General features: G+C 38.1%; 1 protein-coding gene across 1 annotated transcript; it reads left to right on the top strand.

The window, feature by feature from the left end:
- The first annotated feature begins 19,885 nt into the window (after positions 1–19,885).
- LOC125153142 (origin recognition complex subunit 6-like) lies at positions 19,886–62,192 on the top strand. The gene is made up of 4 exons (XM_047836051.1): positions 19,886–19,917; positions 60,365–60,477; positions 60,943–61,011; positions 61,622–62,192. The coding sequence occupies exons 1-4, from the start codon at positions 19,901–19,903 to the stop codon at positions 61,747–61,749; spliced, it is 327 nt and encodes a 108-aa protein (XP_047692007.1). The 5' UTR covers positions 19,886–19,900; the 3' UTR covers positions 61,750–62,192.
- Positions 62,193–72,089: the final 9,897 nt, after the last annotated feature.

The raw sequence follows: 72,089 nt of genomic DNA, 5'->3' as shown, positions 1-72,089 counted from the left end.
TATGCAGCTTATGGGTGGTGGCATGGAGTGGAAGTGGTATATGTGTGGATTGTCAAGTGTCTTATGGTTTGCATGGTGTGTGATTGGTGTGAGTTTGTGTGGTATAAGCGTGGCCTATGTGCAGTGAATTTGGGTTGCCATTCTGTGTTGTATAGGTGTGTTATGTCTGTGATGTGTGGGTGTATGACATCCACATTGCGTATCTGTGTGATGTATGGGGTATATGTGTCATGTATCTGATTGTGCTTGCAGTATATGTAGGCATATTGTATTTCTTATGTGTGGTATATATATGTTGTATATGTAGTATGTGTGTGTGTGTGAGTGTGGTGTATGTGCATCATGTGTGTTATATGTGTTATGTGTAAGTAATGTGTGAGCAGTATGTGTGGTGTGTTATTGATGTGTGGAGTATGTGTGCTGTGTGTAATGTGTGTCCCATATCTGTTGTTTTTGTTGTGTGTGGTTTGTGTGTGTGGCATATGTGTGATACTGTGTTGTGTGTCTCTGTGAGGTACATGTGTTGTATATGTGTGGACTAGGTGTGGTGTATGTGTGTAATGTGTGTGTGTTATATGTGGGGGTGAAATTATGTTGTATATGTGGTGCATGTAGTGTATATTTAACATGTGGTTTGATATAAATATGGTTTGTGGTATAACTATGGTGCATGTGAGGCATATATCCGTTTGTTATATGTGTAATGCTGGTGCAGTTTGTATGTGCAGCAATTATGACTAATGGTTTTTATGAATTCTGGATGTGGTATATGTGTGGTGTGCGGGCTATGTTTGCTGTCTGTAGCATGTATGGTTTGTGTCATATGTGATATATGTATGGGTTGTGTTTGTGCAATATGTGTGCTCGTGTTGTGGCTTATAAGTGCTAAGTGTTTGATGTGAGGTTTGTGTGAGTGTGTGTGTGTGTCATAGGTGTGGTTAACATGTGATGTATGTGTGGTTTATGTATAGTGTGTTTACAATGTGTGTGTCGAGATTATGTGTGGTATGCTTTTGCTGTAACTGGAATTTGTAGTGTATCTGGAGATTTTTCTGATGTGTGGACATTGGTGTGTATGGCATATATGTGGGAGCTGTGTGGTGTGTGTCTGGTATTTGAGTGTGAGATATAGGTCTTGCATGCGTGTAGATCAGGTGTGATTACTGTGTAGTATGTTGTGGTGTGCATTGGTGAGTGCAGTGCAATTGTGGTGAATATGCTAGGTGTGAACCATGTATATTTGTCATGAGTGTGGGGTATGTGTGTGCTGTATGTGGTTCATCCCTTGTATATATGTGGTGTAAATCTTTCTGTTATACCTGTGTTGTTTGTGTGGTGTGTTTTTGTTATTGTGTGGTGTATTTGTGGTGCACACTTCATGTGTGTGTGGTGAATGTACGTTGTGGTGAATTTTATGTTGGGTGCTTTTGGTTTATAAGTGATGTGTATGTGGTGCATGTAGTGTGTGAGTGTTTGGTATGTGGGTGGTTGATGTGTGTTGAATATGTTTTGTGTGTGGTATATACAATGGTTGTTGAAGTGTTTAAGCGATGTGTATGTGGTGGTTTATGTGATGTGAAAAGTGTGTCATGTGTGTGGTGAGTGTGTATTTAAGTGTTTTCGTGTGTTGAGGGAACTGTGTTGTGAGTAATATGTGCATGTGATATGTGTGGTATATGTGAGATGTGTGTACAATGTGGTGTTTGTGTTACATGTGTGTACTTAGTGTATGGTTTATTGTTGTGTGTATGTTGTATGGTGCATGTGAACTGTTTAATGTATATTTGTTTTTTGTGTCACATGTGTATGTGTGGTTGTTTTTTGTGATGTATGTGTTCATGTTTGCATGTGTGGTGTGTCTCAGGTATATGTAATGTGTCTGTGGTTTGTGTTGGTGTGTCTATGCTGTGTGTGTATTTTATTTGTTGTTTATGGGTGGTGTACATGTTGTGTAGATGTAGTGTGTATTTGTACTGTGTAAACTGTGTTTCTGGGTGGTGTATGTGTGTTTTTTGTGTGTGGCACATATGTGGAATATGTGTTGTATCTGCAAGGTGTTTCTGATAAGTGTGTGGGGTGTGATATTTGTGTGTGCAGTGTATCTGTGGTATGAATGTGGCATATTATAGCATATGATGTGTGCCATATCAGCGATTATTGGTGAGATTTATACTGTTTTTATACGGTATATATGTTGTGTGTGTAGTCTATGTGCTCTGTGTGTAGTGTGCTTCTACGTGGTAAGGCTGTATGTGCAGTGTGTGTGGCATATGAGTGCTTTGTGTATACATTGTTATATGTGTAATAATGATTGCTGTAGGTGTGGTGTGTGTATTGTGGTATATATTTAACATGTGCGCTGTGACATTGTGGTGAATAAGTGTTGTGGGGTATATGTTGGGGGTCTTGTATGCGATAACAGTGAAATATGAGTGTTACATGTGTGGTGGATATGAAGTATGTGTAGAATGTGTGGTGAAATTGTGAGTTACATGTTGTGTGTGTTATATCTATTTGTGGTTGTATGAAGTAAGTATATATGGTGTGCATGTATTGATGTGTAAGTATGGTGTATGTGTGGCATGTGAGCAGTGTATGTTTGTGTGAATTTTGCACAGATTTTCTGTGTGTGGTGTATGTAAGGAAAATAAGTAGAGTCTGGTATGCATGTATGGAATACGTGTTGTGTGTGTTGTGCATGTGCTGAGCATGTGTGAAATATATGTATTGTGTATTTGTGGGAAAGTATGGAGTGCATGTCTGTGTGATGTATGTTTTCCTGTGAGTGGTGTTTGTGTGGTGTGTTTGTGTGTGTGTGTGTGTGTATTGAATATGTACACTGCATATGCAGTGTATGTGTAGGGTTTTTGCTTTCTGTGTAATTTGTGTGTGTGTGGTATATCTGTGGTGTGAGGGTGGTGTACGTGTAGATCATAGGGTTATGTATTAGTCATTTTGTGTTACACATGTGTGTGTTATACGTGGGTGTGTAGTGTATTTTTCGAATGTAGGTCACATTGTGTGTGTTGCTATTTTATGTGTGGGGCAGTACATGTGTTGTGTATGTGTTTTGTGTTGTGTACTCTAAGTGTCTTTGAATAGTATATGGGTGGTGTGTGTGGCACATGGGTGGTGTAGCAATGCAGTATGTATTGATTTGCATGTGGTAGATGTGTGTGGTATAGTTTTCCCGTGGAAGTGTGGTACGTGCATTTGTGGTATGTGGTATATGTATTGTGTGTGTGTGTTTTCTGTGTGGTGTGGGTGTCTGTTCACAGTATATGTTTGAGGAGTATGGTGTACGTTTGGTGTTTATGTACGTGTGGTGTGTGTCTCATGTGAATGTGATGTGTGTCTCTGTGTATAATGTATGCTTAGGTGTGGGATACATGGGATGTATATGCGCTGTATGGGGTGCCTCTGGTATGGACAGGGTGTGTGTTTGGTAAATTTGTGGGGTCTTCATGTGTTGTATGTGCGTATCTGTGGAGTGTGTGTGTGTGGAACAGTGATGGTGTGTTTTGCTGTATGTGTGGTGTGTCTGTGAGCATTGTGTGTGTGGCATGTGTAGTGTATGTGTGTGGATCTATGTAAACATGGGGTTATTGTGTGGTGAATGTGTGTTATCTGTGTGTGGTAAGTGTATTTGAAGTGTGGTGTGTAAGTGCATTTGAGGTGTGTGAAGTTTGTGTGTGTGTGTGTGTGTGGCCTATGTGTGCTTGCTGTACATGTGATGAAGGGGGGATATGTGCTGCATGTGCGGTATATTTATGGTGTGCTGTCCTCTATACGCAGCTTCTGTGGTATATTTGTGGTGTGCACTGAGTGTAGGCAGACTGTGGGGTGTGTATGTGTGTGGAATGTGCACAGTATAAGGGTTCTCTTTGTGTTGGGTGTGTGTGGAAGGTGTATGAGTGAAATATAGGTGTGGAGTATATGTAGAGTGTGTGTTGTGTTGAAGTAAATGTATGATATGTGCAGTCTGTGGTATGTTTGTGGTAAATTTATTGTGTGTGTGTACATGTGGAGTGCTCTGTATGTGTGATTACTGTGTGATGTATGTGTGGTGTGACTGTGTGATACCTCTTGCTTGGTTTATGTGTGGTATGTGGGTGTATTTGATGTGTGAGTTCTGTGTGTGGTATCTGTTTGGACTGGTTGTGATATAAGCATTTTTGTGTGTTTTGTATGTATGATATGTGTGGTATATGTGTGTTGTGTGTGCAGTCATGATACTTATGGGGTATGTGTGGAGTGTGTGTGGTGTGTCAGGGCTATATAGGTGGTTTATGTGTTCATGTGTCCTGTGTGTATGGTATAGGAGTTGTGATTATGGTATATCTCTGGTGTGTTTGTTCTCCATGGGTAGTTTGTGTTTCTGTGGTATTTGTGTGGCACATGTATGGTGTGTCTGGTGTTTGTTTTGTATACGGTGTGGTATACGTGTGGTGTATGTGTGTGTGTCATATGTAGTGTGTGTGGCTAATTGTGGTGTTGACGTTCATTACACATATTAGATGTTGTGAAGGGTATATGACATGTGTGGAGTGTGTTTGGCATATAAGTGTGTTATATATCTTGTGAGTGTGTGCCATATAAGTGGTATGTGTGTTGTGTATGTGCAATGTGTGTTATATTTCCAGTGTGTATATGTTATGACTGGTGAGCTTAGGGTATATACAGGAGTATGGGTGTGTTTCTCGTTTATATATGGTATGCCTGTGTGTGTGCTGTATGTGTGTTGTGTATTAGTGATAGTGTGTGTAATATATGTGTGGTGTATGTGTGATGTATTTTTTGATGTGTAAAGTTTGTGTGGCATGTGTGTGTGGTATGTGTGTGGTATACAGTTAAAGTAGGTGAGGTAGATGTCTGGTGTGTGTGTGGCATATGTGTGTATCTGTGTGACATGTGTATGGTTGAGGTAGTGCATGTGGGTTGTGTGTACATGGTATATATGGAGTGTCCTTGGTGTGCATGGGTGCTGTGCATGTGTATATTTTTGGTGCATGTGTGGTGTGGTGTCTATATTGTGGGCGTGTGTAATTTATGTGTTTGGTGTGTTTCTTTTGCATGTACTTTGTGTTTTTAGTGTGACATGGTGCGCTGTGATTGACACACACAGAATTCTGTGTCTTTTTATGTGTAGTATAAACGTGGTGTGGGTGTTGTGAGTATGTGGGTACACATGCACATAAGTATGTATACTTTATGTGCACTGTGTGATATATGTGTGATCTCTGTGTGGTGTTTGTATATTTTCTTTGTGAGGTGTGCAATATATGTTTGTGGTAGTATGCAGCATATGGGTGTTGGGATGGATTGGAAGTGGGGTACGAGTGATGATAATGATATGTTTCTTGTGTGTTTGTTCTCCATATGAATTGTGTGTTTCTGTGGTATTTGTGTGACACACATTTTGTGTGTGCGGTGTTTCTGTTTTGTTTATGGGTGTGGTATATGTGTGGTGTGTGTGTATTTGTGTGTATCATATGTATTTGTGGCTAATTGTGATGTTGATGTTTGTTATGCATATTTGCTGGTGTGAAGGGTGTATGATATATGTGTAGTGTGCACTTGGTGTGTATGTGTGTTATATATCTCGTGAGTGTGTGGCATAAAAGTGGTATGCGTGTTGTGTATGTGCTATGCGTGGTATATTTCTGGTGTGTTTATGTTCTGATTGGTGAATGTGTGGCTTATTGAGGAGTATGTGTGTGGTATACATTGGTGTATTTCTGGTTTATGTGTGGTGAATATGAGTGCTGAATATGAGTGAGAGTGTGTGTAATATACGTGTGGCGTATATGTGATGTATATTTGATTTCTGAAGTGTGTGACATGTATGTCTGGTGTGTGTGTGGTATATATTTGAAGTACGTGAGGTAGATGTCTGGTGTGGGTGTGGTGTATGTGTATATCTGTGTGACTTATGTATGGTTTGGGCAGTGTATGTTGATTGTGTGTGTGTGGTATATATGGAATGCCCTTGGTCTGTGTGGTCTGAATGCGTATATTTGTGTTTGCAAACACGTCCAATTAGACAAAACAAGATGTTAGTTGAAAAATTGTTTTACCACCATGTTCTTTCACAGACTTAAGTGAATGTAAATTTCATTATGCTTCTCGGCCTAGGATTTCAAACACTTTTATCTTAGAAAAACAAGATGTTTGTTCAAAGATGGTTTCTCCCCAGTGTGGTTTCACAGATATGAGTGTTTTGCACTTGCAGTTTCCTGAAAAGTTTTATAAACACTTGTCTTAAACTGTGTTCAAAGATGGTTTCTGTATAGCATTCTAGCACAGAATTCTGTGTATGGCATTTTGCTCTACTTCCCAGCATAGGTTTTAGAAGTTTTCTAAATTAGTGAAACAAGATGTGTGTTGAGCTGTGGTTTCTCCAAGGTGTCGTTTCATGGAGTTGACTTGGCACTTTCATTCTACTGCCAGGCCAAGGTTTTCAAACACTTCTTACCTACTGAAACAAGATGTGATTTGAAAGACTGCTTCTTGTGAGGTGATATCTGAGTGTGGTTTTGATTTGTATTTCCCTGATAAGGAGCGACATTGAGCATCTTTTCATGGGCCTGTTGGCCATCCAGATGTCTTCTTTAGAGAAGTGTCTATTCATGTTTTCTGCCCATTTCTTCACTGGGTTATTTGTTTCTCGGGTGTGGAGTTTGGTGAGGTCTTTATAGATTTTGGATACTAGCCCTTTGTCCGATAGGTCATTTGCGAATATCTTTTCCCATTCCGTTGGTTGCCTTTTAGTTTTGTTTGGTTGTTTCCTTTGCTGTGCATAAGCTTTTTATCTTCATAAGGTTCCAGTAGTTCATTTTTGCTTTTAATTCCCTTGCCTTTGGGGGGTGGGAGGGAGGGGAGGGTGGGTGATGGGTATTGAGGAGGGCACCTTTTGATATGAGCACTGGGTGTTGTTTAGAAACCAATTTGACAATAAATTTCATATATTGAAAAATAAATAAATAAATAAAAACTTAAAAAAAATAAACAAACATTAAAAAAAAAAGAAAGACGGCTTCTCCACAGTGTATTTTTTCACAGAGGTGATTATATAAAACTTTCCTAATAGAGTCCTGCATACGTTTTCTAAACCTTCTGACTTAGTTAAAGTTAACTAACAAGGTTATAGTTGAGAGATATTTTCTGCAGTTTGTTTCACAGAGTACAGTGTATGGCTTTCTCATTCTACCTCTAGGCCTATGGTTACAAGTACTTCTCTCTTAGTGAAACAAGATGTTTTTAGTGGAAACATGGTTTCTCCTCAGTGTCTTTTCACAGAGTTCAGTATATGGCACTTATGGTTCCCTGCAAATGTTTCCAAACCCTTCTAACTTAGTGAGTGAAACAAGATGTTACTACGGTTTTTTCACAGAGGTTGAGTGAATGGACTTTTCATTAAACTTCTACAACTAGGTTTTCAAACACTGGTAACTTAGTGAAACAAGATGTTCAAAGAAAATTTCTCAACAGGGTCTTCTCCCAGAGTTTAGCTTATGGCACTTTTCACAGACTTCCCTGCAAGGTTTCAAACACCTCGAACTTAGGGAAAGATGTTTGTGGAAAGATGTTTCCTTAAAAGTGTTGCTTCACAGAGTGAGTATATGGTTTTGTCCTACTAGCCCTGCATGGGTTTTCAAACGTTTCTAACTTACTGACACAAGATGATGGTCAAAAGAGTTTCTCCACAGCTTTGTTCCATAGACATGAGTATATGGCACTTTCTTTATAATTCCCTCATAGGTTTTCAAAGAATTCTAAATTAGTGACACAAGATGGTGATTGAAAGATATTTTCCCAACAGCGTTGTTTCACAGATAGGTGAAGTGTTTGAAAACCTATGGGGGGAACTATAGGGAAAGTGCCATACACTCAACTCTGTGAGACAACACATTGGAGAAACCATCATTGAAGAAACATCTTGTTTCACTAAGTTACAAGTGCTTCACCACCTAGACCTACAAACATACTGAAAGTTAAATATACTGAACTCTGTGAAAATCACTGCTGATGACCAATCTTTCCACTGACAATTTGTTTCACATAGTTAAACATGTTTAAAAACCTATGCAGGACCTATAAGGAAAGTGCCATACATGCATCTCTGTGAAACAACACTGTGGAGAGCCCTGTCTAATGAACCTGTTTCACAAGTATGAAATGTTTGAAAACCTATGCAGGGAGATGTCTGAACCAGAATTTAGAATCACGATAAGAATATTAGCTGGAGTCAAAAAAGATTAGAATCCCTTTCTGCGGAGATAAAGGAAGTAAAAGCGAGTCAGGATGAAATAAAAAATGCTATCACTGAGCTGCTATCTCCAATGGATGCCACAGCAGCAAGGATGGATGAAGCAGAATAGAGAATAAGTGATATAGAGGAAAAATTATAGTTATAATGAAGCAGAAAAAAAGGAGATTAAGGCAAAAGAGCACAATTTAAGAATTAGAGAAATCAACGACTCATTTTATAAGGAACAACATCAGAATCATAGGGGTCCCAGAAGAGGAAGAGAGAGAAATAGGGGTAGAAGGGTTATGTGAACAAATCATAGCAGACAACTTTCCTAACCTGGGGAAAGGCACAGACATCAAAATCCAGGAAGCACAGAGGACTCCCACTATATTCAACAAAAACCGACCATCAGCAAGACATATCATAGTCAAATTCACAAAATACTCAGGCAAGGAGGGATTCATGAAAGCAACAAGGGAAAAAAAAGTCCTTAACCTACAAAGGAAGACAGATCAGGTTTGCACCGGAAACTTGGCAGGCCAGAAAGGAATGGCAGGATATATTCAATGTGCTAACTAACTTAGAAAAATATGCAGCCAAGGATTCTAAGGGGGAATCTCTGAGGGGAGAAAAGATTGAAAAAAAAAAGACAAATAAATAAAGGCCAAAAGCAACAAAGACTAGTAAGGGCCAGAGAATGCCACAGGAGGCTCCAACTCTATATGCATTATAATGGCATTAAATTCATATCTTTCAGTACTCATTCTAAACATCAATGGACTCAGTGCTCCAATCAAAAGACACAGGGTAACAGAATGGATAAGAAAACAAGATCCATCTGTATGGTGTTTACAAGAGACCCACTTTAGACACAAAGACACCTTCAGATTGAAAATAAGGGGATGGAGAATCATCTATCATGCTAATGGTCAACAAAAGAAAGCCAGAATAGCCATACTTATATCAGACAATCTAGACTTTAAAATAAAGACTGTATCAAGAGATACAGAAGGGCATTATATCATACTTGAGGGGTCTAGCCACCAAGAAGACCTAACAATTGTAAACATTTATGCACCAAATGTGGAGGTACCCAAATATATAAATCAATAAATCAAAAACATAAATAAACTCATCAATAGTAATACCATAATAGTAGGAGACTTTAACCCCCCACTTACAGCAATGGACAGATCATCTAATTAAAAAATCAACAAGGAAACAATGGCTGTGAATGACACACTGGACCAGATGGAGTTAACAAATATATTCAGAAAATTTCATCCTAAAGCAGTAGAATATACATTCTTCTCCAGTGCACATGGAATGTTCTCCAGAATAGACCATATACCAGGACACCAATCAGCCCTAAGTACAAAAAGATCAAGATCTACCGTGCATATTTTCAGACCACAACACTATGAAACTTGAAATCAACCACAAGAAAAAATTTGAAAAGGTAACAAATACTTGGAGACTGAAGAACATCCTACTAAAGAATGAATGGGCCAACCAAGCAGTTAAAGAGGAAATTAAAAAGTATTTGGAAGTCAATGAAAACGATAACACCACAACCCAAAGCCTCTGGGATGCAGCAAAGGTGGTCATAAGAGGAAAGTGTATAGCAATCTAGGCCTTCCTAAAGAAGGAAGAAAGATCTCAGACACACAACCTAACCTTACGCCTTAAGGAGCTGGAAAAAGAACAGCAAATAAAACCCCAAACCAGCAGAATACAGGAAATAATAAAGATTAGAGCAGAAATCAATGCTATTGAAACAAAACAAACAAACATACAAACAAACAACCAGTAGAACAGATCAATGAAACCAGAAGCTGGTTCTTTGAAAGAATTAACAAAATTGATAAACCACTAGCCAGTTTGATCAAAAAGAAAAAGGAAAGGACCTAAATAAATAAAATCAAGAATGAAAGAGGATAGATCACAGCCAACAGTGCAGAAATGAAAACAATAATGAGAGAATATTATGATCAATTATATATGAACAAAATGAACAATCTGGAAGAAGTGGACAAATTCCTAGAAACATATACACACCAAACCTGAAACAGGTAGAAATAGAAAATTTGTACAGACCCATAACCAGTAAAGCAATCAAATTCCTAATCAAAAATCTCCCCCCAAACAAGTTCAGGGCCAGATGGCTTGCCAGGGGAATTCTACCAAACATTTAAAGAAGAGTTAACACCTATTCTCTTGAAGCTGTTCCAAAAAATAGAAATGGAAGCAAAATTTCCAAACTTTCTATGAAGCCAGCATTATCTTGACCCCAAAACCAGAGACCCCACTAAGTAGAACTATAGACCAATCTCCCTGATGAACATGGAGGCAAAAATCCTCAACAAGACATTAGCCAACCAAAACCAACAATACATTAAAAAAATTATTCACCACGACCAAGGAGAATTTATACCTGGGATGCAGGGCTGGTTCAATATCTGCAAAACAAGCAATGTGATTCATCACATCAATAAAAGAAAGGACAAGAACAATAGATGCAGAGAAAGCATTTGACAAAATACAGCATCCTTTCTTGATAAAAACCCTCAAGAGAGTAAGGATAGAAGGAGCATACCTCAAGATCATCAAGATCATAAAAGCCATATACGAAAGACCCAACACTAATATCATCCTCAATGGGGAAAACTGACAGCTTTCCCCCTAACGTCAGGAAAAAGACAGGGATGTCCACTCTCACCACTGTTATTCAACATAGTATTCGAAGTCTTAGCCTCACCAATCAGACAACACAAAGAAATAAAAGGCATCCACATTGGCCAGGAGGAGGTCAAACTTTCACTCTTCACAGATGACATGGTACTCTATATGGAAAACCCAAAAGATTCCACCAAAAAACTAGAATTGATACATGAATTCAGCAAAGTTGCAGGATATCAAATAAATGTACAGAAATTTGTTGCATTACTGTACATCAACAATGAAGTGACAGAAAGAGAAATCAAGGAATTGATCCCATTTACAATTGCACCAAAACCCATAAAATACCCAGGATTAAATCTAAGCAAAGAGGTGAAAAATATATACACTGACAATTACAGAAAGCTTATGAAAAATTAAAGAAGACACACAAAAATGGAAAAAGATTCCATGCTCCTGGATAGGAAGAAGAAATATTAAAATGTCAATACTAACTAAAGTAATCTACATATTCAATCAATCCCTATCAAAGTAATACCAGCATTCTTCACCAAGCTAGAACAAATAATCCTAAAATTTGTATGGAACCAGAAAAAACCCTGCATAGCCAAAGCAATCTTGAAAAAGAAAACCAAAGCAGGAGGCATCACAATCCTGGACTTCAAGCTATACTACAAAGCTGTAATCATCAAGACAGTATGGTACTGGCACAAAAACAGACACTCAGATTAATGGAATAGAATAGAGAACCCAGAAATGGACCCACAAATGTATGGCCAACTAATCTTTGACAAAGCAGGAAAGAATATCCAATGGAATAAAGGCAGTCACTTCAGCAAGCGGTGCTGGGAAAACTGGACAGCGACATGCAGAAGAATGAACCTGGACCACTTTCTTACACCACACACAAAAATAAAGTCAAAATGGATGAAAGACCTCAATGTAAGCTAGGAAGCTATCAAAATCCTCGAGGAGAAAGCAGGCAAAAACCTCTTTGACCTCAGCCGCAGCAACTTCTTACTCAACACGTCTCCAGAGGCAAGGGAAACAAAAGCAAAAACAAACTACTGGGACCTCATCAAAATAAAAAGTTTCTGCACTATGAAGGAAATGATCAGCAAAACTAAAAGGCAACTGACGGAATTGGAGAAGATATTTGCAAACGATATATCAGATACCGGGTTAGTATCTAAGATCTATAAGGAACTTATCAAACTCAACACCCAATGTGGTACCTGGGTGGCTCTCTTGTTTAAGCAGCTGACTTCAGCTTAGGTCATGATATCATGGCCTGTGGGTTCGAGCCCTGCATTGGGCTCTGTGCTGGCAGCTCAGAGTCTGGAGCCTGCTTTGGATTCTGTGTCTCCCTCTCTCTATGCTCCCCTTGCTTGTGCTCTATCTCTCTCTGTATCTCAAAAATAAATAAATGTTAAAAAATTAAAAAAAACCAAAAACCTCAACACCCAAGAAACAAATAATCCAGTGAAGAAATGGGCAAAAGACATGAATAGATACTTCTCCAAAGAAGACATCCAGATGGCCAACTGACATATGAAAAAATGCTCAATATCACTCATCATCAGGGAAATACAAATCAAAACTGCAATGAGATAATACCCCACACCTGTCAGAATGGCTAACATTAACAACTCAGGCAACAACAGGTGTTGGCGAGGATGTGGAGAAAGAGGATCTCTTTTGCATTGTTGGTGGGAATGCTAACTGGTGCAGCCACTCTGGAAAACAGTATGGAGGTTCCTCAAAAAACTAAAAATAGAACCACCCTATTATCCAGCAATTTCACTACTATGTATTTATCCAAGAGATACAGGTATGCTGTGTCGTAGGGACACACGTACCCCAATGTTTATAGCAGCACTATCAACAATAGCCAAAGTATGGATAGAGCCCAAATTTCCATCGATGGATGAATGGATAAAGAAAATGTGGTGTATATATACAATGCAGTATTACTCATCAATCAAAAAGAATGAAATCTTGCCATTTGCAACTACGTGGATGGAACTAGAGGGTATTATGCTAAGTGAAATTGGTCAGAGAAAGACAAATATCTTATGACTTCACTCATATGAGGACTTTAAGAGACAAAACAGATGAATATAATGGAAAGGAAACAAAAATAATACAAAAACAGGGAGGGGTACAAAATAGAAGAGACTCATAAATATGGAGAACAAACAGAGGGTTACTGGAGGGGTTGTGGGGGGGGGATGGGCTAAATGGGTAAGGGGCATTAAGGAATCGATTCCTGAAATGATTGTTGCACTATATGCTAACAATTTGGATGTAAATTGAAAAAAATAAAATGAAACAAAAAAACCTATGCAGGAAACTCTAAGTAAGGATAGTGCCATATACTCTGTAAAACAAACTTTGGGGAATCCATCTATGACTTAAAATTTTGTAACCCAAAGTTTGAAAAGATTCCAAAGCTATGCTGGAAACTGTAAGGAAAGTACCTTATACTCAAATCTATGAAACAACACGGTGGAGAAACAATCTTTAAACTAATTTCTTGTTTCACTAAGCTAGAACTGTAGGAAAACCTAGGCCTACAGGTTAAAGAAAGGACCCTAAACTAAACGCTGGGAAATAAAACCATGGAAGAGCTATCTTTCAACGATCATCTACCAGTAAGTTAGAAGTGTTAGAAAACCTAGACAAGACTTATAAGGGAAGTACCATATACCACCTCTTTGAATAAAAACAGTGGAGAAAATATCTTTCATCTAACATCAAGTTTGACTAAGATCGAAGTTATGGAAGACATTTGTAGGGAACTATTAAGAAAGTGCTGTATACTCACCTGTGTGAAAAAAACATGTGAGAAATCATCTTTCAAGTAATGCCTTGTTTCACTATGTTAGAAGTGTTTGAAACGTATGCAGGTAACTGTAAGGAAAGTGCCATATACTCAAGTCTGTGAAACAACACTGTGGAGAAACAATCTTTCAAATAACTTGTTTCACTAAGTTAGAAGTGTTTGAAAACATAGGCCTGGGATTATAATGAAAGTGGAGAATTATAACAGTGGAGAGCTCTGGGAAACAACACTGAGGAGAAACCATTTTGAAACAGCTTGTTTCCCTAAGTTAGAAGTGTTTGAAAACTTATGTAAGGAACAAGAAGGAAAGTGACCTAAGCTCAAATTTGTGAACCAACATAGTGGAGAAGATATCTCTCAACTCACACCACGTTTTGCAAAGTTAGATGTGTCTGAAAACCTATCTGAGGAACTATAAAGTGACATATACTCATCTCTGTGTGTGGGGGGGAGAAATCACTGTGAAGAAAAAAACTTTCAATGAACATTTAGTTCACCTAAGTTAGAAATGGTTGAAAACATATGTGGGGTACTATATAGCAAGTCCTATATAATCATCTCTTGAAACAAAACTGTGGAGAAATGATCTTTGTAGGATTTTCTTGTGTCACTATGTTACAGTTGCTTGCAAACCTATGCAGGGAATGATAAAGTGACGATATTCAACTCTGGGAATAAACAAAGCACAAGAACCAGCTATCAGCTACTTGTTTCACTATGTTAGAAAACCTTTGTGGGACAGTATAAGGAAATTGGTATATACTGAACTCTGCCAAACAACATGGAGGAGAAACCATATTTCAACTAATATCTTGTTTCACTACTTCAGAAGTGTTTAAATACCTTAGCCTACAAATATAACAGAAGTGGCAGGTACTGAACTCCATGAGAAACACTGAAGAAAAGTTGTCTTTCAACTATCATCCTAGATCACTAAGGTGGAAGTGTTTGAAAACATATGCGGGCAGTATAAGGAAAGTAACATGTACCCAAACTCTGAATCAATACAGCTGGAAAAAATATCTTTCAACTGACATATTGTTTCACTATGACAGAAGTGATTGAAGACATATGCATGGAACTATAAGGACGTGCTGTGTATTCATCTCTATCAAAGAATGCTGTGGAGAAAACATCTCTCAACTAATATCTTGTTTCAGTAGGTTAGAACTGTTTGAAAACTTATGTGGGTAACTCTAATAAAAGTTCCATATACTCAACCCTATGAAACAAAACTGGAGAAACCATCCTTCAACTAACATCTTTTTTCACTAAATTAGAAATGTGAGGAAAACTAAGCAGGGAACTACAAGGGAGGTGTTGTATACTGAAATCTGTAAAACCACCCAATAATCTTTCAAGTAACACCCTGTCTCACTCAGAAGTGTTTGAAAACTAAGGTGGGTAACAGTAAGGAAAGTGCCGTATACTCAGCTCTGTGGAATAACAATGTTGAAGAAACCACCGTGCAAGTAACATTTGAATCAGTATGTGGGAGGTATTTGAAAACGTATAGGAGGAACTACAAGGAAATTGCCATGTACTCAACTCTGTGAAACAACATTGTGGAAGAATTCATCTTCCAGTGAACATATTTTTTCATTAAGTTAGAAGTGTATGAAAACCTGGGGGGGGGGACTAGAAGAAAATTGTCATATGCTAAACTCCATGACACAGCCCTGTCATGAAAATATCTTTCAACTACCATCTTGTTTCACTACAGGTAGCAGTTCTTGAAAACCTAGACATATAAGAATAACCTAAGTGACATATACTCCACTCTGAAAAAAAACACAGTGGAGAAACCATCCTTCAGTTAGCATCTTGTTTCACTGTTAGAAGTGTTTGAAAATCTACGAGGAACTATAAAGAAAAAGTGGTATACACTGAATCCTGTGAAACAAAATTGTGGTGAAACAATTTCTTTTTTTTAAATGTTTATTTATTTACTTATTTTTTTAAATAAGAAATTTATTGTCAAATTGGTTTCCATACAACACCCAGTGCTCATCCCAACAGGTACCCTCCTCAATACCCATCACCCACCATCCCTTCCGTCCCACCCCCCATCAACCCTCAGTTTGTTCTCAGTTTTTAAGAGTCTCTTATGTTTTGGCTCCCTCCCTCTCTAACCTTTTTTTTTCCTTCCCCTCTCCCATGGTCTTCTGTTGTTTCTCAGGATCCACATAGGAGTGAAAACATATGGTATCTATCCTTCTCTGTATGACTTATTTCACTTAGCATAACACCTCCAGTTCCATCCACGTTGCTACAAAAGGTCAACCTTTCAACTAACATCTTGTATCAGTAAGACAGAGGTCTAAAAATCTACAGGGAACTATAAGAAAAAGTGCTATATACTTCAATCTGAAGCAACACCGTGGAGAAACCATTGTTCAAGTAATGTCTTGTTTCACTAAGAAAGAAGTGTTTGAAAAGTTTTGCAGGTAACTAACAAAAAGCCATAAAGTCAACTTCATGAAACAGTGTGTAGAAAATATATTTTAACTAACATCTTGCTTCACAGAGTTAGAACTGTTGGGATAGGCATAGAGTTATAATGAAAGTGCTCTATAGTCAAGTTTGTAAAACAACACTGTAGAGAACACATCCTTCAACTCACATCTTGTTTCACTAAATTAGAAGTGAGTGGAAACCTGTGCAGGGACCTTTAATGATGGTGCAATATACTAAACTTGGGGAAGCAACACTGTGGAGAAACCGTCTTTCAACTACAATCTTGTATCACCATGTTAGACGTCTTTGACAATCTATGCAGGGAACTATGCAAGAAACTATATACTTCAATCTGAAACACCACTGTGGAGAAACCGTCATTCAACTAATACCTTGTTTCACTTAGTAAGAAGTGTTTGAAAACTCATGCGGGTAACTCTAGTTGAAAGATGGTTTCGTCACAGTGTTGTTTCACAGAGATGAGTATGTGACACTATCCTTATAGTTCTCTGTCCACATAGGTAAGTTTTCAATCACTTCTAAGTTAGTGAAACAAGAAGTAATTTGAAAGATCATTTCTCCTCAAAGGTGTTTCACTGAGTTGAGTGTATGGCCCTTTCCTTATACTTCCCTGCATATGTTTTCAAACTATTCTTAGTGATACAAGATGTTCATTTAAAGATGGTTTCCACACAAGTTTGTTTTACAGAATTCCCTTACAGAAGGGAAATACCACAGACTCAACTCTGTGGAAAAGCCATGTGGAGAAACCATGTTCCAAGTAAAATCTTTCAGTAAGTTGAAGGTGTTTGAAAAGCTATGCGGGGTACTATAAGGCAAGTGCCATATTCTTGACATTGTGACACAACACTGTGGAGAAAGCATCTTTCAATGCACATTTTGTTTCTTAGTGTTGAAAGATGGTTTCTATACACTGTCATTTCACAGTTGAGTATTTGGCACTTCCATTAAAGTTACCCACATGATTTTTCAAATACTTCTAACGTAGCAAAACAAGCTGTTAGTTGAAAAATGGTTTCTCCACAATTTTGTTTCCAAGAGTTGAGTATAAGGCACTTTCATTATACTTCCAGTTTTTCCAACACTTCTAACTTAGTAACACAAGATACTAATTGATAGATGGTTTTACCACAGTGTTGTTTCACAGAATTGAGTGTATGGGACTTTCGTTACAGTTACCTGCATAAGTTTGCAAATGCTTCTATGTTAGTGAAAAAAGCTGTTAGTTAAAAAATGACTTCTCTGCCATGTAGTTTCAAAGAGTTGGTTGGGTATAGCACACTCTTGTTACTTTCTAGGTCTAGGTTTTCAAGCACTTCTAACTTAATGAAAGAAGTAGTTGAAAAATGGTTACTCCACAGTGTTTTTCAAAGAGATGAGTATATGACACTTTCTTTACAATTCTCCACATAGGTATTCAAGCACTTCTAACTTAATGAAACAAAAAGGAGATTGAAAGACGGCATCGCACTTTTTTTATACTTCACATATGTTTTCAAATTCCTCTTAACTTAGTGACATAAGATGTTAGTTGAAAGATGGTTTCACCACAGTGCTATTTTACAGAGATGAGTATGTGGCACTATCCTTATAGTTCTCCACATAGGTTTATCAAGCACTTCTAAGTTAGTGAAACAAGAAGTTGAAAGATTTCTCTTCAGTGTTGTTCCACAGAGTTGAGTGGATGGCACTTTCATTATACTTCCCCACATATGTTTCCAAACTCTTCTTAGTGATGCAAGATGTTTGTTTAAAGATGATTTCCACACATTTGTTTTACAGAATTGAGTATAAACCACTTTCTTATGCTTCCCCACATAGGTTGTCAAACACTTCTAATTTAGTGATCCAAGATGGTAGTTGAATGATGATATCTCCATAGTGCTCTGTCACAGAGTTGAGCCTATGGCTCAACTTATTTTCCCTCATATTTCTTCACATATATTTCAAATGTTCCCTCCTACTGAAACAATGTTACTTGAAAAATGGTTTCACCACATGGTTTCCCCCCATAGTTGAGTCATGGTACATTCCTAAGTATTACTCGAATAAGTTTTCAAAGACTTCTAAGTGAAACAAGATATTAGTTACATGACGGTTTCTCCACAGTGTGATTTCACAGTGAAGATTAAGGCTCTTTCCTTCTGGTTCCCAGCATAAATTTCTAAGACTTCTAAATTAGTGACACAAGATGTTAGTTGAAAGTTTCTCCACGGTGTTGTTTTACAGTTCAGTCAGTATATGACACCTTCCATGTTGTTCCCTGCATAGGTTTCCACACAATGCTAATTCAGTGAAACAAGAGGTTCATTGAAGGATGGTTTCTCCACAGTGTTGTTTCACAAAGTTGACTGTATGGCTCTTTATACTTCTACACCTTGCTTTTCCAACACTTCTAACATAGTGAAACAACAGGTTAGTTAAATGATTGTTTCTACACACTGTTGTTTCTACACACTATTGTTTCAGAGTTGAGAATATGGGACTTTCCTTATGGCTGCCTGTATAAGTTTTCAAATACTTCTAACTTAATAAATCGAGATGGTGCTAGAGAGATGTTTTATCTACAGTGTTGACTCAAAGAGTTGAACATGGGTCTGAACAGAAATCAGGCTGCACTTTCAGGGGAGGGCATGTTTTTTCCACCCACTCAAAGCTGGAATAGGCTCTTGGGTCACATTCCCCTCCCTGTACAGGACTCAGCTATTGAGATCCGACTCTGGCCATAGGCCTGTGACTTGGCAACTGAGATCCCCAGAGATTTCACCTGAGATTTCACGAGATTTGCCCTAGGGTCTTGCCAGCTGTCCAAACAGAAGCCAGGCTGCATTTCTGGGGAACAGGGGTGTCCCCACCAGCCCAAGGCCCAAAAGGGCCTGCCGGGCCTTGTTCGCCTCTGTGCTCCAGGCTCAACTGGGCAATTCTGGATCTGCCTGTGGTGCCCATGAGATGGCACCCAAGATCTCACAACATTTGCCCCTGAGTCCCGCCAAGCTTGTCACAAAGAGTGTCAGCCTGCACTTGAAGGGAGTGGGTGTGTTCCCTAGCCTCTCGAGGCTGGAAAAGGCTCTCTGGGGCTGGTTCGTCTCCATGAACTAGACTCACCTAGAGAGATCCAGCCCTGGGCCAGTGCCCGCCAGGCGGCGCTGGAGGTATTGTGGGTTTTGGCTTGAGACCTCCTGAGATTTTTCCAGTGGGCCCCAGGAGCTGTGAAAACATGGAAGCCAAGACACATCTCAGTGGCATGGGTGTGTTCCACACAATCCCAAATCTGGGAAACACTTTCTGGGCCATCTTGTCTCCATGAACAGGGCTAGGTCGGATGAGTTCCGGCTCTGAACAGGTAGCACCCTCCCTCCCCCCCCCCCCCCCCCCCGCCAAGGTGCAAGATCTCGTGGGACATGGCCCAATACTTCACGAGATTTGCATTGGGGTCCTGCTGCCAGGTATGTTGAAAAAGACAGGAGGCTGCATTTCAGGGTCCGGGGTGTGTCCCCCTCCACCAATGTTCCTCCCCCACCCTTCCCAATACTGGAAAATGACTCCCTAGCCCTATTGTCTCTGTCTCAGCTAGGGAATATTGGCTCTGTTCGCGCGCCCGGGAGATGACGCCCGAGATGGTGTAAAATGTGGCCTGATATTTCATGAGATTCAGCCCCAGGTACGTGCCACAGTGTGTCAAAACAGAGGCCAGGCTGTGCTTCAGGAGAGACAGTGTACTTCCCAGCATCCCAGATCAGGATCGGTCCTTCCGGATGGGGAGGTGGGGGGTCTAGGGCGGGGAGGCGCTGAAAGTGTGCCCAGGAGATGGCGCCCAATGCCACGAGATTCAGCCTGAGATCTTGTGATATTTGCCGTTGGGTCCTGCCGGGTGGCTCCGAATGGAAGCCAGGCTGCCTTTGGAGGGGGGGGAACGGAGGTTTGTCCCACCGTCCTCAGATGGAAAGGGTCTTTCGGGCCCCTGGTCACCTCCATGAAGGAGGTACGGCAAGGGTATCCCAACTCTACCTAGGTGCCTGTGAGGTGATGCCCCAGATCTCGTGAGATTTGGCCCACATTCTCGTGAGACTTGCTGGTGGATCCCAGGAGGGATCTCAAAAACGAAGCCAGGACATGTTTGGGGGGCACGGGGCTGTTCACCCCCACACCGGAACCTAGAAAATGCATTCTGAGACCTTTTACCTCCATGATCAAATCCCTGCTCTGTTTTGGGGGCTCTTGCTGGTCTCCCCAATGAAGGTGCCCAGATTTTGCAAGACATGGCATGATATCTCAGGAGATTGGACCTGGGTCCTGCCAGTTGCATCCAAATGGAAGTCAGGCTGCTGCATTTCAGGGATCGGGTTTGTCTCCCACTGTCTGGAATCTGGAAAATTTTCCGTGGGCTTTGTTTGCCGTCATGAACGAGACCCCTGGCTCCCAAGTACCAGCTCTGTGGTGCTGCCAGTGAAATGACCCCCCCCCCTCGCTTCAGTCTCAGGAGATATGCCCCTGGGTCCTGCCCGGTGTGGCCAAGGCAAGTCAGCCTGCACTTCAGGGGAAGATGTGGTTTCCCTACCCAATCGAAGCTGGAAAATGCTCTTAGGGCCATGTTCATATCTGTGTACAGGACTGGACTATGGTGATCCTGTGGTAGGGTTCCCTCCCTAAGGAAAGAAAAAAAACACACCTCAAGGCAACCTTGCTATTCTCTACTTTACAGCATCCCTCACAACCTTGTAACATGAGAGTACTTAATCAGAATACATATTTGTGTGTTCCATATATGGAAGACAAAGAAATAAAAAATATATAAAAAACTATGCCATGTGGCATTCAAGGCTCAGTTCTTTGGGTACGAACCCAACTAAGTGGTGCTGGCAGGAATAAAGTTGCTTCCTGGAAAGAAAAGCCTCAGTGTCATGACTCTCTCTGTGAGAATCCTGCTACATTACTTGGGGGCTCTCATCTGGGATTCTGAGATGGTGCATTTCCACCTCCTTTGCCACTGGGGATGTGAACCCCGGGAGAGGAACTGGGAGAGGAACAGTGAGAGAGCACTGGGAGAGGAAGCTCAACTAGCACCAGCAGACTGCTTGATCTGCAGGAGACTAGCCCTCCTGGTTCCCCAGGGCGAGGACCTGGTGCGCACTAATGGAACATGTGAGGCCCAGGAACCTGCTCAGGGAGCACCCGTCAGACTGGTAAGAACCCAGGTTCATTTTGGTAGACATGCCTGTAATAAGCAGAAGAGGAGTGTGATCACCTCCTAGAGTTGCACTAATAATTCCACAAAGGAAGAGGAATGAAGCTGCAACCCTAAGGCATTGGGCACTGGGTGGCAGGTTGGAGTCACCGTATGACTGTGTATGGCGGCTTGTCTCTCCTTCATTTTCTGGGAAAATGACTATGATAATTAGAGCCAACTGTCTCTGGTTATTCTACCTCAGAACAGGGACTTTAAGGAATATTCCTAGGCAGCTGCCAAAAGTTCTTTTGTTTTGAGGAAATTCCCTGTCTTTTTCAGACTGACATTGACTGCCTAATTCCACTGGCAGAAAACAAAACAAAAGTAACCTGGAGTCTGCTCCTCTGTCTGAGCTGACAAGATTTAAAACTAAGAATTCTTTTTCTCTGCTTTCTGCTGGCACCTCCCTTCTTCTGCCATTCCTTCCCTCCCTCTTGTTTCTGCACCACCTGGGGGGCAGCCTGCATAACTGGCTCCTCAGTGCCACAGGCACCATCAGCTCCTCCTCCCACCCTAGCTGTTGAGGAGTGAAGACCACCTGACATCAGATTTCCTCATCAACATTCCAGTTGGTGGAACAAATTGTCTTATGTGGACTCAGGTAAAATGTATTCAGTGTTTAAGCTAATTTAAGTTAGTAGGTTTGAGACAGACAATGTTTATCAACACTAAAAAAAATTATTCTACTTAGATTTGCTGAAGGTCAAATAAGCTTATGTTATCTTTGTTCCAATTTATTAACAAAAGGATGACTTAAGGTGATGGTTAATTTTGTCTGTCTTAAAGTTTTCATGGGTAATTGTTAAGATAGCTTCAAAGTCTTTGGTAGCCTAAAGTGTTAAAGTTTTGCTTGCATGATAAATTGAGATTGAATTCATTGGATATCTAATGAGATAAGAGGCTAAAGCACTAATTACTAGATGTAGTTTTGTGCTTCTGACTTGTTGCAGAAAAAAGACTAAGGATATTTGGAACTGTTGAAAAACATGCTTTGTGCTTAATGGATTCATAAGTTTGCCATCTAAAAAAAAATTCTGTTGTAACATAGAGTTCACAATTTGTTACTACTTAGTTTTCACTGGAGACTAAGGTTTCTAAGAGTTAAAATTCTGCCACATGTAATTAAAACTGATAAAAAAAGTAAGAAAAGCAACTCTGTAGTAGAAAAGTAGGAGATATAAAATAAAAATATAAGAAATGAAAAAATATTTTCGCTTAAGGTAAAAGAAAGTAATTTTGTCCTAAATGAGACTTGTTATTTGGAGAAAAATGGCTTGGGACAAAATCTAAATAAATGCAAAGAAAAATTGTAGAAGTTTCATGAAGAAAAATCTTTAAAAAGAAATTTTACGTGTGGTCAGGATGGACTAAGGTTAAAATAAATGGATTTTGAAAGTACACAGGGTTAAGATTAAAATTCCTCCTTCTTTGATCCAAAGGGTGGGAAAATGATGGCAATACCCTTCGTGCTAGCCTCCAAATCCTCCACATTTGTGTTGTTCCTGTTTAGCAGAGGAATGGATGCCTCTGCCATATGAGGGATGGAAAATATATGAAGGGCTTTTATTAAGATACATGGGAATATTTTACTAATGTTAGCCCATTGTATGCCAAAAATGGATATCCACATGGCTGCAACATATTTTTGTGTGCATTGTTGCAAAAGGCAGGGGAATAGACCTTGACTTTGGCTCTTTAACCCCCTCCCTCAATGGCCAATGAATAATATGTAAGTTATTGTTAGACCAAAAGAAAATTAATGCATACTATGACAACCAAGAAAATATTGTTTGGTCATAGTCCATACCCCCTAGGTCCTACAGGTGGGAAACTGAGGGGTTAAAAAGAAAAAGAAAAAAAAACACAAGAAAGACCAGGCTAGCTCTTGGAGGTAGAGTCAAGCCTAAGAATGACTACTCCCAGCACCTCCCAAGACTGACAGGGCTTTTGGCTGCCAGTTGCATAGCCAGCCAAAATGAGGGGCCAGGAAATGAGGTTTCTCCTGGCCAGCTATAGGAAATTGAGATAAGGGGCAACTTTCTTCCTTTTTCCTATATATGGGTAATTTCCCAATCAAGGCCATTACTCCACTGGAATGCATTATGATTCATTTTCTTTTGCACAAAGGTTTGGCCTCTATACAGATTGGTAGAGGGAAACTGGTGGCCAGAGGAAAATATCAATAACAATACTATCTTACAATTGGACGTGTTTTGCAAATGTGAAGGAAAATGGGGAGAATTCCCCTATGTTCATTGTTTTTTGGGCCTTAAAAAAATCAAGATATGTGTAAGTAATGTAAGGTGGATCCTAATTTAATGACAATGCTTTCTAAAGTCTAGCAATCAGGAGGGGAAACAATTAAGGTCCCCTTACCTGTATCCAAAACAGACCAAGAGAAGGAGGAAAGGAAGTCTTCCACCGCCTCCTCCTCAGGTCTTCAATCTATATATAAAAAAATGATAATACAATTCTGCTCCCTGTTACCCACCCTGTAAAGTAACAGGAATGTTTCCCTTACAAAAAGCTAGAACCCCAGAAAAAAAAAAAAAAACCTTTACATTATAAAGTTTAAGACAAATAAAAGGAGATCTAGGTAAATTTTCTGATCAGATAAGTATGTGAAGGTTTTTGGAATATTACACATGTTTTTGAGTTGACCTGGAATGATATAATGCTTTTGTTAATTCAGACTCTTAATGAGACAGATGTTTTGGAAAAAAAAAAAAAAAGAAATCTAAGATTTAGCCCTTACATTATGCTAAATAAACCACTATTTTACAAACACAAAATGGGAGCCCAATGGCCTTCCTGAAATGGTTGAGGGAGGCTCTCATTAAATATATGGCTATCTCCCCCTGACACCCCTAAGGCTGAGATGATTTTTTTTTTCTGAAATTTATTGACAAATTTCAGAAAAAAAAAAACTGAGTTGTTTCCATACAACACCCAGTGCTCATCCCAAAAGGTGCCCTCCTCAATACCCATCACCCACCCTCTCCTCCCTCCCACCCCCCCATCAACCCTCAGTTTGTTCTCAGTTTTTAACAGTCTCTTATGCTTTGGCTCTCTCCCATTCTAACCTCTTTTTTTTTTTTTTCCTTCCCCTCCCCCATGGGTTCCTGTTAAGTTTCTCAGGATCCACATAAGAGTGAAACCATATGGTATCTGTCTTTCTCTGTATGGCTTATTTCACTTAGCATCACACTCTCCAGTTCCATCCACGTTGCTACAAAAGGCCATATTTCATTTTTTCTCATTGCCACGTAATATTCCATTGTGTATATAAACCACAATTTCTTTATCCATTCATCAGTTGATGGACATTTAGGCTCTTTCCATAATTTGGCTATTGTTGAGAGTGCTGCTATGAACATTGGGGTACAAGTGGCCCTATGCATCAGTGCTCCTGTATCCCTTGGATAAATTCCTAGAAGTGCTATTGCTGGGTCATAGGGTAGGTCTATTTTTAATTTTCTGAAGAACCTCCACACTGCTTTCCAGAGCGGCTGCACCAATTTGCATTCCCACCAACAGTGCAAGAGGGTTCCCGTTTCTCCACATCCTCTCCAGCATCTATAGTCTCCTGATTTGTTCATTTTGGCCACTCTGACTGGCGTGAGGTGATACCTGAGTGTGGTTTTGATTTGTATTTCCCTGATAAGGAGCGACGCTGAACATCTTTTCATGTGCCTGTTGGCCATCCGGATGTCTTCTTTAGAGAAGTGTCTATTCATGTTTTCTGCCCATTTCTTCCCTGGGTTATTTGTTTTTTGGGTGTGGAGTTTGGTGAGCTCTTTATAGATTTTGGATACTAGCCCTTTGTCCGATATGTCATTTGCGAATATCTTTTCCCATTCCGTTGGTTGCCTTTTAGTTTTGTTGGTTGTTTCCTTTGCTGTGCAGAAGCTTTTTATCTTCATAAGGTCCCAGTAATTCACTTTTGCTTTTAATTCCCTTGCCTTTGGGGATGTGTCGAGTAAGAGATTGCTACGGCTGAGGTCAGAGAGGTCTTTTCCTGCTTTCTCCTCTAAGGTTTTGATGGTTTCCTGTCTCACATTTAGGTCCTTTATCCATTTTGAGTTTATTTTTGTGAATGGTGTGAGAAAGTGGTCTAGTTTCAACCTTCTGCATGTTGCTGTCCAGTTCTCCCAGCACCATTTGTTAAAGAGGCTGTCTTTTTTCCATTGGATGTTCTTTCCTGCTTTGTCAAAGATGAGTTGGCCATACGTTTGTGGGTCTAGTTCTGGGGTTTCTATTCTATTCCATTGGTCTATGTGTCTGTTTTTGTGCCAATACCATGCTGTCTTGATGATGACAGCTTTGTAGTAGAGGCTAAAGTCTGGGATTGTGATGCCTCCTGCTTTGGTCTTCTTCAAAATTCCTTTGGCTATTCGGGGCCTTTTGTGGTTCCATATGAATTTTAGGATTGCTTGTTCTAGTTTCGAGAAGAATGCTGGTGCAATTTTGATTGGGATTGTTGAGATGATTTTAAAGGACAAATTTGTCACTCAATCAACCCTAGATATTCAAAGAAAATGCAAAAATTGGCTGTTGACCTTGAAGGGACCCTGGAGGAGCTCTTACGAGCTGCCAGTTGGGTATATTAAAAAGAAAACGGAAAAAGAAGTTTAAAAAAAAAAAAAGAAACCTGAGGTCTTAGTTGTGGCCTTACGTAATATGTTAGACTGGACTTCCGGAGATCCTGGCACCAAGTGCCATTTATATGGCTGTTCAGATCACTAAAATGAGAACGTCTTCAGAGGGGACAACCTAAATGAAAATTCCATAATCCATGCCCCTTGTATGGAAACAATCCCTGCAGATCTGAATGCCCTCTGTGAGGGCTCAGATAACCAATGTCCTTGGAAGGGATTAACCAGGGCCTGGGCCTCTTCATGGTGGCTCCCCTAAACCAACTGTCTATCAGAAACCCAGAACCTCGGGTAACTCTAAATATAGAAGGAAAACTTGTTGATTTCCTTCTTAACACCAGAGCTACCTTTCCTGTCCCCCTTTCCACTCCAGGCCAACTATCCAAACACAGCATGATGATTAGAGGCATCTTCAAAAAACTTCTAACTGAATTTTTCTCTCAGCCCCTGGGATGTATATGGGGAAATCTAATTTTTTCTCATTCTTTACTGATAATGTCAGAGAGCCTCACTCCCCTGCTAGAAAGGGGTATTATAACTAAATCAAAGACTATGGTGCTACTAACTCCATGAGAGATAAACAATTATGTGAATTTTGACAATTATTAGATATTATAGGCTGTAGATACCAGGATTCAAGAAAATAGTTTGCTGCTATATCAGTTATTAAAGGAGACTCAGTCCCACCTACTCTCCTCCCCCAAAATAAACTGGGGTCTGACTTCTAGACACTGTCTCCAGCCCTTTGGAATGGTTACAGACAGAGCAGGGCAATTACTATTACCAAGCTCACAGAGCTATAAGATGATTAAAACACAACATCAGGCCTTTCATTTAGGGATGGACAAAACTTATCAAATGGTCCAAACGATATTTACTAGAAAAAAATTTGTCAAGGACAGTTCTGCAAGTAGTATCAGGCTGTAAAGTATGTCTTAAAAACAATCCTTTCAACCACAAACTTGCTCTCTCAGACAATCAAGGAACTGGAGATCATCCAGGAAAGACTAACAATTAAGTCTCACTCAGATGCCAAAGTCAAAAAAAAAATTCCAACATCTGTTTGTATGGGTTAATACTTTTACTAATTAGGTAAAGGCCTTCCTTACAAGAAAGAAAAGGCACAAAAATAATAATTCTGCTTTATAAAATAATATCTAAAAATTTACAAATTAATAATGGTAAATGGCTGCCTTGACTCTTTCTCCAGTAGAACTCCTGACTCTTAAAAAAGTTTTACATATCAAAATAAAAGAGACAGTCTGCTTATATTCAGCAAAACTCTAAATAACACCTCACAATCATTAGGTGCTTAAAAAGTTTTTATTTAAATTAAGTTAGAGCCAAACTCTTGAAAATAGAGCCACCGTTGATTACTTACTGCTTCTGCTTCTCCATCACCTGGGTTTTGAGAGGTTCCCTGACATGTTGTTTACAAAGTCAGGGTCTCTCCTAGATTATTTGACAGGTTTGAAAACTGTAGACAGTATCTTAAGATGCTTATTAGTCACTATAATCTTTTCTTTGTGTTTTTCTCTTTATGTCTACTAATGTTTATGCTGCCTCATGCCTGCCAACCTTCCTGTAACATCATGCTGTGAGCCACTCGACTGACCCTTGGGTAGACTCTAACTGCTGTTACCCTACACTGTCCCTTATAAGCTTGAAGAAGCCAGAGTGGTCATGGTTCCTGTTCCCTAACAGCAGTTACAGGCCCAATTCCAGGGGAGAAATAAATAGGGAAAGGGCTAACATTAGGCAGGGAGAGATAAGGGACCTTCAGGGAGGCAGACTGCAGCTGCAAGTGGGAGGCTGAAGAAGCTGTTGGGGTTCTCTCCTTATGAAATCCTTTATGGGCACCCTCCCCGCCATTATCAAGGGTATAAGGGGGGATCTTAATGAGATAGACAATCTAACCCTAAAACAACAGATGCGGGCGCTTGACTTTACCCTAACCATCTTACACCACTGGGCCAGGGAATGATTCCTTGTGAATCTGACCACAGACATTCACCCCTTTAAAACAGGAGATGCAATATGAACAAAGGAATAAAACGTCCACCTCCTAAAACCCCTCTGGAGAGGCCCCTTCACTGTCATTTTGTCCACACCCACTGCAGTAAAGATAGCCAAAGTGGATCCCTGGATTCACTACAGCAGAGTGAAGCCAGAATCTTGAAACTGGGAGTGCATTCCTGATCCATCAATGCTCCACAAGCTGACCATACAAAAAATCACTCTGCAACTCCAGACCCCAGGAGACTCCAGCCCTGCCTTAGTCACTCCAGAAGCTGACTAACCTACGCATGGCAAAAGCTTGAGGAATTGAAAGTCCAGTGAAACAAAGGACTGTCCTTATTTTCTATATGTTTCCTTACTGTGATGCACTGTCACACCTTGTTTCTCACTATTATTGTGATTCTTGCTCTACTCTTTGCCATAGGATTGGCTGAGGCCATCCCAGCCAGCTAAAAATGTGATAAGAGGTTTCTGTTAACACTCACCTTCCTTTTGTGGATAGTATACCTCCTTGGTACCAACATGGGGAAACAATGGCCATAAGAGACTAAAAAATTAGATACCTACAAACCTTATAGTAAAACAAAATACCCCAGTCCTACTATCAGGGTTTGGCTTCTCAAAAGCTCAATTATTGGAAAAAACCTGTCTTGCCTAGTGGGAAAAAAGTCATCGTCGCCTCTGTTAAAAACCTAACATGCCTAGGCCTAAGATTTTATAATGCAACTGCTGGAAAAATCCAATGGTGGGGGATCCCAGATCACCTTGATCTGGATCCCCATCCCTTGTCTAACTTCTCTCATCTCTGAGAGGCCTGAGACAATGTCAACACAGCCATCAAATTGTGGGTGGACTATGCTAGATATGTGGAAGGACAGCCTATATAGTACTTCCCTCATTCTGGTCAGGGTCATATATGCTGAAAACTATTCGTCCATCTTTCTTCCTGCTCCCACTTGCCAGAAGAAGACATTTGGGAGTCCAAATGTATGGGGACAGGGAGAATCAAAGAAAGCAGTGTGCCCTACAAATTAACAATTAAAAAGATAATAAATGGCCTCCCAAGCCAATATTATGGCACTGCCACCTGGCCAGAGGATGGGTATTGGGACTACTACACTCCCATTTACATGCTACACTGCATAATTAGACTACTATCAGTTGTAAAAATTATAACCAATGAAACTTCCAGAGCTCTTAACTTACTAGCCAAACAAACCAAAATGTGCAATGCCATCTATCGATGCCTTAGATTACATGCTTGCTTCTGAGAGAGGTGTTTGTGAAAATTTAACCTGAGCAACTGCTGCCTACAGATACATGATGAGGAAAAAGTCATCGAGGAGATCACAGATCAAATAAAAAAGGTTGTTCATGTCCCAGTCCAGACCTGGAATGGTTGAAACGCCAGGGAGTTATTTGGAAGACAGTTTTCAATTCTTGGGGGATTCCAAACCCTCATGGAGATTATGTTCCTAATTTTAGGAGGGTGTTTAATCTTACCTTACTTAGCTCCCCTGGTTTTATGGTCTGCCTCCAGTCTCATTGAGGCCATAATTTTAAAAAAGACAGTCACTCATGTAATGAAGTTATAAAATTATAAACCTCTAAACCAAGATAATGCTCTTTGATCCTAAATAGAGGCGTCCAAGCATCAAAGGGGGGAATATGGTAGGGTCCTCTCCCCAAGGAAAGAAAAAAAAAACACCTCAAGGCAATCTTGCTATTCTCATACTTGACAACATTCCTCATGACCTTGTAACATGAGACCACTTAATCAGAATACATGTTTGTGTGTTACCATATGGGAGACAAAGAAGTAAAAAATATATAAAAAACTATGCCACATGGTGTTCAGGGCTCTGTTCTTTGGGTACAAACCTAACTGAGCAGTGCTGGCAAGAATAAAGTTGCTTTCTGGAAAGAAAAGCTACTCGGTGTCACTACTCTCTCTGCAAGAATCCTGCTATAATCAGGCTCTGGTCTTTTCTCCACAAGTTAGTGCCTGAGATCTCCAGATATTTGGCCTGACATCTCATGGGATTTGCCTTTGGGTGCTGCCAATTGTGTCAAAACAGAACCTATTCATTGTTTAAAATGGGGGGATTGAAGCCTTGTGATATGTATTGCTGTCTTGCTACTCTTTTAAAATCTGGTAGTATTATTTAATATATTTAGGTGCTCCAATTGGATGCATATGTATTTGCAATGCAATTTCTTGATCAATTGATCTCTTTATCATTACATTCCTTGAGTAGATATCTAGGGTTGCAATTGCTGGATCATAGTGTGGTTTAACTTTTTGAGAAACTTCCATACCATTTTCCAGAGTGGCTGCATCTGTCTGCATTCCGACCAACAGTGCATGAGGGTTCCCTTTTCTCTGCATCCTTGCCAAAACCTTTAGTTTCTTGTGTTAATTTTCACCATTATTACAGGTGTGAAGTACTATCTAAAAAGTGATTTGTGCAACTTTTCATGTGTCTGTTCATCATCTGTATGTGTTCTTTTGGAAAAAAAAAGTCTACTCATGGCTTCTGCCCATATTTTTAATTGGATTATTTGTTTTTGGGTGTTGAATGATAAGTTCTTTATATATTTTGGATACTAACCCCTTATCAGATATGTTATTTGCAAATCTCTCCTTCCATTCCATAGGTTACCATTTCATTTTAATGATTGTTTCCTTCATTGTGCAGAAGATTTTGTTCTGGTGAAATTTGAATAGTTAATATTTTTTTTGTTTTCCTTGCCTCTGGAGACATATCTAAGAAGTTGAAACAGCCAAGGTCAAAGAGGTTACTGCCTACATTCTTCTCTAGGATTTTGATGGTTTCCAATTTCACATTGAGGTATTTGATCCATTTGGAATTGATTTTTATGTATGGTCTAATAAAGTGGCCTAGTTTTATTATTTTGCATGTTGCTGTCCAGTTTTCCTAACACCGTTGGTTGAAGAGACAATTCCCCTTGTGTATTCTTTCCTGCTTTGTCAAAGATTAATTGGCCATATTTCTGTGGGTCCACTTCTGGGTTTTTTACTCTGTTCCATTGATCTATATGTCAACATTTGTGCTAGTACCACCATACTGTTTTGATCACTGCAGCTTTGTAATATGCTGGAATTCCAGAATTGTGATGCCTGCAGCTTTGCTTTATTTTTCAAGGTTGCTTTGGCTATCCAGAGTCTTGTGTAGTTCCAAAGAAATTTTGGGTTTTGTTTTTTCTAGCTCTGTGGAAAATGCTAGTGGCATTTTGATAGAGTCATTAAATGTGTAGATTGTTTTTGGTAGTGTAGACATTTTAACAATATTTTTTCTTCCAATCCATGAGCATGGAATGTTTTTCCATTTCTTTCAGTCATTTTCAATTTATTTCATACGTATTCTGTAGCTTTCAGAGTACAGATATTTTACCTCTTTGGTTAGGTTTATTTCTAGTTCTCTTACAGTTTTTGAACAATTATAATGTGATCAATTCTTTGATTTCACTTTCTGCTGCTTCATTATTAGTGGATAGGAATGAAACAGATTTCTGTATGTTGATTTTGTAGTGTGCGACTGTGGTGAATTAGTGTTTTCACTTCTAGCAATTTCTTGGTAGAGTTTTTCAGGATTTCTGATTAGAGTATTATGTCATCTGCAAATAGTGAAAATTTTACTTCTTTCTTGCAAAATTGGATGAGTGTTTTGTTGTTGGTGTCTTATTGCTGAGGCCAAGCCTTCCAGTACTATGTTAAGTAACAATACTGAGAGTGGACATACCTGTGTTGTTCCAGATCATAGAGAAAAAGGTCAATTTTCTCCCATTGAAGATGATGTTAGCTGTGGGTCTTTTGTATATGGCCTTTATGATGTTGAGGTATGTTCTCTCTATCCCTACTTTGGTGAGGGTTTTTTATCAAGAATGCATGCTACTTTGTGAAACACTTTTTCTGTCAGTTGAGAGAATCATATGGTTCTTATCTTTTCTTTTGTTAATGTGGTGTGTCACAGTGATGGGTTTGAAAATATTGAGCCATGCTTGCAGACCAGGAATAAGTGTCACTTGATGTGGTGAATGATTCTTCTAATGTACTCATGGATTTTATTTTCCAGTATTTTATTGAGAATTTTTACATTCATATTCATCAGGATTATTGGCCTGGAATTCCCTTTTTTAATGGGGTCTTTGTCTGGTTTTGGAATCAAGGTAATACTGGCCTCATAGAATGAGTTTAGAAGTCATCCCTCCATTTCTATTTTTTTGGAACAGCTTGAGAAGAGTGGGTATTAACTCTTTTTTAAATGTTTGGTAGAATTCCCTTGGGAAGCCATCTGGTCCTGAATTTTGTTTTTTTGGGAGATTTTTGATTACTGATTCAATATCTTTGCTGGTTATTGGTCTGTTCAAGTTTTCTATTTCTTCCTGTTTCTATTTTGCTGGTTTATATGTTTCTAGGAATTTTTCCATTTCTTTCAGATTGCCCAGTTTGTTGGCATATAATTTTACATAATATTCTCTTATAATTGTTCGTATTTGTCCTCTCCCATTCATCATTTCATTTATTAGGATTATTTATCTTTTCTTTTTGCAAAGTGTTTATTGATTTTATTAATTCTTACAAAGAACCAGCTCCTGGTTTCGTTGATCTGTTCTACTGTTGTTTTTGTTCTCTATATCATTTATTTCTGCCCCAATATTTATTATTTCCCTTCTTCTGATGATTTAGGCTTCATTTGTTGTGCTTTGTCTTGCTGCTTTACATGTAATTTTAGATTGCATATTTGAGATTTTTCTTGCTTCTTGAGGTAAGTCTGTATTCCTATATACTTCCCTCTTATAACTGATTTTGTGGCATCACCAAGTTTTGGGACCATGGTGTTCTCATTATCATTTGTTTCTATGTAATTTTTATTTCTTCTTTAATATTCTCATTGACCCATTCATTCTTTAGTAGCATGTTCTTTACCCGCCATGTGTTTGTGGTCTTTCAAAATTTTTTATTGTGGCAGACTTCAAGTTAATATTGTTGTGTTTGGAAAATATGCATAGTGTGATCTCAATCTTTTGGACTTTTTGAGACCTGATTTGGGACCTAGTATGAGATCTATTCTGGACAATGTTTCATGGGCCCTCAAAATGAATATTTATTCTGCTGCTTTAGGATGAAATATCAGAATATATCTGTTTACTCCACCTGGTCCAATGTGTCATTTAAAGCCATTGTTTCCTTGTTGATTTTCTACTTAGATAATCTGTCCATTGGTGTAAGTGGCGTGTTAGAGACAGCTACTATATTGTGTTATTATCAATTAGATCCTTTACATTTTTTATTCATTGATTTATATATTAAGGTGCTCTCAAGCTGGTGACATAAATATTCATAATTGTTAAATCTTCTTGTTGAACTGAACCCTTTTATTATGATAAGAGATAAGTGCTCTTCTTCATCTCTTGTTACAGTCCTTGGTTTAAAATCTAGGTTGCCTGCTATACATATTGCTACTCAAGCTTTCTTCTGACTTTCATTTGAATGTAAATATTTCTCCATTCCCTTACATTTAATCTGCCTTTGTATTTAGGTCTAAAAGTAGTGTCTTGTAGACAGCATATGGATAGGTCTTGGTTTTTTACCCATTTTGACACAGTATGTCTTTTGATTGGGATATTTAGTGCATTTACATTCAAAGCAATGATTGATAGATATGTATTTAATGCCATTTTATTACTTGCTTTGTCATTGTTTCTGGAGATTTTCCCTGTTCCTTTCCAGTCCTTTCACTTTTTGTCTTTCATCCCCCCCCTCAAAGAGTCGCCTTTAATATTTCTTGCAGGGCTGGTTTAGTAGTTATAAACTTCTTTACGTTTTTTTGTTTTTTGTTTTTTTGTGTGTATGTGTTTGTGTTTGTTTTTGTTTTTGTCTGGGAAACTCTTTATCACTCCTCCTATTCTGAATGACAGCCTTGCTGGATAGAATATTCTTGGCTACAGATTTTCACCATGTATAACATTGAATATATCATTCCACTCACTGCTGGCTTGCCAAGTTTCTGTGGAGAGATATGCAGCTAGCCATATGGGTCTTCCCTTGTGAGTTAGGACTCCTTTTGTCTTGCTGCTTTTAGAACTTCTTTTATTACTAGGTCTTGCTAATTTAGCTACAATATGGTTTGATGTTGGCCTGCTTTTGTTGATTTTTATGAGAGTTCTCTGTGCCTCCTGATTTATATATCTGTTTCATTCCCACAGATTAGGGAAGTTTTCAGCTACTATTTCCTCAAATCAACCTTCTACCTCCTTTTCCCTCTATTCTTTTGGTACTGCTATTATATGAATATCGTTATATTTGATGGAGTCACTGAGTTTCCTAAGTGTCTTCTCTTGCACCATAATTCTTCTTTCTCTCTTTGGTACAGCTTCATTCTTTTTCTCTAAAAAATTAATATTGTTTATTTATTTTTGAGAAAGAGACAGAGACAGAGACAGTGGGAAATACAGAATCTGAAGTAGGTTCCAGGCTCTGAGCTGTCAGTACAGAGCCCAACACGGGACTTGAACTCATGAATCATGAGATCATGACCTGAGCTGAAGTTAGACACTTAACTGACTGAGCCACCCAAGTCCCCTATTTTTCATTTTCTGTCTTCTATATCACTTGCTCATTCCTCTGCTTTTTTCCTACTTGTGGTCATTACATCCAGATGGTTTCAAATCTCAGTTACTGCATTTTTCATTTCTGATTGCTTTTTAACTCTTTTATATCCATGATAATCTCCCTGATGTCTTCCATGCATTTCTCAAGCAGCTGGGTGTCATTTTTAATTATTTCAGCCTCTCTGTGCCTTTTGATTGGTGTGTATAATCTATTTACATTTTATAAAAAGGGGGCGCATGGGTGGCTCAGTTGGCTAAGTGTCCAACTTTGGCTTAGGTCATGACCTCACCTTTCCCAAGTTCAAGCCCCACGTTGGGCTCTGTGCTGACAGCTCAGAATCTGGAGCCTATTTCAGATTATGTGTCTCCTTCTTTCACTCTCTGCCCCTCCAGTGCTAGTGCTCTGTCTCTTTCTCAAAAGTAAATAAACATTAAAAAAAGAACTATTGGGAGTGCCTGAGTCGAATATTCATGTTTTAAGTATCATTTACTGTCAAATTGGCTTACATACAACACCCAGTGCTCATCCCAACAAGTGCCCTCTATAATGCCCATCACCCATTTCCCTCTCCCCCACCGCCCATCAACCCTCAGTTTGTCCTCTGTATTTAAGAGTATCTTGTGGTTTCTCTCCCTCCCTCTCTGTGTGTAACTATTTTCCCCCCTTCCATTCCCCCATGGTTTTCTAAATTTCTCAAGATCCATATATGAGTGAAAACAAATGATATTTGTACTTCTCTAACTGACTTACTTCACTCAACATAATAACTTCCAGTTCCATCCACCTTGCTGCAAATGACATGATTTCATTCTTTCTCATTGCCAAGTAGTATTCCATTGTATATATAAACCACATCTTTTTTTTAATTTTAATTTTTTAAAATTTGCATCCAAATTAGTTAGCATATAGTGAAACAATGATTTCAGGAGTAGATTCCTTAATGCCCCTTACCCATTTAGCCCATCCCCCCTCCCACAACCCCTCCAGCATCCCTCAGTTTGTTCTCCATATTTATGAGTCTCTTCTGTTTTATCCCCCTCCCTGTTTTTATATTATTTTTGTTTTCCTTCCCTTATGTTCATCTGTTTTGTCTTTTAAAGTCCTGATATGAGTAAAGTCATATGATTTTTGTCTTTCTCTGACTGACTAATTTCACTTAGCATAATACCCTTCAGTTCCATCCACGTAGTTGCAAATGGCAAGATTTCATTCTTTTTGATTGCTGAGTAATACTCAATTGTACACATATATATCACATATTCTTTATCCATTCATCCATCGATGGACATTTGGGCTCTTTCCATACTTTGGCTATTGTTGATAGTGCTGCTATAAACATGGGGGTGCATGTGCTCCTTTGAAATAGCACACCTGTATCCCGTGGATAAATGCCTAGGAGTGCAATTGCTGGGTCATAGGGTATTTCAATTTTTAGTTTTTTGAGAAACCTCCATACTGTTTTCCAGAGTGGCTGCACCAGCTTGCATTGCCACCAACAGTGCAAAAGAGATCCTCTTCTTCCGCATCCTCGCCAACATCTGTTGTTGCTTGAGTTGTTAATGTTAGCCATTCTGACAGGTGTAAGGTGGTATCTCATTGTGGTTCTGATTTGTATTTCCCTGATGATGAGTGATGTTGAGCAGTTTTTCATGTGTCGGGTGGCCATCTGAATTTCTTCCTTGGAGAAGTGTCTATTCATGCCTTTCACCCAATTCTTCACTGGATTATTTGTTTTCTGGGTGTTGAGTTTGATAAGTTCTTTATAGATTTTGGATACTAACCCTTTATCTGATATGTTGTTTGCAAATATCTGCTCCCATTGTATCGGTTGCCTTTTAGTTTTGCTGATTGTTTCTTTCACTGTGCAGAAGCTTTTTATTTTGATGAGGTCCCAGTAGTTCATTTTTGCTTTTGTTTCTCTTGCCTCCGGAGATGTGTTGAGTAAGAAGTTGCTGTGGCCAAGATCAAAGAGATTTTTGCCTGCTTTCTCCTCAAGGATTTTGATGGCTTCCTGTCTTGAATTGAGGTCTTTCATCCATTTTGAGTTTATTTTTGTGTGTGGTGTAAAAAGTGGTCCAAGTTCATTCTTCTGCATGTCGCTGTCCAATTCTTCCAGCACCACTTGCTGAAGAGACTGTCTTTATTCCATTGGATATTCTTTCCTGCTTTGTCAAAGATTAGTTGGCCATACATTTGTGGGTCCATTTCTGGGTTCTTTATTCTGTTCCATTGATTTGGGTGTCTGTTCTTGTGTCAGTACCATACTGTCTTGATGATTACAACTTTGTAGTACAGTGTGAAGTCTGGGATTGTGATGCCTCCTGCTTTGGTTTTCTTTTTCAAGATTGCTTTGGCAATTCGGGGTCTTTTGTGGTTCCGTACAAATTTTAGGATTATTTGTTCTACCTCTCTGAAGAATGCTGGTGTTACTTTGATAGGGATTGCATTGAATATGTAGATTACCTTGGGTAGTATCGACACTTTAACAATATGTGTTAAAGTATAAAGTATCTTCCTATCCAGGAGCATGGAATCTTTTTCCATTTTTGTGTCTTCAATTTCTTTCATAAGGTTTCTAAAGTTTTCAGTGTATAGATGTTTCACTTCTTCGGTTAGGTTTATTCTTAGGTATTTTATGATTTTTTTGTGCAACTGTAAATGGGATCGATTCCTTGATTTCTCTTTCTGTCGCTTCATTGTTGGGGTAAAGGAATTTAACTGATTTCTGTGTGTTGACTTTATATCCTGCAACTTTGCTGAATTCATGAATCAATTCTAGCAGTTTTTGAGTGGAATCTTTTGGGTTTTCCATATAGAGTATCATGTCATCTGCCCAGAGTGAAAGTTTGACCTCCTTCTGGCTAATTTGGATGCCTTTTATTTCTTTGTGTTGTCTGATTGGTGAGGCTAAGACTTCCAATGCTATGTTGAATAATAGTGGTGAGAGTGGACATCCCTGTCTTGTTCCTCATCTTAGGGGGAAACTCTCAGTTTTTCCCCATTGAGGATGATATTAGCGTTGGGTTGTTCATATATGGCTTTTATGATCTCGAGGTATGATCCTTCTATCCCTACTTTCTTGAGGGTTTTTATCAAGAAAGGATGCCGTATTTTGTCAAATGCTTTCTCTGCATCTATTGAGAAGATCATATGGTTCGTGTCCTTTCTTTTATTGATGTGATGAATCACGCTAATTGTTTTGCGGATATTGAACCAGCCCTGCATCCCAGGTATAAATCCCGCTTGGTCATGGTGAATAATTTTTTAAAATGTATTGTTGGTTCTGGTTGGCTAATATCTTGTTGAGGATTTTTGCATCCATGTTCATCAGGGAGATTGGTCTATAGTTCTCCTTTTTAGTGGGGTCTCTGTCCAGTTTTGGAATCAAGGTAATGCTGGTTTCATAGAAAGAGTTTGGAAGTATTCCTTCCATTTCTATTTTTGGAACAGTTTCAAGAGAATAGGTGTTAACTCTTCCTTAAATGTTTGGTAGAATTCCCCTGGAAAGCAATCTGGCCCTGGACTCTTGTTTTTGCAGATTTTTTATTACTAACTTGATTTCCTTACTGGTCATGGGTCTGTTCAAATTTCCTGTTTCAGTTTTGGTTGTGTAAGTATTTCTAGGAACTTGTCCAATTCTTCCAGATTACCCATTTTATTGGCATATAATTGCTCATAATATTCTCTTATTATTGTTTTTATTTCTGCAGTGTTGGTTGTGATCTCTCCTTTTTCATTCTTGATTTTATTTGAGTCCTTTCCTTTTTCTTCTTGATCAAACTGGCTAGTGGTTTATCACTTTTGTTAATTCTTTCAAAGAACCAGCTTCTGGTTTCATTGATCTGTTCTACTGGTTTTTTTGTTTGTTTCTTTTCGATAACATTGATTTCTGCTGTAATCTTTATTATTTCCTGTATTCTGCTGGTTTGGGGTTTTATTTGCTGTTCTTTTTCCAGCCCCCTGAGGTGTAAGTTTAGGTTTTGTATCTGAGATCTTTCTTCTTTAGGAAGGCCTGGATTGCTATATACTTTCCTCTTCGACTGCCTTTGCTGTGTCCCAGAAGTTTTGGGTTGTGGTGTTATTTTAATTGACTTCCATACACTTTTTAATTTCCTCTTTAACTGCTTGGTTATCTCATTCATTCTTTAGTAGGATGCTCTTCAGTCTCCAAGTATTTGTTACCTTTCAAAATTTTTTTCTTGTGGTTGATTTCGAGTTTCATAGCGTTGTGATCTGAAAATATGCATGGTATGGTCTCAATCTTTTTGTACTTGCTGAGGACTGATTTGTTTCCCAGTATATGGTCTATTCTGGAGAACGTTCCATGTGCACTGGAGAACATTTTTTTTTCTTTTTTTTAAAAATTTTTTTTTCAACGTTTATTTATTTTTGGGACAGAGAGAGACAGAGCATGAACGGGGGAGGGGCAGAGAGAGAGGGAGACACAGAATCGGAAACAGGCTCCAGGCTCCGAGCCATCAGCCCAGAGCCTGACGCGGGGCTCGAACTCCCGGACCATGAGATCGTGACCTGGCTGAAGTTGGATGCTTAACCGACTGCGCCACCCAGGCGCCCCCCCTTTTTTTTTTAATTTTGTTTTTCAACGTTTATTTATTTTTGGGACAGAGAGAGACAGAGCATGAACGGGGGAGGGTGGAGAACATCTTTATCTCTTCATCAGTTGATGGACATTTAGGCTCTTTCCATAATTTGGCTAATGTTCAAAGTGCTGCTATAAACATTGGGGTACATGTGCCCCTATGCATCAGTACTCCTGTATCCTTTGGATAGATTCCTAGCAGTGCTATTGTTGGGTCATAGGGTAGATCTATTTTTGATTTTTTGAGGAACATCCACCTTGTTCTCCAGAGTGGATGCACCAGTTTGCATTCCCACCAACAGTGCAAGGAGTTCCCATTTATTCACATCCTCTCCAGCATCTAAAGTTTCCTGATTTGTTCATTTTAGCCACTCTGACCACTGTGAGGTGGTATCTCATTGTAGTTTTGATTTGTATTTCTCTGATAAGGAGTGACGTTGAGCATCTTTTCATGTGCCTGTTGGCCATCTGGATGTCTTCTTTAGAGAAGTGTCAATTCATGTCTTCTGCCCATTTCTTCACTGGATTATTTGTTTTTCGGGTGTGGAGTTTGATGAGTTCTTTTTGGATTTTGGATACTAGCCCTTTATCCAATATGCCATTTGCAAATATCTTTTCGCATTGCATCAGTTGCCTTTTATTTTTGTTGATTGCTTCCTTTGCCATGCAGAACTTTTTATCTTGATGAGGTCCCAATAGTTAATTTTTGCTTTTAATTCCCTTGCCTTTGGGGATGTATCAAGTAAGAAATTGCTGTGGCTGAGGTCAGAGAGGTTTTTCCATGCTTTCTTCTCTAGGGTTTTGAGAGTTTCCTGCCTCACATCCAGGTCCTTCATCAATTTTGAGTTTATTTTTGTGAATGGTGTAAGAAAGTGGTCTAGTTTCATTCTTCTGCATGTTGGTGTCCAGTTCTTCCAGCACCATTTGCTAAAGAGACTGTCTTTTTGTCATTGGATACTCTTTCCTGCTTTGTAAAAGATTACTTGGCTATACCTTTTTGGGTCCAATTCTGGGTTCTCTATTCTATTCCATTGGTCTATGTGTCTGTTTTTGTGGCAATACCATACTGTCTTGATGATTACAGCTCTGTCATAGAGGCTGAAGTCTGGGATTGTGATCCCTCCTGGTTTGGTTTTCTTTTTCAATATTATTTTGGCTATTCAGGGTCTATTACTTTCGCTATTCTATGGTTCCATACAAATTTTAGGATTGTTCTGTGTTTTTTGAATAAAACTGGTGCAGTTTTGATTGGGTTTGCATTGACATTTGAACAATATTTATTCTTCCAATCCATGGCATGGAATGTTTTTCCATCTCTGTGTGTCTTCTTCAATTTCCTTCATAAGCTTGTATAGTTTTCAGCATACAGATCTTTCATATCTTTGGTTAAGTTTATTCCTAGGTATTTTATGGTTTGATGCATTGTAAATGGGATCAGTTTCTTTAATTCTCTTTCTGTTGCTTCATTATTGGTGCAGATAAATGCAACTGATTTCTGTACATTGAATTTGTACTCTGCGACTTTGATGAATTCATGTGTCAGTTCTGGCAGTCTTTTGGTGTAGTCTTTCGTGTTTTCCATGTCAAGTATCATGTCAGTTGCAAAAAGTGAAAGGTTGACTTCATCTTTGTCAATTTTGATGAATTTTATTTCATTTTGTTGTCTGATTGCTGCAGCTAGGACTTCCAACACTATGTTAAGCACCAGTGGTGATGGTAGATATCCCTGTCTTATTCCTGATCTCCAGAGGGAAGCTCTCAGTTTTCCCCCACTGAAGATGATATAAACTGTGGGATTCACATACACAGCTTTTTGATGTTTAAGTACATTTCTTCTATCCCAACTTTATTGAGGGTTTTTTTTAAGAAATGATGTGTATTTTGTCAAAGATTTTCTGCATCTATTGACAAGATCATATGTTTCTTATCCTTTCTTTTATTAATGTGATGTATCACATTGATTGATTTGTGAATATTGAATCAGTCCTGTAGCCCTGGAATGAATCCCACTTGATCATGCTGCATAGTTATTTTTATTTGCTGTTGAATTCGATTTGCTAGTATCTTGTTGAGAATTTTTGCATTCATGTTCATCAGGGATATTGGCCTGTAGTTCTCTTTTTTTGCTGGGTCTCTGGTTTGGGAAGCAAGGTAATGCTGGCTTCATAGAATGAGTGCAGAAGTTTTCTTTCCCTTTCTATTTTTTGGAACAGCTTGAGTAGGATAGGTATTAACTCTGCTTTAAATGTCTGGTAGAATTCCCCAGCGTAGCCATCTGGTCCAGGACTCTTATTTGTTGGGAGATTTTTGATGACTGATTCAATTTCTTCACTAATTATGGGTCTGTTCAAATTTTCTATTTCTTTTCGTTTGAGTTTTGGTAGTGTGTGAATGCCGGGAATTTTTCCATTTCTTTCAGGTTTTCCAGTTTGTTGGCATATATCATAGACTCTAAAGTTCTCTTTTGTATAGCAAAATAGCAGATGCAGGATTAAAATATGAGATGGCTAGTGTCCAGGAAAAAGACAAAAGCCCTGAATAAAGGTCCTTGCCCCATATTTATTCAGATCAGAAGGGTTGCAAAGGTGATGGGCGTGTACAAAGAGACAAACTAGGAACATTAACTTGTGGATGTGAGGGGGAAAGGAGGTTTTGAAGATATACAGTATTTTGGGTTTAGGTCAACATAAAACAAAATCTGGGTGCTGGGCAGATGGGTAGATGGTTGTTAACAGCAGACTGGAGGCTCCATGCCTGTTTATCTTTGCCAGCCCAGGAGATGAGACAAATAGGTAGAATAACCTTAGAGTTAACAAGAAACCTTTTATTACCCATCTTCACTCTGGGCTGCTTTGCCTGCAGTATAGCAGTCCACAGTCCAATTCACCAATTTACCTAACCTGGCCCTCTTCTCCTATGAAAGCAGCTTTCTGCTATAGTACTAAACTTAGGGTGCTTTCACTCTGAATATCTAATCTTATTATTCCTATGTATTGGGCACCTTTGTGCCAATTTTATTTCAGGCCTTTGCCTCTCTCTCTCTCTCTATTTTTGGGTACTCAGTACCCCTCCTTATTTTGGGGTGCTTTTGCACTTCCCTATTCTTGGCACCTTTGTACCTCCCTATTCTTGGGGTGTTTGCACCCCCCTATTCTTGGAGTGCCAATCTGTTTTTCCCAAACTTGGGTGTGAGCATTTTATGATTCTGTGTTTTTTTATGCCTTGTTAACCCATTCGTGTACATCTGGGGGAGTCCTAAGCTTACCCCCCACAGGCATATAATTTATCATAGTATTCTTTGATATTTGCCTGTATTTCTGAGGGATTGGTTGTAATAAATCCAGTTTCATTCATGATTTTATTTATTTTCATCCTCTCTCTTTTCTTTTTGAGAGATCTGGCTAGGGTTTTCTCAGTTTTGTTTAAAAAAAAACACAACTCTTCATTTAATTGATCTGTTCTAACAGTTTTCTTTTTTTGGATTCTATATTGTTTATTTCTGCTCTGATCTTTATCATTTATCTTCTTCTGCTGGTGTTGGGGTCTTTGTTGTTCACCTTCTAGTTCCTTTAGGTGTGCTGTAAGATGTTGTATTTGGGATTTTACTTGTTTCTTGAGAAAGGCCTGAATTATAATGCATTTTCCTCTTAGGACTGCCTTTGCTGCATCCCAAAGGGTTTGGACCATCATATTTTCATTTTAATTTGTTTACATATATTTTTAAATTTCTTCTTTATTCCCTGGTTGACCCATTCGTTCTTTAGTAGGATGCTCTTTAACCTCCTTGCATTTCGAGGTTTTTCCAAACTTTTCCCTGTGGTTGGTTTGAAGTTTCATAGCCTTGTGATCTGAAAGTGTGCATGATATGATCTCAATTCTTTTATATTTATTGAGGGCTGTTTTGTGACCCAGTATGTGATCTCTCTTGGAGAATGTTCCATGTGCACTCAAGAAGAATGTGTATTCTGCTGCTTTAGAATGAAAATTTCTAAATGTATCTGTCAAGTCGATCTGGTCCAGGGTATCATTCAGGGCCATTGTTTCCTTATTGATTTTCTCTCTAGATGATCTGTCCATTGTTGTAAGTGGAATATTAAAGTCCCCTGCAATTACTACATTCTTGTCAATAAGATTGCTTATGTTTGTGATTTTTTTTATATATTTGGGGCTTCTGAATTCGGTGCCTATTTATAACTGTTAGCTCTTCTTGATGGATAGACCATGTAATTATTATATAATGTCTTCCTTATCTTGTTACAGCCTTTAGTTTAAAAAATAGTTTGTCTGATATAAGTATGGCTATTCCATCTTTCTTTTGACTTCCAGTAGCATGATAGATGGTTCTCTAACCCCTCACTTTCAATATGAAGGTGTCCTCAGGGCTAAAATGGGTCTCTTGTAGACAGCAATAGATGGGTCTTCTTTTTTATCCATTCTGACACCCTATGTCTTTTGATTGGAGCATTTAGTTCATTTACATTCAGTGTTATTATTGAAAGATATGGGTTTAGAGTCATTGTTTTACCTATAGGTTTCATATTTGTAGTGATGTCTCTGGTCCTTTGTGGTCTCTTCAACACTCCACTCACAGAGTCCCCCTTAGGGAGGCTGGTTTAGCCTCTTGTAGGGCTGCTTTAGTGGTGATGAATTCCTTAAGTTTGTGTTTGGAAAAACATTTATCTCTCCTTCTATTCTGAATGACAGTCTTGCTGGATAAAGGATTCTTAGCTGCATATTTTTCCTATTCAGCATATTGAAAATTTCCTGCCACTTCTTTCTGGTCTGCCAAGTTTCAGTAGATAGGCCTGCTACTACCCTTATGTGTCTACCCTTGTAAGTTAAGGCTTGTTGTCCCTAGCTGCTTTCAGAATTCTCTCTTTATCTTTGTAATTTGCCAGTTTCACTATGATATGTCATGCAGAAGATCAATTCAAGTTACATCTGAAGGGGGTCTCTGTGCCACCTGGATTTCAATGCCTGTTTCCTTCCCCAGATTGGGGAAGTTCTCAGCTATGATTTGTTCAAGTACACCTTCAGCCCCTTTCTCTCTCTCTCCTTCTTCTAGAACTCCTATGATATGGATATTGTTGCATTTGATTGCATCACTTAGTTCTCTAATTCCCCCCTTCATGGTCCTGAATTTTTTTGTCTCGCTTTTTTTAAGCTTCATCTTTTTCCATAATTTTGTCTTCTATTTCACTTAGTCTCCTCTCTGCCTCTTGAATCCTTGCTGTCACTGCCTCTAGTTTATTTTCCACTTCATTTACATAATTTTTAAATTCACCTTGACTCTTTTTTAGTTCCTTGATCCCTGGAGGGATAGATTCTCTGCTCTCTTCTATGTTTTTTTCAAGCCCAGTGATTAATCTTATGACTGTTACTCTAAATTCTTGTTCAGTTATATTTTTTATATCTGTTTTGATCAATTCTTTAGCTGTCATTTCTTTCTGGAATCTTTTGAGAAAAAATCTTCTGTTTCATTGTTTTGGCTAGTTTTCTATACCTTATGTGTTTTAAAAGCTTGTCATATGACCTGCACCTGTGAGCACTACTATATTAAGGAGGGTTCATACAGTGTCCAGGGCCTCGCTCTTCAGGAGGTGTTTTTTGTAGAGTTACTTGCTCTCTGTTGTTCTGACTTTGATTACTTTATCTTCCTACTCATAGTGATGTTTTGGACACTCCACCAGATGTGCTTTGATTACTGGAAAGGAAAACAAACAAACAGAAAACAAAAACATGCAACCACACAAACAAAAAAAAACCCAAAAACAAAAAGCCAGAAACACCATCTACAAGTAAACAATATGGTGGAGGCCGCTGTGATGAAAGAGGCCTTTTCCCATACAAAGGGAGAAATGATAGGTGGAGAAAAAGAAAAAATAAAAGTTGACCAGAGAGAGTAACTATGTGGCTTAATCCAGAGAGAGAGAAAGGAAAATAAAGAAGGAAGCTGGAAAAAAAGTAAAATAAAGTTTACCAGACAGAAAAAACTATTCGTCTTAATCCAGAGAGAAAGGAAAGTAAAGAAGGAGGTATAGAACATGTGTCAGGAGAATGGATTAAATATGTCTGCTTAAACCAACAACCAGTGTAACCATCATAGAGAAGGGAAGAGATTAAAAAGATAAAAGGAAGGAAGACTATATCTATATAATAAGAATTGTCTGAGAATTAAATCAAGTAATGCAATAGCACTGGTCTGGAGGAGGAGCTGTCTTATTCGTCAACCTAATCCCCCTCCAGTAGATATGCAGTTACCAGGCGCAGAGAGGGGTCATTTGGTGTAGGTGGGTGCTGCCTCCACTGTGGGTCCAGTGTCCATTCCCTGATGTCCTACCTCGTTGGTATTGGGGAGAAAAATGGTGACACCCCAGTCTTTCCTCCATCGACTGGGTGTTCCAAATCACTCTGCTCAAGCCATCCTTACTGTGCTGTGGGCACAAACGAGGTGGTTTGTGCTGTTCTGCAAAATCCCATGGCTCCCTGTCATTTGGCTGGGATTCAAACTCCTGCTCTGTACGTCCCACAAAGAGGAGCATAGCTCCGGGCCACCCAGTATATGGACTCTGGCTGGCAGGCGCAGTCTTTGTCCTTTGAGTGGAAATATACTTTCTTCACACAGCACTCCAGGAAGGGGATAAATTTCTTTTACTGCAGACTGGGCCCCTGACCTAGCCACCAAGACAGGGTCAAGCTTCCCTTCTCCCTAGGTGTGTGATCAGTCCAGAGAAAGCCCTTTAGTTGTAGAATGGATCTTTCTCCAGCACAGTCTGTAGTTTTTCTCTTGTCCAGATACAGTCCTATGCTTCCCCAGTCTCTCTTTCTCCTCCCTTTGTCTCTCCACATAAGGGGATCTCTCCCTTACATTCATCTTATCTCTCCTTATCTCACGTATGGCCTGTAAGTTTGTCCCTGTGGGACCCTGGAAGCAACTCTGTTTTTTGCCTCCCAGACTCTTGGAGTTCAAAGTCCTTTGATTTCAACACTGCATTGTTTGAGAGATGAGGGAACTTCAGATACCCCTACTTCTCTGCCATGTTGGCCCATTCTCTTATTTGAATATTCAAGTTCAGCTCAGGTCATGAGTCTCTCAAAAATAAACATTAATTGCAAAAATAAACAATTTTATTGATAAGAATGTAATGATTGCAGGGGACTTTAATAATCCACTTACAACAATAGATCATCTAGACACAGAATCAGTAAAGAAACAATGGCCCTGAATGATACATTGGACCAGATGAAATTGATAGATATATTTAGAACTCTATATCCCAAAGCAACAGAATATACTTTTTTCTCAAGTGCACATGGAACATTCTCCATATCACTTCCTGGGTCACAAAACAGCCCTTCATAACTATAAAAGAATTGAGATCATACCATGCACACTTTCAGATCACAAGGCTATGAAACTTGAAATCAGCCACAGGAAAAAGTCTAGACAACCTCCAAAAGCATGGAGGTTAAAGAACAGCTTACTAAAGAACAAGTTGGTCAACCAGACAATTAGAGAAGAAATTAAAAGATATATGGAAACAAGATGAAAATACAAAAATCCAAATGTTTTGGAATGCAACAAAGGCAGTCCTAAGAGGAAAATACATTGCAATCCAGGCCTATCTCAAGAAACAAGAAAAATCCCAAATACAAAATCTAACAGCACACCTAAAGGAAATAGAAACAGAAAAGCAAAGACACCCTAAACCCAGCAGAAGAAGAGAAATAATAAAGATTAGGGAAAAAGTAAACAATGTGGAATCTAAAAAAACACTGTAGAGGAGATCAATTAAACCAAGAGTTGGTTTTTTGAAAAAATAAACAAAATTGATAAACCTCTAGCCAGGCTTCTCAAAAAGAAAAAGGGGATGACCCAAATAGACTAAATCATGAATTAAAATGGAATTATTACAACCAATCCCTCAGAAATACGAGTAATTATCAGGGAATACTATGAAAAATTATATGCCAACAAACTGGACAACCTGGAAGAAATGAAAAAATTCCTAAGCACCCACACACTTCCAAAACTGAAACAGGAACAAATAGAAAACTTGAACAGACCCATAACCAGTGAAGAAATTGAATCAGTCATCAAAAATCTCCCAACAAATAAGAGTCCAAGACCAGATGGCTTCCCTGGGGAATTCTACCAGACATTTAAAGCAGAGATAATACCTATCCTTCTCAAGCTGTTCCAAAAAATAGGGAAGGAAAACTTGAAGACTCATTGTATGGAGCCAGCATTACATTGATTCCCAAACCAGACAGAGATGCAGCAAAAAACAAAGACCAAAAAAAACCAAACAAACAAAAACAAAACAAAACAAACAAACAAACAAAAAACTACAGGCCAAATATCCCTGATGAATATGGATGCAAAAATTCTCAATAAGATACTAGCAAATCAAATTCAACAGCATGTAAAAATAATTATTCACCATGACCAAGTGGGATTCATTCCTGGACTGCAGGGCTGATTCAATGCTTGCAAATCAATCAACGTGATACATCACATTAATAAAAGAAAAGATAAGAACCATATGGTCCTATCAATAGATGCAGAAAAAGCATTTGACAAAATATAGCATCCTTTCTTGAAAACCCTCAAGAAAGTCGGGATAGAAGAAACATACTTAAACATCATAAAAGCCATTTATGAAAAGCCCACAACTAATATCATCCCCAATGGTGAAAAACAGAGCTTTCCCTTGAGATCAGGAGCATGACAGGGATGTCGACTCTCACCACTGTTGTTTAACATATTATTGGAAGTCCTAGCATCAGCAGACAACAAAATGAAATAAAAGTCATCAAAATTGGCAAAGATGAAGTCAAACTTTTACTTTTCACAGAAGACGTGGTACTCTACGTGGAAAACCCAGCAGACTCCACTAAAAGTCTGCCAGAACTGATACATGAATTCAGCAAAGTTGCAGGTTACAAAATTAATGTACAAAATCAGTTGTGTCCTTATACACTAATAATGAAGCAACAGAAAGAGAAATCAAGAAACTGATCCCATTTGCAATTGCACCAAGAACCATAAGATACCTAGGAATAAACCTAATCAAAGATGTAAAAGATCTGTTTGCTGAAAATTATAGAAAGCTTATGAAGGAAATTGAAGAAGACACACAGAAATGGAAAAACATTCCATGCTCATGGATTGGAAGAATAAATATTGTTCAAATGTCAATACTACCCAAAGCAATCTACACACTCAATGCAATACCAAACAAAATTGCACCAGTATTCTTCTTCAAACCTAGAACAAACATTCCTAAAATTTGTATGGAACCACAAAAGACCCCGAATAGCCAAAGTAATATTGAAGAAGAGAACCAAAATGGGAGACATCACAATCCCAGACTTTAGCCTCTATGACAGAGCTGTAATCATCAAGACAGCATGGTATTGCCACAAAAACAGACACATAGACCAATGGAATAGAATAGAGAACCCGGAATTGGGCCCACAAATGTATGGCCAAGTAATCTTTTACAAAGCAGGAAAGAGTATCCAATGACAAAAAGACAGTCTTTAGCAAATGGTACTGGAAGTACTGGACAGCAATATGCAGAAGAATGAAACTAGACCACTTTCTGACACCATTCACAAAAAAAACCTAAAAATTGATGAAGGACCTGAATGTGAGACAGGAAACCATCAAAACCCTAGAGGAGAAAGCAGAGAAAAACCTCTTTGACCTCAGCTGCAGCAATTTCTTGCTCGACACATCTCCAAGGCAAGGGAATTAAAAGCAAAAATTAACTATTGGGACCCCATGAAAATAAAAAGCTTCTGCATAGCAAAGGAAGCAATCAACAAAACTAAAAGGCAACTGATGCAATGGGAAAAGATATTTGCAAATGGCATATCGGATAAAGAGCTAGTATCCAAAATCTATAAAGAACTTACCATACTCCTCACCTGAAAAACAAGCTAGTGAGGAAATGGGTAGAAGACATGAATTGACATTTTTCCAAAAAGACATCCAGATGGCCAACAGGCATATGAAATGATGTTCAGTCACTCCTCATCAGGGAAATTCACATCAAAACTACAATGAGATACCACCTCACACTGGTCAGAGTGGCTAAAATGAACAAATTAGGAGACTATAGATGCTGGAGAGGATGTGGATAAATGGGAACTCCTTGCACTGCTGGTGGGAATACAAACTGGTGCAGCCACTGTGGAGAACAGTGTGGAGTTTCCTCAAAAAATTAAAAATAGATCTACCCTATGACCCAGCAATAGCACTGCAAAGAATCTACCCAAAGGATACAGGAGTACTGATGCATAGGGGCACATGTACCCCGTGTTTATAGCAGCTCTTTCAATAGCCAAATTATGGAAAGAGCCTAAATGTCCATCAACTGACGAATGGATAAAGACAATGTGGTTCATGTATACAATGGAATGCTACTTGGCAATGATAAATTATGAAATCTGGCCACTTGTGGCAACATGGATGGAACTGGAGGGTATTACACTATGTGAAATAAGGCAGAAAAAGGTAGCATATGTTTTCACTTATATGTGGATCCTGAGAAACTTAAGCCCATGTGGGAGAAGGAGAAAAAAAGTTACAGGGAGGGAGGGAGGAAAACCATAAGAGACACTTAAGGACCGACAACGAACTAAGGGTAGATGGGGGTTGGGAGAGAGGGGAAAGTGGGTGATGGGCAGGGAGGAGGGCACTTGTTGGGATGAGCACTGAATGTTATATGGGAACCATTTTGACAATAAATTATATTAAAAAATAAAAAAGTAAATAATCATTAAAAATTTTTTTAAAAACCTATTGTTTGTAAGGAATTACTACTGACTTTTTTTTATTGTTTTCTGGTTGTTTTGTAGTTACTTCATTTATTTTCTCCTGTCTTGCCTTCCTTTGTGAAATAGTGCTTTTACATAGTAGTATACTTTGATTTCTTTCTCTTTAACTTGTGTCTTTCATACATTTTTGTTTTGTGATTACCCTGAGGCTTAAATGAAGCATTTTATTTATAAAATTATTTTAAACACCCTATCATCTGTAAAGAGAATTTTATTTATTCCTTCCCAACACACATATCTTTAATTGTTTTCCCTGCTTTACTTACTGACTGAGAACTCCAGTGCATTGATAATAGAAGTTGTAAATGTGGAGATTTTTCCTGAAGTGGTAAATGTGGACATGTTTCTGAGCGTAGAGGAAGAGTTTTTGGGTTTTTGCTTAAGTGTGATGTTAGATATAGTTAATTTGTAGATATCCTTTAATAGGTTTTTTTTCCCTTCCTAGTTTTGTTGACAGTTTTCATCATAAATGATGTTGAATATGTAAAATGCTTTTTTTTTCAAACTTAGTAATTTCTATGAACAAATCATAATCTGTCAATAATTACAATAAACATAAAGGAACTAAACTCACCAATTAAGATACATTCTGTTTTTTTTTTATTTTTATTTTTTATTTTTTATTAAAAAAAATTTTTTTTTTCAACGTTTATTTATTTTTGGGACAGAGAGAGACAGAGCATGAACGGGGGAGGGGCAGAGAGAGAGGGAGACAGAATCGGAAACAGGCTCCAGGGTCCGAGCCATCAGCCCAGAGCCTGATGCGGGGCTCGAACTCACGGACCACGAGATCGTGACCTGGCTGAAGTCGGACGCTTAACCGACTGCGCCACCCAGTCGCCCCAAGATACATTCTGTTTTAATTGTCTTTTAACCAGTTTGGATCTTTCTAAAAATCCAGAAATATGGAACATATAGGGCAACTAAAATATAAGGACATAAGTTAATGTTGAGAAGGGAAAAGATATGCTGACATTAAACTAAAGGTAGCTAGCAGAATTACTTTATATCAACTTCAGATAAAGATTCTCTTATGTAATTGCTCTTGTCCTTCTAGAAAATAAGAGGAAAATAGACCTATTCTCCTCCTGAAAGCTATAGGTATATGTATGATTAGATGGGCTAAAGTATAGGAATATATGAAAGAAAGCAATGGAAAATAATATTTCTGATAAAGATTGCAGCAACATTATAAATAAATTCAAATATTGGTCAATTTATCAAATAAAATAATTAAATAATAGTGAACATGATTAAGATGGTGTTGAATTAGACTTGGTCATGCTATAAAGCCTGTCATGACCTCTGTTTCTCATTCAAGAATCATATTTCTCATTCAAGGCATTTTCCTTCTCCCATTCACACTGCCAATAAAAATGTATTAAAAGTTAGCTCTTATAAGTTTGCCTCACGTAGACATAGCCAAAATGTCTTAAAGATATATTGTATATTAATGCATTCATCAAACATATATTAAGCAGATATAGATGATTATAAAACATGTGCATTTGCATGATTTTGTGCTATAAATCAAAGGACTCCTTATTCATACCCATGCATGTTATTTATTTATATGCTCAGAAGAGTTTGCAGTGATGAATATATTCATCTCCTCTATCTCCCTGAAGCTCAGTCAAGTCCACTCATGCACTCATTCCACAAGGAATATCCAATTTATTAGCAAAATACTGTCAAATGACACAAGTAAGTGCAGGAAAAATTATGTCTAGGAATCCACAAAGAAGAAATGGTAAATATCAAGTGAGAATTAGTATATGTCTTATTCATATAAAGGAATAACACAACTTACCCACAAATGAAAGCATTTTCAAGAACAGTTGAGAGCAAGACCAATGACTGTGTTGTCACAGAACACACATGTTACCAGAATGAAAAGTGTCTTTTACTAGGTTTCTAAGTGAGTTTGAATCAGGCCTTGCCTTGAGCCATAAAGACAAGCCACATGACCCACTGGAGGCCACAATTAGCTTAAGACACTATCCTCCAAACTCTGGTTATCCAACTACAATATTTTAAAATTTATTTGTTTATTTTTGAGAAAGAGAGAGAGAGAGAGAGCACAAGTGGGGGAGGGGGAGAGAGAGAGAGGGAGACACAGAATCCAAAGCAGGTTCCACGCTAGATCTGTCAGCACAGAGCCCAATGTGAGATCATGACCTGAGCTGAAGTCGGACACTTATTCAACTGAGCCACCCAGGCACACCCCAACTACAATATTTTATTTACTTGGAAGCTTCCCTTGAAAGAGTTCAAATCATTTGGGAAATATAGTCTCATTTATTCGTGTTAACTTCATAAAGTGCATTTTGCTGTGTGACCCCAATTTCCTTTATGTCTTATGTGTTTTGATGAAATCTATTTTACATATTGTCTTCAATTAAGCATTTCATGAATGAGAGGCTTATTTCAAGTAACTGACATCTGAAGATAAACATGGAGTTGAGTAGATCAGTAAGGAGAGGATAAATTCTAACAACTTGATAACATTGATATTGTAATAATTTTTAACATTTGTTTTTTATATTTTTGTTATCCCATAAAAGAATATTCATTCATTGTAGAAAATACAAATAAGCAAAAGAATAAAAATATTAAACACACACAGTTCCTAACATTCAGAATGACTAATGTGAATTTTTAGGCCCTGTGATCCTCCATTGCAAAGATATTTCATTTCCCGTATTTTCATGAGCTTCACTATTTCTTTAAAGTTTTAACTTTAATCCCAGTTAGTTAATATGTCACTGTTTACTTTGGTTTCTAAGGCCCTCATATTCCACACATGCAGGTTCCCTGTGATGAGTATCCGTTTACTCTTCACTGTGTTAATAGATATACAGCTCTCATCAAGATCACCAGAAACCTCATTGTAATAAACACACTATTCTACTTTTAGCTATTGCATTGTCCAGCCATCTGAAGTTATATTGCTGCTGACATTCTCTACTATTTCCTCCCTTGGTTTCTCTGGGGTTTTATCCTACCTCTCTGTTAACTCTTTTCTTTTTTTTTTTTTTTTTAATTTTTTTTTCAACGTTTATTTATTTTTGGGACAGAGACAGAACATGAACGGGGGAGGGGCAGAGAGAGAGGGAGACACAGAATCGGAAACAGGCTCCAGGCTCTGAGCCATCAGCCCAGAGCCCGACGCGGGGCTCGAACTCACGGACCGCGAGATCGTGACCTGGCTGAAGTCGGACGCTTAACCGACTGCGCCACCCAGGCGCCCCAACTCTTGCTTTTCTTGGTTGTCCCTTTATTATTATTGTTTCATGAGCATCCTATCACTGATCTTATCCATACCAAAGTGATCAAATGAACTCATTTACTCTCACTTCCACCTGTTTCTTTCAATTTCTATAATTTCAAATATGACCACATGCTCCAGACCCACACAGACAGCTACCTATTATAATACTTACAAAAATGTCTCAGAGAAATGTCAGACTCAGAAAATGATCTCATTCTCCTCCTAGGTTTCCTGCTTCAGCAAATAGGACTACGGGCCATCTGTTCTCCCAAACCAAATATGTCTTACATATACTCAACATCTCTTTTCTTTTCACGTCCTCATCTTATAAAACCTTTCGTTCATCCCCACAAGTGTATTGGTTTGGTCCTCATTGTATTTCTCCTTCCTAGAGGACTGCAGTAGTCCTAACTGGTCTGGTTGCCTCTATTCTCTTTTGATTCTCTGTAAATCCTCAGATCATAAAACCAACGTACCTTACTTAGCTGGAGTATATGAGAAGATGATCAGGGTAGACATTTCAGGGAAAGTCTTTTAAACTGAGTCCTTTAAATGGATTTAAAAAATTTAGTTTGAAGGAAGGGGTGGGAAGATGGTGGGAATATTATTCCAAGCCAAGAAAGTGACAAGGTCAGAGGTTTTGAGGCATACAAAACCTTTTCTAACCATACAACAAACTCTAACTGCCCCTCCTCTAACTCTATTCAGTTCTAATATAGAAATCAGAAATTGGAGGGTGAAAGATACCAGTCTTCCATGGGCAACTGGAGGCTGTTGGTATAATTCAATGAGAATTAAATGGCCTGAGAATCAGCAGAGCTAATGGTATACATACCTGTTTAAGGGAAGAAGATGAAATAGATGAAGCAGTGAGACAGAAAAAAAGGTGGGGAGGTAAGGCAAATTTCTTCTTCCTCTGCCTTTTGTTCTATTCAGGCCCCCAGTGGATTAGTTGATGCCCACTAATATTAACCTAATTTACTGAGTTTGATTCAAATGCAAATCTCATCCAGAAACACCCTCACAAATACACCTAGAAATAATGTTTAATCTTGGCACCCCATGGTGAGTTAAGTTGACACAAAATTAACCATCGCACTGGGCAAAGTAGTAGTTTGTGTCTTTTCTTGACATATAAGAAGATAATTTATTAATGGGTACCTTGCTTCTCTTTCTGTTAGAAATCACACAGCATTAATGGAAAGCTACCCAAGTTTTGCCTTGATAAAACACATTTGGAAAAACACATTTCTGGAGGGTTACAGTCAAGAAATGCTTTTTTTTCTTCCACATAACCGCATGAGGTCAGCAATCCCTATTCTGTGTAGGTCCATTATTTTGTCTCTTTGCAACCACTGCCTCCATGACACAGGGACATACTAACATAGAAGGTATGTTCCCTGTAAATGATCTGGTGTAACATTAGAAGAACACAAGGGAGGAAAAAACCCTTAAACCTCTTATGGATCACCTGACTCTTCAGAGGAGACACTATTGAATAAGGTTTGATTTGGAATATACAGTGACCTACCACTTATTATTTTCTTTTATAGTAGGTATGGTATCTGTATCAGTTAGCTAATGCCATGAAAGTTCTATATAACAAACCACTCCTAAATACAGTGGCCTACAGTAACACTAACTTGACCTCTCAGATTCATGGTTTGGTGAGGATCCCCTAAGATAGTTCTGCTCCATGTATCTCTTATCTCCTCCTCCTTGTGGAATCAGCAGGCTATCAAGAGGTGCTCTTTTTATGGCAATGACAGAGGTACAAGAAAGTAGGATCATTTGTATAAGCACTTTTCAACTTATTGCTTGTACCTCATCTGCTAACATCCCCTTGGCACAAGCAAGTCCTATGGTCAAATAGAATCAAGTGGAAGAGAGTAAGCCAGAGGACACTGAAAAGTTGCAGTGCAGAGGATATGGAAGAATAATTCTTTCACTAGAGAGGTAGTGAAGAATTGAAACAATTTTTCTAACACTGTATCAAAAACTCACTATGCTGAGACTTTTGTTATCCTTGGGCTGTGCTTAAAACTCTTATTTCCTCAAAAAAAAACCCACCCCAATTTCAAAGCTATATGTACACTCTCATTTTACAATAAAAATAACAATCCCAACACTAAGTGCATATGTTTGGTTGGCAGATGGCTCAGTGCTTGAAACTTCAGAACCAATACATGAAATTAATTAGCCTCTCTCTCCCTAATGGCATATAGCTTCTGATTTCCAGAAAGCCTATCTTTGTCAGGTAATGTGTGCCTACTCCACCAATAGTCACCCAGCCGTGCTGCATTTGCCATTCTTTGGTAAAAGGTCAATCCAACATTTTTGGTTTCTTTCCATGGTGGTTCCATAGGTTTCCCCCCTATTTTCACCGGTATTTCCATTGGAAATTGAGAGAAACTACATTTAAGTAAGTTTCTGAAGAAGTAATGTGGCAAAAGGAATTCATCAGGCAAATCACTCTGGCGGCAAAATAGAGTTCAGATTCGCATTGTGAGAACCAGGAAACAAGGAGACCAGGAAGAGTCAACTGAGTACAAGGAGCTATGCCCCTGGATAGACAAGAGGAAGACAGAATGAAGAAATGCCAGAAGGTGATAAAAGAATTGGATAGTGGTAGAAGAAGTGACTTGGCCATTTTCAGTATAATGGAACAGAAAAGCCAAAATAGACCCACATAATATGTTCAGATAGTTTCTGAAAAAGGTGCCAAAAATCAACTGAATGGAAGAAAGGTAGCCCTTTCAAGAAATGGAGCTAAGGCAATATAGATGTTCCTCAAAAAATTAAAAATAGAATTATCATATAATCCAATAATCCCACTACTAGGTATTGACTGAAAGAAAACAAAAACACTAATTTGCAAAGGTACATGTGCCCCTATGTTTATTGTAGCATTATTTACAATAGCCAAGACATGGAAGCAACCCAAATGTCCATCCATAGAAGAATAGATAAAGAAAATGCAGTGTATATAAGTAAAACGGAATATTACTTAGCTATAAAAAGAAAGATCTTATGCTAAATGAAATAAATCAGACAGAGTAAGGCAGATGCTATACAATATCACTCATATGTGGAATTTAAGAAACAAAACAAATGAACAAAGAGAAAAGAGAAAAAAGAGACAAACAAAAACGCAGACTCTTAAATACAGAGAACAAACTGGTGGTTGCCAGAAGGGAGGTGGTTGGAAGGATGAAGAAAATAGATAAGGGGGATTAAAAGTATACTTAATGTGATGAACATTGAGTAATGTGTAGACCTGTTTAATCATTATATTGTACACCTTAAATTAAAATAGCACCATATGTTAATTCTGGTTCAATTAAAAGTGAAAAAAAAAAGAAAAAGAAAGAAATGGTGCTAAAGTATTTGGAGACCCATAGGGCCAAAAACAAACAAATGAAACAAAAAATAAACCTTGACCTAAGTCACATTTTATACAAAAATTAATTCAAAATGGACCATGGACTTAAATGTAAACTACAACTATAATACTTTGAAGTGAATTAAAAATGAAAGTCTTTAGGTTCTAGGACTAGGCAACAAGCCCTTAGATTTGGCACCAAAAGCATGATCTATAAAAGAAAAAAAATGGATAAATTGGATCTCGCTAAAATTGAAAATATTCATTCTGTGACAGACCAGGTGAAGAAGATGAAAAGAAAAACTTCAGAATGGGAAAAGATACTTGGAAGCCACATGTCTGCAAAAAGACTAGTCTGTACTAGAGAAGTCTAAAAGCTTAATAGTAAAAAAACCCAAAATAATCCAATTAGAAAATGGGAAAAATACTTGAGAAAACATTTCATCAGAGAGAATATATAGATGGCAAATAAGCATTGTGAAGATATTCAATATCATTAGCCATTAGGGAAATGCAAGTTAGAACCCCTATGAGATACCACTAAACTTCTATCACAAAGGCTAAAATTAAAAAAAAAAAACTGACAATACCAAACATTAGTGAGGATATAGAGAAATTGGATCACTCATACATGGTTACTAAGAATGCAAAATGGTACAATCTTTCTGGAAATATTGCTTTTTGTAAAAAGCAAACAGGTGACTACCATATGACCCACAGTTCCACTTTTGGACATTTATCTCAGAGAAAAGAAAATTTATGTTCACTCAAATATCTGTACATAAATGTTCATGGAAGCTTACTCAGAATACCTCAAAACTGGAACCAGCCCAGATGTCCATGTACCATGGAATGTGACCCATCAATAAAAAGGAACAAATTATTGATCCCCTTAAAAACTTGGATAATTCTCCACAGTCTGAGTGTAAAAGCCAATTCCAAGAGGTTATATATGGTATGAACCATTTATATATCATTTTTGAAATGACAAAATTTGACAAAATGACAGGAGTGCTTTACTTGGCCATAAGATTCCCTAAACTATCTTGGCTTCTGTCATTTTTGAGACATAGTTATTCAGCATTTCCCCTACTCTGAGAGCTGTCCTATAGACTTTTAATATATCTGATTTTTTGCTTAAGTCAGCCAAGATAGGTTTCTATTGCCTAAAACCTTAGAATTCTGATGGACACACAGAGGCAGAGGCAGATTGCTACTCTGCTCTTAAAAAATGCCAGTGAAGTCCTGAGTCAACATCTGCAGGGATCTCTTTTCTTACCCTCTTGCTATCTATTTCTCTCCTATATTCACTCTCTGGATATTTAACGTTTGTTCTAATCAGCTTTGCAATTTTAGACTTAGTCTTCCAACAGTGACTGTGGCTTGATTGAAGATGAGGATAAGATCAGCACAATGCTATTGCTATGTTAGATATCATTTCCCCTCGTGTACTGAACGTGAGACCTTGGACCAGTCACTTCTCCTCTCTGGGACTTATTGTTTTCATTTGTAGGATTCCATATTTACCTTCTTGAGAAGTTCTTGAGACGCTCCAATAGTCTCAACACTCTGGCATTTGTTCTCTTTTTCAAACATTCTGCACTTACTCCCAAACAGGAACTTTGTTAGATTTACTGCTTCCTGTTTGGAACATGGTTCCTCTTGTCTTCATATCATGCAGGTGTCTGCTGAAGTGCTGCTTCGTCAGACATGATGCCTTGAGTACCCTATTTAAGTGTTGTGCCACATTCTTGACCCTCTGAACCACTCTGGTCACTCTCTGTCATGTCACCTTGTTTTACTACCTTCATACTATTGTCACTCTCTGAAATTGTCACAATTATTTGGTTACATGTTTATTTTCTTGCTCCCTCTGATAAAGGGAGCTCTCTGTGAGAGCAAGGGCATTTTCTGTGATCTTCATTAATTCCTCTATGTTGTGTGAGCACAGGGACTACTTTCAATGGTCTTCTATAGATTCCAGGCCTATGTTCAGAGTCTAAGTTGTAAACCTTCCTATGAAATCCCTCTCAGAAACTTGTTTCCTTTGACTTGCAAGATTCCTAAAATAAGACCTAGATTTTTAGGCTCTGCACACTGTCTCAGGACAGAGAATTAGAAGAAATTGAAGGTGACATTTTCTTCATTCCCTCCCCCTTAAAACCCAGGGCAGTTTACTTACATTTTTTTTCCCTCCAGAAAATTTTTTTAGAGAGAAATATGACTGTTTCTGTTTACTGATGAGATCTTCCTCTTAGGATACTATCATTATGAACAATCCAAACTGGTAAAGGAAAAGTAGAAATAATTGGTAATAATACATGATAGAAAATATAGGAAAAATCCAACAAAGAGAAATTCTAATTTACATTAAGAATAAGTAACATTTTCAAAATTATTTCTCATGTATTTTTTCCTAGTTTCAAGTTTTTATTTAAATCCTCATTAGTTAACCTATATTTTTGTGCATACTGAAATGGTACCTTGGAAATACTCCTGTTATCTTTGTCTAAAGTTGTCTTATTTTATCTTGCTGGGAAACTCCTTATAAAACAAAATATAGTTGTCCTGTAAAGACGGTTTCTTACTACCCAGCCTCTAATTTGGTTGTTTAGTTCTATTAGCTACACACCTAGAACGATTAATTGGCATTCATAGAAAATGTCCTTTTATTTCAACAAAGATATGTGTATGTGGAGAAAGAGTATGGCGGCTGTTACAAAAAACAATATTAACAACTAACCCTACTTTTGAAACCAAATGACACTGAGCAAACAAAGGTTTGACTAGATTTATCCTAAACAAGAAGTCTCTTGTATATTTCATTAGTAGTTGTTGTGGACTGGTAATTAGGAAGGTGATTGGTAATTGGGGAGGTGAAAGTGATTTATCTTCCTATAGTATAAACATAAGTATCGTGGGTTAAAGTGAGTTGAACACTTAAAAATGCTATGATTGTCATTCAGCAAATTAGTAATATCTGAAATTCACTGAGAGTTCTTCAAGGCATGAAGCACTACACAGATGTCTTCTGTGTGCCCCCTTTTTAAAATTTTTTTTATTTTTGAGAGAGAGACGGGGGAGGGGCAGAGAGAAACTGTGACAGAATCCGAAGAAGGTTCCAGGCTCTGACCTGTCAGCACAGAGCCTGATGCAGGGCTTGAACCCATGAGCTGTGAGATCATGACCTGAGCCAAAGTCGTATGCCCAACCAACTGAGCCACCCAGGTGCCCCTGTGTGCCCCTTTTGTTACATAACAGATCCCATTATATTTTAACTGTCAGTCCAACAAACAACTAAATAAATAGTTTTAAAAGGCAAATTTACATGATTATAGCTAATAATGTATGTTTGGAATAAAAGGAAAACTAAACATAAAGCATGAGTGGAAAGGAAATAAGTTGATATGGTTGGCCAGAGATAGCTATACTGGTCCTAAAAATAGTAATTTATTAAACTCTTTTATAGGGTGTTAAAGCTAAAGGTGGATAAAAATAAAATGGTAGCCACATCTGGTGTGAAAAAAGCCATATTTGATCGACTGTGTAAACAATTAGAGAAGATTGGGCGGCAGGCTGACAGTGAGTATTCATTCTATATTTCAAGAATGTGTTATTTGAAAATGTAAACTTACTGGTAAAAGCCTAATATTTTCAAACTTGCAAAATGGCTGCTTTCTGAATTCTGTATTTAATGTGGACCAGCTAAGTTTTTAGTGAGAAATTATTTGGTTTTTCAAATAAAGTAGCATAATGACCTTTAAAACACCTGTGATTATATGACTCCATGCCTGAAAAATAGATTTTCTGTTAACATGCTCCAATGTTAAATGCTAGCCTCCATATACATAAGCTAGAATAGAAAAGATTCTCAAGTCTGACAAGAGAAACTAAAGAAAAGAGAAGGGCAAGATCATTTGCCTTCTCCTTATCCTAGTATTTGGTCAAAGTATCTAATTTTTATTTGTAATCCAAAATGTGCCCAACGAGTAAAATTAAGAATAGGAGAAAATTTAGTTAGTAGGTAACACGTTTTTTCCCTTAAAGGAGAAGCTGGAGATTCAGCTACTCCATCACAGAAGAAAAAGAAGACAATGGTTGAACCTCCAGCAAAAGGTAAGTTGTATTAACACTGGACAAGCTTTGAAATTAGTGCAGTGGGATTAGTGTACAGTGAGTTTAATGCAGTGAATAGTCCTGTGCTGCTTTAGCTGCTTGCCTGATAAGAGTCAGGTTTTAAATAAATTCTAACAATCATTTATTTGATAAGACCACTTTTCCAAGTAGTCATTTAAAGAAGTTAATAGAAATATTATGTAAGAACCTATCTGAAGCCAAACGGCTTAGGTTCACATCCTGCTTTATTACCCACTGACTCTAGAACTTTAGGAAAGTCACTTATTTCTGTAAGCCTGAATTTTCTAATCTTTTGCGGTTAATATTAGCACCCACTTCATAGAATTATGGTGAGGGTTGAATGAGATAATGCCATTGAAGTTCTTGGTTCAGTGTCTTGAAGCACAAGATAGGTGCTTGATAAATGTTAACTATTTTAAGGATGTTGTGAGGTGCATGGAGTAAAAGAGCAAAAAACTAATGTGTTAGCTACTGTTTCCAGTTTTCAGCATTATATTCCATATTTTTTAATTAATAAGATATTTGAAACAAGGTTACTTTTTTTTACTTGTAAGAATTTTGAAACACTTTTGAAAATTTTCTCTCATAGAAACAGAGAAGGTAGTAGACAGACCACATAAACTGCAGAAAGATGAAGATCTGACACAGGATTATGAAGAATGGAAAAGGAAAATTTTGGAAAATGCTGCCAAAGCACAAAAGGTTATAGCAGAGTGATTTCAGCTTCCAGACTGCCATTGGCTGCAAACTAATAGTAAGTACATCTGCCACCTCAATGAAGATGTGAGGGCTTTGGAATTTTATTTGAACTCTTACAACAAGGATCCGAAGACTATTGCCTTAAAAGCAAAGAAGTCAGTGCTGGGGCTGAGTTCTTGGAAGCAAACTGGCCGGTGACATGGGCGACAAATTCATTAGGTCAGGCACAGTGCCTGGTTGGCATGGCTTTGGCTCCCCACAGGTCTGCATTCCTACAAAATGGAATTGGAGCCATTTTGCTCTTTTGTTTTAAGCAAAAGTCATTCTCCTGTCCTATCAATATAAAATTCAGGTCTGAATGGAGTACTATGGATTTTACTTAGGTTTTTGTGTAAATTTCTTGTTTGACTAAATCAGTATATGGTACAGCCTGAGTTAATAAATATTTCTTTTTATATGCATTCAGGTTGCCCTTGTCATCAGTTTGGGGGAGTCATTGCTATGCTAAAAACTGTCTACTCTAGAAGAAAAAGGCCATATGCTGAACCATAATGATGCTAACTAGACAACAAACTCTTGAATCAGACTCCCTGAGTTTACAGCCACTTAACTACCTATGGAACCTTGAGAAAATTAATTAACTTCTTCATGCCTCATCTATAAGTAGGACTAAAAATGGTGTCTACTTCATAGAATAATTTGGAGGTGTATCTGAGCTGATACATATAAAACATTTAGCACAGTACCTGGTATAAGTAAGTATTTAGCAAATGTTAGAATATAGAGAGAACTTCACATATAAAGGTCTCATGTAATGAATTACACATTAACAGCATATTAAAAAGTCAGATGGACTGAGGGCTATTTTCTTTCACACCCACATAGTGAAGAATGTAACCTTACTAAAAATACTCCTTATTTTATAACTATAAGAAAGGACCTTTATGGAAGATACATTGCTAGGGGCTCAGAGGCATTGTGCCAGGTATGATTTTAATTAAATCAAGTATAGCCATGAAGAATATCCAAATTTTAAAATCTATTCAGAATAGTATCAATAGGGGTTGTATTTTATTTGCTATAAGTAAGATGTAATACCTGCTGTATAGACCTGGAGTGCTAAAAGAGGGATTTCTTGGGATGCCTGGGTGGCTCAGTCAGTTAAATGTCTGACTGCCTCTTGGTTTCAGCTCAGGTCATGATCTCCTGGTTCATAAGATTGAACCCAGCCTCCAGCTCTGCGCTAACAGTGCGGAGCCTGCTTGGGATTCTCTGTCTCTCCCTCTGCTCCTCCCCAACTAGCATGCACGTGCTCTCTCCTTTGTTTCTGTGTGTCTGTCTGTCTGTCTCTCTCTCTCTCTGTCAAAATAAATACATAAACATTAAAGAAAAAAAAAAGCAGACTAACATTTAAAAGAGTAATTTCTTCCCCTGCCCTTTTTAATTCCAGATCCTTCCAAGATCTGGAAATCTAAAAGAAAAGCCACAGTCAAATGATCCTAACTCAGGCATAATGTCTAGCAAGCCCTGTGATAGAGGGAAATGAACATGAGCCTTTGGAAGCACATACATTGGTATTTAAATTGTGACTCTGCCACTTCAACCGTAAGGAAATTTCAGAACCTTAAAAGAGCTTCAGTTTCCTCATTTATAAAGTAGAGATATTCTCTGCCTTGTGAGAACTGAAGGTAATATTTCTATAAAGTGCATAGTACTTAGAAGGCATTCCTTAAATAGTAGCTCATTGGGGCGCCTGGGTGGCGCAGTCGGTTAAGCGTCCGACTTCAGCCAGGTCACGATCTCGCGGCCCCGCGTTGGGCTCTGGGCTGATGGCTCAGAGCCTGGAGCCTGTTTCCGATTCTGTGTCTCCCTCTCTCTCTGCCCCTCCCCTGTTCATGCTCTGTCTCTCTCTGTCCCAAAAATAAATAAACGTTGAAATAGTAGCTCATTGCTTTCATCTAAAATGAATAAGTTAGTCTTTTCCTAGTTTATTTTAAGAAAGTATATAATTTGTTTTTATTTGATGCCAAGATTTAGATTTCTGGCTTTGAGTGAAAAGCAGTCTATTCATCACCAAGTAAAATTAAGCATATTCACTTTTTTTTTAATTGTAAAATGTACCTAGCATAAAACATAGCTTCTTAATCATTTTTTAAATACATAGTTCAGTAGTGTTACATTCACACTGTTAGCAACCAATCTCCAGAGCTCTTTTCATCTTGTGTAGCTGATTACACCCATTAAGCAACTTATTTGTCCCTCTCCTAATTGCCTCCCTGGCAATTACCATATGTTTATATCTGAATTTGGCTACTCTAGGTCGGCACAAGAGTGTCTTTTTGTGAGTGGCTTATTTCACTTAAAATTATGTCCTTGAGGGGCGCCTGGGTGGCTCAGTCGGTTGAGAGACTGACTTCGGCTCGGGTCATGATCTCATGGTTTGTGAGTTCGAGCCCCGCGTTGGGCTCTGTGCTGGCAGCTCAGAGTCTGGAGCCTGCTTCTGATTCTGTGTCTCCCTCTCTCCCTGCCCCTCCCTCACTCATGCTCTGTCTCTTCTCTCTGTCTCAGAAATAAATAAACCTTAAAAAAATTATGTCCTTGAGGTTCATTCTCATGGCATGTGTCAGAATTTCTTTCCATTTTAAGGTATTATAGTAGTCCATGGTATAGATATACCACATTTTGTTGATCCATTCATCTATAAATGGACACTTGGGTTGCTTCCACCTTTTGGCTGTTGTATATAATGCTGCTATGAACATGGGGGTACAATATCTCTTTGAGACCCTGCTTTCAGTTCTTTTTGGATATATACACAGAAATGGGATTGCTAGATCATGTGAATGCTATTTTTAAATTTTTGAGGAACTGTTTAGTAGCTGCACTATATGATGTTCCCACCAATAGTACACAAGGGTTCAATTACTCTACATCCTTGCCAACACTTTTTTTTTTTCACTTTTTAAAAATTTAAATCCAAGTTAGTTAATATATAGTGTAATAATGATTTCAGGAATAGATTTAGTGATTCATCACTTACATGTAACACCCAGTGCTCATCCCAACAAGTGTCCTTAATGCCCCTCTCCCATTTAGCCCATTCCCCCACCTAACAACCAGCTAGCGACCCTCAATTTTTGTTCATTGTATTTAATAGTCTTTTATGGTTTGTCTCCCTCTCTGATTTTATATTATTTTTACTTCCCTTATATTCATCTTATGTTGTTTCTTAAATTCCATATGTAAGGGAAATGTATTTGTTTTTCTCTGATTGACTTATTTCGCTTGGCATAATACAGTCTAGTTCCATCCATGTTGTTGCAAATGGCAATATTTCATTCTTTTTGATTACTGAGTAATATTCCATTACATATAAATACCACATCTTCTTTATCCATTCATCAGTTGATGGACATTTGAGCTCTTTCCGTACTTTGGCTATTGTCAATAGTGCTGCTATAAACATTGGGGTGCATGTGCCCCTTCAAAACAGCATTCCTGTATCCTTTGGACAAGTACCTAACAGTACAATTGCTGGGTCATAGGGTAATTCTGTTTTTAATTTTTTGAGGAATCTCTGTGCTGTTTTCCAGAGTGGCTGCACCAATTTGCATTCCCACTACCAGTGCAAAAGGATTCCTCTTTCTCCACATCCTGACCAACATCTGTTGTTGCCTGGGTTGTTAATTTTAGCCATTCTGACAGGCATGAGGTGGTATCTCATTGTGGTTTTGATTTGTATTTCCCTGATGATGAGTGATGTTGAGCATCTTTTCATGTGGTTATTAGCCATCTGGGTGTCTTCTTTGGAAAACTGTTCATGATTTTTGCCCATTTCTTCACTGGATTATTTGTTTTTTGGGTGTTGAGTTTGTTAAGTTCTTTATAGATTTTGGATACTAATGCTTTATCTGATAATGTCATTTGCAAATATCTTCTCCCATTCTGTCGGTTGCCTTTTAGTTTTGCTGATTGTTTCCTTTGCTGTGCAGGAGATTTTTATCTTGATGGGTCCCAATAGTTCATTTTTGCCTTTGTTTCCCTTGCCTCTAGAGACATATCAAGTAAGAAGTTGCTGCAGCCATGGTCAAAGAGGTTGTTGCCTGTTTTCTCTTCCAGGATTTTGATGGCTTCCTGTCTTACGTTTAGGTCTTTCATCCATGTTGAGTTTTTTTGTGTACGGTGTAAGAAGTGGTCCAGGTTCATCCTTCTGCATGTCCCTGTCCAGTTTTCCCAACACCATTTGCTGAAGACACCATCTTTTTTCCACTGGATTTTCTTTCCTGCCTTGTTAAAGATTGGTTGGCCATACGTTTGTGAGTCTATTTCTGGGTTCTCTATTCTGTTCCATTGATGTATGTGTCTGTTTTTTGTGCCAGTACCAAACTGTCTTGATTATAGCTTTGTAATACATCTGGAAGTCCAGAATTGTGACGCCTCCAGCTTTGGTTTTCTTTTTGAGGATTAGGCTCAATTCCTAGCTTTGGCTATTCACGGTCTTTTCTGGTTCCATACAAATTTTAGGATTGTTTATCCTAGCTCTGTAAAGAATGCTGGTGTTATTTTGATAGGTATTGCATTGAATACATAGATTGCTTTGGGTAGTACTGACATTTTAACAATATTTGTTCTTTTTTTAATTAATTTTTTTTTAATATTCATTTTTGAAGAGAGGGAGAGTGAGAGTGGGGAGGGGCAGATAGAGAAGGAGACACAGAATCCGAAGCAGGCTCCAGGCTCTGAGCTATCAGCGCAGCCTGACACATGGCTCAGACCCACGAACTGTGAGATCATGACCTGAGCTGAAGTCGGACGCTTTAACTGACTGAGACCACCCGAGCGCCCCAATATTTGTTCTTCCAACCCGTAAGCATGGAATGTTTTTCCTTTTTTTTGTATGGGTCTTCAATTTCTTTCATAAGCTTTCTATACTTTTCAGTATGTAGATTTTTCACCTCTTTGGTTAGATTTATTCCTAGGTATTTTATGGTTTTCGGTGCAATTGTAAATAGGATTCCTTGATTTCTCTTTCTACTACTTCATTATTGATGTATAAAAAAGCAACTGATGTCTGTACATTGATTTTATATCCTGTGACTTTGCTGAATTCATAGATCAGTTCTAGCAGTTTTTTGGTGGAGTTTTTTTGGTTTTCCACATAGAGTATAATGTCATCTGCAAAGTGAAAGTTTGACTTCTTTCTTGCCAATTTGCATACCTTTTATTTCTTTGTATTGTCTGATTGCTGAGTCCCAGACTTCTAATACTGTGTTGAACAGCAGTGGTGAGAGTGGACATCCTTGTGTTCCTGAACTTAGGGGGAAAGCTCTCAGTTTTTCCCCATTAAGAATGATATTAGCAGTGGGTCATATATGAAATATATGGCCTTTATGATCTTGAGGTATGATCCTTCTGTCCCTACTTTCTTGAGGGTTTTAAGAAAGGATGCTGTATTTTGTCAGATGCTTTTTCTGTGTCTATTGAGAGGATTATGAGTTATTAATCCTATCTTTTATTAATTTGATTTATCATGTTGATCAATTTGCAGATATTGAACCAGCCATGCAGCCCAGGGATAAATCCCACTTGATTGTGGTGAATAGTTCTTTTAATGTATTGTTGGATCCAGTTGGCTAGTATCTTGCTGAGAATTTTTGCATCCATCTTCATTAGGGAAATTGGTCTGGAGGTCTTCTTTTCAGGGGGTCTTTGTATGGTTTTGGGAATCAAGGCAATGCTGGCCTTGTAGAATAAGTTTGGAAGTTTTCCTACCATTTCTATTCTTTGGAACAACTTCAAAAGAATAGGTGTTAACTCTTCTTTAAATGTTAGTAGAATTCCCCTGGAGAGTCATCCAGCCCTGGACTCTTGTTTGTTGGGAGATTTTTGGTTACTGATTCAATTTCTTTACTGGTTATGGGTCTGTTCAAATTTTCTGTTTTTTCCTGTTTCAGTTTTGGTAGTTTATGTTTCTTGGAATTTATCCATTTCTTTCAGATTACCTGATTTGTTGACATGTAAATGCTCATAATATTCTCTTATTATTGTTTGTATTTCTGTTGTGTTGGTTGTGATCTCTCCCCTTTATTTGGGTCCTTTCCTTTTTCTTTGTGATCAGCCTGGCTAGGGATTTTATCAACTTTGTTAATTCTTTCAAAGAACCAGCTCCTGGTTTCATTGATCTGTTCTGTTTGATTTCAATATCATTAATTTCTTCTCTAATCTTTATTATTTACCTGCTGGTTTGGGGCCTTATTTGCTATTCTTTTTTCCAGCTCTTTTAGGTGTAAGGTTAGGTGGTGTATATGAGACCTTTCTTCCTTCTTTAGGAAGGCCTGGTTGCTATATACTTCCCTCTTATGACAGCCTTTGCTGCATCCCAGAGGTTTTGGGCTGTCGTGTTTTCATTTTCATTGATTTCCATGTACTTTTAAAATTTCCTCTTTAATTTCTTTGTTAACCCATTCATTCTTTAGTAGGATGTTCTTTAGTGTACTTGTTACCTTTCCAAATTTTTTCTTGTGGTTGATTTCAAGTTTTGTAGCATTGTGGTCTGAAAATATGCAAGGTATCATCTCAACCTTTTTGTACTTGTTGAGGGCTGATTTGTGATCTCTTCTGGAGAATGTTACATGCGCACTCGTAAAGAATGCGTATTCTGCTTTTGGATGAAATGTTCTGAATATATCTGTTAAGTCCATCTGGTCCAGTGTGTCATTCAAAGCCACTGTTTCCTTGTTGATTTTCTGCTTACATGATCTGTCCATTGTTGTAAGTGTGGTGTTCAAATCCCCTACTATTATGGTATTATTATCAACAAGCTTTTTTATGTTTGTGGTTAATTGATTTATATATTTGGGTGCTGTCACATTGGGGGCATAAATATTTACAATTGTTAGATCCTTTTAGTAGATATACCCCTTAATTATGATATAATCCTTTCATCTCTTGTTATAGTCTTTATTTTTAAATGTAGTTCATCTATTATAAGTATGGCTACTCCAGCTACTTAGCATGATTGATTGTTCTCCATCCCCTTACTTCCAATCTGCGGGTGTCTTTAGGTCGAAAATGAGTCTTGTAAGCAGCATATAGATGGGTCTTCTTTTCTAATGCATTCTGATACCCTGAATCTTTAGATGGGAACATTTAGTCCATTGACATTTAGAGTGAGTACTGAAAGATATGAATTTAGTACAATTGTGTTGCCTATAGAGTTAGTATTTCTGGTGATGTCCTCTGGGCCTTTTTAGTCTTTGTTGCTTTTGGTCTTTTTTGTTTTCTCTTTTCTACACTCAAAACCCCCCCTTAAAATTTCTTGCAGGGCTGTTTAGTGGTCATGAACTCCTTTAGTTTTTGTTTGGGAAACTCTTTATCTCTCTTTCTATTTTGAATGACAGCCTTGCTGGACAAAGAATTCTTGGTGGCTTATTTTCCCCATTCATCACATTGACTATATCCTGTCACTCCTTTCTGGCTTTCAAGTTTCTGTGGATATGTCTGCTGTGAACCTGATCTGTCTTACATAGGTTAAGAACTTTTTTCCCTTGCTGCTTTCATAAATCTTTTCTTGTCTGTGTATCTTGTGAATTTGACTATGATGTGCCTTGGTGGTGGTCGGTTTTTGTTGAATCTAATGGGAATTCTCTGTACTTCTTGAATTTTGATGTCTGTGTCCTTCCCCAGATTAGGAAAGTTTTCCACTATAATTTGCTACCATAAATCTTCTGCCCCTTTTTCTCTCTCTTCATCTTCTGAGACTCCTATGATTCTGATGTTATTCCTTTTCAATATATCACTGAGTTCTGTAAGTCTTGTATCGTGATTTTTTTGCCTTTGTTTCTCTCCTTTTTCCTGCTTCATTATTCTCCATAATTTTATCTTCTGTATCACTGATTTACTGCTGTTTTGTCCATCCTTGCCATCGTGGCATCCATTTGAGATTGCATCTCAGTTAAAGCATTTTTAACTTTGTCCTGATTAGATTTTATTTCTTTTATCTCTGCAGGAAGGGGTTCTGTGCTTTTTTCAACCCCACCTAGTATTCATATTATTATGGTTCTAAATTCTAGTTCAGACATATTGCTTATATCTGTGTTGATTAAGCCCCTGGCTGTCATTTCTTCCTGTTCTTTCTTTTGAGGTGCATTCCTTTGTTTTGTCATTTTGGAGGAAGAAAAAATAATAATAAAATTAAAAGTTAAAATTAAAAACAAAACACAAAATCAAATAATGAAAGCCAGACCATAGTTGTGTTTTGATCTGCTTGTTGTGAGAAGCTTGATAGGATAGAGAAAAGGGGAAAGAAAAGAAAAGGTAAGAAAACTTTAATAATTATATATGTATATATATATATAAAATATTGTATAAAATAAAATGAAATAGAATAAAAAATCTTTAAAAATTAAAAAGTAAATAATAATAATAATAATAAAATTTTCTCTTTCTGCTGAGTTCTGTGGCTCAAGTTATACAAATTGTTGTGTTAATCCTCAGATTAATTTCCCAGGTGTTCAAAATGGTTTGGTGCTGATCTAGCTGCGTTTCAGAGAAGAAACAAGCTCAGTGTCTCTGTGCTGCTCCATCATCTTAACTCTTTTGCCAACACTTATTTTCTGAACACTTGTTACTCTGTTGTTTTTGTTTTTGTTTTTCTATTCTAATGGGTATGAGGTGGTATCTCATTGTCCTTATTTGCATTTCTGTAATGATTAATGAGCATATTTTTCATGTGCTACTGGCCATTTGTTTATCATCTATGAAACACATCTGTCCAAGTCTTTTGCCCATTTTTGAATCAGGTTATTTTTTGTTGCTGAGTTTTAGGAATTCTTTTCATAGTCTAGATATTTAGTGATCCATCACTAAATATTTATTTAAATATTTATCCATCATAAATATGTAACACCCAGTGCTCATCATAACAAGTGACCTCCTTAATACCCATTACACATTTAACACATCCTCCCCCCCCAATCATCTATCCTCCAGTAACCCATATATACCAGAAATCATATGGTATTTGTCTCTCTGACTGATTTATTTCAGTTAACACTCTACCTCCACCAACGTTGTTGCAAATGGCAAGATCTCATTCTTTTTGATGGCTGAGTAATGTATATCACATCTTCTTTATCCATTCATCGGTTGATGGACACTTGGGCTCTTTCAATAATTTAGCTCTTGTTGATAATGCTGCTATAAACATTGGAATGCATGTGCCCCTTTGAATCAGTATTTTTGTATCCTTTGCGTAAATATGTAGTTGTGCAATTCTTGGCTCATAGGGTAGTTATATTTTTAACTTTTTGAGTAACCTCCATACTGTTTGCCAGAATGGCTGCACAGTTTGTACTCCCATGAACAGTGCAGAAGTGTTCCCCTTTCTTTGCATCCTCACCAACATCTGTTGTTTCTTATGTTGTTAATTTTAGCTATTCTGACAGGTGTAAGGTGATATCTCATTGTACTTCTGATTTATATTTCCCTGATTATAAGTGATGCTGAATATCTTTTCATGTGCCCGTTAGTCATCTGTATGTCTTCTTTTGAAAACAATGTCTATTCATGTCTTCTGCCTATTTATTAACTGGATTTTTTGTTTCTTAGGCATTGAGTTTGATAAATTCTTTATATGTTTGGATACTAACCCTTTATCTGAAATGTCACTTGTAAATATCCTCTCTAATTCCAAAGGTTGTCTTTTAGGCTTGTTAATTATTTCTTCACTGTGCAGACACTTTTTATCTTGACGAAATTCCAATAGTTCATTTTTTGTTTTGTTTCCCTTGCCTCAGAAGATGTATTTAGTAAGTAGTTGCTATGGCTGATATCAAAGAAGTTGCTACCCATGTTGTCCTCTAGGATTTTGATGGTTTCATGTCTCACCTTTAGGTCTTTTGTGCATTTTGAATTTGTTTTTGTGTATGGTGTAAGAAAGTGGTTTATTTTAATTCTTCTGCAGTTTGCTGTCAAGTTTTCCCAACAACATTTGTTGAAGAGACTGGTTTTTTTTCCCATTGGATATTCATTTATGCTTTGTCAAAGTTTAGTTGAGCATATAGCTGTTAGTCCAATTCTGGTTTTCTCTTCTGTTCCATTAATCTATGTGTCAGTTTTTGTACCAGCACCATACTGTCTGTATCACCACAGCTTTGTAATATAACTTGAAGATGAATTGTGATGCCTCCCACTTTGCTTTTCCCTTTCAGGTCCTTTAGCTATTCAGGGCATTTGTGGTTCCATAAAAAAGTTAGGATTGTCTGTTCCAGCTCTATGAAAAATTCTGTTGGTATTTTGATATAAATTGCATTAAATGTGTAGATTGCTTTGGGTAGTATAGACACTTTAACAATATT

This window comes from Prionailurus viverrinus, chromosome E2 (genome assembly GCF_022837055.1).
Source record: "Prionailurus viverrinus isolate Anna chromosome E2, UM_Priviv_1.0, whole genome shotgun sequence".
NCBI classification, from domain to species: domain Eukaryota; kingdom Metazoa; phylum Chordata; class Mammalia; order Carnivora; family Felidae; genus Prionailurus; species Prionailurus viverrinus.
The sequence above is the reverse complement of the archived record's forward strand: the minus strand, read 5'-3'. Positions and strand labels throughout refer to the sequence as shown.

What these genes read in the sequence shown, in the direction of transcription:
- LOC125153142 (XM_047836051.1), top strand. An exon ending in GATTGGGCGGCAGGCTGACA is followed by an intron (nt 60,478 to 60,942) that starts GTGAGTATTCAT and finishes TTTCCCTTAAAG; the next exon opens with GAGAAGCTGGAGATTCAGCT. An exon ending in GGTTGAACCTCCAGCAAAAG is followed by an intron (nt 61,012 to 61,621) that starts GTAAGTTGTATT and finishes TTTCTCTCATAG; the next exon opens with AAACAGAGAAGGTAGTAGAC.